This window comes from Trifolium pratense, linkage group LG7, assembly GCF_020283565.1.
Source record: "Trifolium pratense cultivar HEN17-A07 linkage group LG7, ARS_RC_1.1, whole genome shotgun sequence".
Classification (NCBI taxonomy): Eukaryota; Viridiplantae; Streptophyta; class Magnoliopsida; order Fabales; family Fabaceae; genus Trifolium; species Trifolium pratense.
This window is the reverse complement of record NC_060065.1, coordinates 43,603,938-43,664,885: the sequence shown is the minus strand read 5'-3', so window position 1 is coordinate 43,664,885 and position 60,948 is coordinate 43,603,938. Positions and strand designations below refer to the sequence as shown.

The 60,948-nt window shown below is 34.1% G+C and overlaps 3 protein-coding genes and 1 long non-coding RNA gene across 4 annotated transcripts; 2 read left to right on the top strand and 2 right to left on the bottom strand.

Annotated features, from left to right (window-relative positions):
• Positions 1-7,131: 7,131 nt before the first annotated feature.
• LOC123895140 (probable protein phosphatase 2C 39) lies at positions 7,132-10,817 on the bottom strand. Its single transcript, XM_045945363.1, has 5 exons — positions 10,596-10,817; positions 8,761-9,009; positions 8,347-8,623; positions 7,645-7,799; positions 7,132-7,534 (listed from the first exon to the last, which is right to left on the bottom strand). The coding sequence occupies exons 1-5, from the start codon at positions 10,626-10,628 to the stop codon at positions 7,397-7,399; spliced, it is 852 nt and encodes a 283-aa protein (XP_045801319.1). The 5' UTR covers positions 10,629-10,817; the 3' UTR covers positions 7,132-7,396.
• Positions 10,818-16,138: 5,321 nt separating this feature from the next.
• LOC123895139 (protein RICE SALT SENSITIVE 3-like) lies at positions 16,139-19,438 on the bottom strand. The gene is made up of 7 exons (XM_045945361.1): positions 19,077-19,438; positions 18,889-18,939; positions 18,605-18,736; positions 18,268-18,373; positions 17,779-17,820; positions 17,591-17,647; positions 16,139-17,072 (listed from the first exon to the last, which is right to left on the bottom strand). The coding sequence occupies exons 1-7, from the start codon at positions 19,208-19,210 to the stop codon at positions 16,311-16,313; spliced, it is 1,284 nt and encodes a 427-aa protein (XP_045801317.1). The 5' UTR covers positions 19,211-19,438; the 3' UTR covers positions 16,139-16,310.
• An 11,939-nt stretch (positions 19,439-31,377) lies between these two features.
• LOC123895138 lies at positions 31,378-33,759 on the top strand. Its single transcript, XR_006804105.1, has 2 exons — positions 31,378-31,692; positions 33,378-33,759. It is a non-coding gene; the product is annotated as an uncharacterized LOC123895138 (long non-coding RNA).
• A 14,016-nt stretch (positions 33,760-47,775) lies between these two features.
• On the top strand, positions 47,776-53,993 carry LOC123896462. Its single transcript, XM_045946844.1, has 3 exons — positions 47,776-48,312; positions 48,424-48,544; positions 53,593-53,993. Exons 1-3 carry the CDS (start codon positions 47,776-47,778, stop codon positions 53,991-53,993), a joined length of 1,059 nt encoding a protein of 352 aa, XP_045802800.1.
• Positions 53,994-60,948: the final 6,955 nt, after the last annotated feature.

Sequence of the window (60,948 nt, the reverse complement as noted above, 5' to 3'; positions counted from 1 at the left end):
AAATATGCAACATTATACTAGGTGCATTTGGTGGAATAACTTGTCTTGCTTTATTTGAAATTATTTGCAATCACAAGGTTTACCTTTGTATATGTTTTGTTGATTTGGATTTTTATATTTGAATACATGTCTTATCTCTGCACTTGTTATACCTCACCAATATTTTATTTGTAATGAAAAAATAAAATAAAAATATTCACAAGGATAAGAACAGTACAGTTAGTACTCAACTCAAAAACACCAACCAAAATACACCGCAAGACAAGATTGTGACTACCTAAACCAATGGGAGGAATTGTGATCAATGTTTCAAATTTTGAAAATGTATACATCTATAATTTTTTTTGGAATGACTATGATATTGGTACGAAATTTTCACCATCATTAGCAATAACTAATCTCCGGCAAGGAATTTATGGGTGGGTTTATCTCCTCCCAACTGAATTTTATTCATACGCATGAGCCATAAATCGAATCTCTGACCACATATTTAAGGAGAGTAAGATTCTTACCACTTTGACGAATTCATTGTTGGTGTATATATAATCTATAATTATACTCCCCCTAATTTCAAAACTTTAATACCATATACCTCAATTTCTTTTGAGAAACAGATACATGCCCTAATTTCATTGTACATATAAGATCGCTTATTTGTAGCATGAAAAAACATTAGAAGTCATATGACATCATCAATAAATAAAAAGAACAACAAAAGACAAAATCCTCCTCTTTCAATATGTAAGTATGTAACCCCTTGAGCATATGATTACATTTACACCACAAGATGCATGAAGTTATCCGGCGTTACTATCACTTTCAACATCCCAATTTTGTATCCCCCACTTCCCATTACTAAGAATTAAGACTCAAACTTAACTTTATTTGGCTTTTTTTAATGGTAAATATATTATATAGACTTTAATACATTTTGATCTTCTATTTTGAAAAATCTGAATATTTGATTTCCTATTTTGAAAAACTTGAACTTTTGATCCTCTATTTTAGATTTTTTTTGAATTTTAGTCCTCGAACTCAATTTGGTCAATTTTTTGCCGATGTATCAAGCTTATTAATGAAGTGGCAGTGTCCATGTTGACAAAACGTTTTCATGTCTTTAATTTTTTTACAATCAATATTTTAAAAGTATTAAATAATAAAATATTTTTTTAAAAAAAAGAAAGTAAAATTAACCTCTATACATATATATAATAAAAAATCAGTAAATTATCCAAAAAAATATTAACGATTGAGAACAAAGTCAATGAACGATTGAGAGAGAGCGAACAATGACGAAAGATGTTAACACGGGCGTGATTATTTGTGTTTCTGATTTCTTAGGGTTCCATACGATTTGGGAACCAGTGTTTGCTTTTCTAAAATCTTTGAGTAATTTACTGATTTTTAGTTATATAATAATGTAAAGACGTTTATTTTAGTTATTATTATATAATGTAAAGAGATTTATTTTACTATTTTTTAATTATCATTAATTATTTTATTGTTTTAACACTTTTAAAATATTTGATTTAAAAAAAAAAATTGACACATCATTAATGATGTGTGACGTCATTATTGAGCTTAACATATCAGCAAAAATTTGACCAAGTTGAATTCGGGGACTAAAATTCAGAAAAATCGAAAATAGGATAAAAAAATTGACTTTTAAAATAGGGGATCAAAAGTTCAGATTTTTCAAAATAGAGGATCAAAAAGTTGGCTTTTAAAATAGCGGGATCAAAAGTTCAAGTTTTTCAAAATAGGGGGATCAAAAATACATTAAAGCCTATATTATATAAATATAAAAAACGCAAAAAGGTACAAGAGAAAGTTCAAGAAAACAAAAAGATCCCAGAAATGTACTCTAGTAGAACCCAACAATCTATAAAGTAAAACAAGATAATAAATAAACAAATAAAACTACAAGGAGGCACACCACCAACAAACTAGAAACCCTTAAAGTAACCACCGCGAGAAGAAGAAAACCCCTTAAGAAGAAAGAGGTAAGGATCAACCACAAGTATGACAAAGCAAGAAGATGGCCTCCATCATCCAATCCTCCTGACCTATTGAGATCCAAGACGACACCCCCAACAAACTTTATTGATTTTAGCATAAAGTAGAGTGAATACCTCACTCGTAAAAGAAACAAAAAGTCAGAATTTTTACCTAGAAACCACATAAAAAGATACATTATTTCGAGACAAAACCATTATCCATGCAACACTTCAATACCCTTCTGTCACGCTAATTAGGAAAAGCACATAATTAACAAAAATTGAGTCAGCGGTCCACACACACCCCCCCCCCCCCCCCCCCCCCCCCCATCCACTTCTTTTTGTTTTATTTTTACAATTTTAGTTTAGGATTACGCTTGAATTATGAATACGTACTTCAGAAGTATCAAAATTACTTTGTTACATATTTAAAACAAAGAAGAGGAAGAAAATTATGAAAATTGTCATTTTCTAAAATCTTTGAGTAATTATAAAAGATAAAATTTATTTTACTTAAGAAATTATTATTATTATTATTATTATTATTATTTGAAGTATTTTTAAGAGTACATATTAACATGATCCATTTAAAAAAAAATAGAGTATGATACCGTGAGATAAAACTTCAATCGCTGAAATAAACGCATGATACGATGACACAAGGTTTTTTTAAATTTAAAAATATATTTTTTACATTTTGTTTCGACAATTTAAAAATAGAAATACATCTATTAAGCTAGTTTCGATCACAACTATTATTTTTTATTATATTTTTTCAATATAAGGAGAGATCAAATTACCCCGATGTAATATTTGAGTAATCGTTTTTTAATCTAAATTTAAAAAATGCATCGTATCATGTATTTATATCGTATCACACCCATAATGTACTACTACGAATGCAAGCTCTTCATATTTTTTTGTTCTCTATAAACTTCCCTTGTTACTCTCATTCCTTACAACATTAACATATACAATGGAAGCTAGCAGTAATACTTTAGGGATTCCGAAAACATCAGTTGAAGAAATAGAAAGTGAAGAGAAAGAAGAAGAGGATGAAAATGTTGGTGTTGAAGAAGATGAGAAAAAGAAAAGTGTTTGTGTGAGTAGAAGAAAAGGAACAAGTAGAGGTGGAAGATTTTCAACACCTATTTGTCAAGCAGAAAATTGTGAAACTGATTTAACTTTTACGAAAAGGTATCATCGTCGCCATAAGGTTTGTGAGGTTCATTCTAAGGTACCTTATGTTATGGTTGCAGGGTTGAGGCAGAGGTTTTGCCAACAATGTAGCAGGTAACATCTAAAGTTTGTTATGTTTGTTTGAATTGATTTTGATATATAAGCACTTTTCACTAAAGATTCTATTTTATTCATTTAAATCAGTAGACTACATCAGAAACAATACAAATTTTATGTCACTAAAATAGAAAAGGATGAATCAACAAACAAATGCATTGTATGTAGTATGTATAGATGGCACACTTGTTTGTTTCTTCTATTACTCTCACGGTTTTTGCGATTTGCAACTGCAATTGTAGTTGCAACGTAATGATTTTATAAAGTTATGAAGTACATATACCCTAAAATAAGAGAAGTATTTGTTTTAGATATATATCAGACATCATACTTACGAGGTACTCTCGGATATGCATCTTACAACACGGATCCTATTCTAAAATTTGTTTTTTTAATATAAAAGTTAAACATTAAAAATGAAATTTATTCCTATTCGTATTCTTCCTAAATTCTAGGAAAATGATTTGAGTAATTAAATAGTATAATCATGGAAAAGAGATCAAATTGTGCCCATAACCTACTTAATCTTATTGTAGAAATTTTTAGGATCAATGATTGGACCATGTGAACTATAAATACTTTTCCTTGGATAAAGGAAGAGATGATTCGATTTATTTTTACAAGTACTTGGGTTGTTTTAAATATACTTTAACCGATATATTTGAGATAAGGTTGTAGATAGTCAAAGGATCACATCTTCTGGACTCCTTTTTTATAGATTTTTTTACACGTTTTATTTTACATACCAAAATATCTTTTTTAAACTATTTTAATTTTTACATTTTGAATGAAAATGTATGTCCTCCTTAAATAAAGAGAAGCTTCATGGTCACCTATCTTATTTTTTAGCTTATGCCTCAATCATGATATTAAATTTAAAATTTTGTTTTTTCGTCAAGTAGTCTATCTAGCTCGTTGTATAGTGAGTTTTTTTTTATATGTCCCCACATTCTTATTGTATGTACTCGTGTGGGTACTACGAATTCTGACTTCATAGCTCCAAGTTCATAGTTGTGCTGTGTTGTGTGTAGTAGTATGTCTAGGTGGTTGGGGTGGGTCTTTGTACTTCTTACAGATTTGTTTTTCTCATTATGATGCTTTCTTGGGATTAGCAGCACGTAGGTGAGATAAGACTCTCAACTAGGGGTATGCTGGGACTCGCGAAGAGCATCACCTTACGGTTCATGATCAATCAGATCCTGACGTACCCGTAGGTACTAGTGCAGCCGACGACTTAAGTAACGCGCCGCAGGCGCGACCCGTGCGGACGCACGGGTACTATCCTAGTTTGTCATTTAAAAAAAAAATAACAACATTGCAATAGCAATTGAGACAATCAAAGATGAAAGATCACAATCTAATTGCATTCACCTTACTAGAAACCTATGATTATTGTGTGCAGGTTCCATGAGCTTATAGAGTTTGATGAAGCTAAAAGAAGTTGCCGAAAACGCTTAGCGAGACACAATGAACGGCGTCGTAAAAGCAATACCGGAAATTTTAATGAAGGAAGGAGTACTAGAATCAAAGGGCAGGAAATTAATGATGGTGATTTTAGAAACCTTCATATGAACATTAAAAGTAGTAGTTCTGGTCACGAGAATATCCATAAATTTTTAATTTCAAATGAATATCCATAAATTTTTCACCATGTTTTTACTCTTTTCTGTCACTCGGGTTTCTTTGATTGGTTGCTTATAAGCCAAGGCATATAATAAAATCTTTTCAATGTTACGAGAATAAGGATCAGGACCAGAGGAAAGAAAATTTTCCAATATATATATATATATATATATATATATATATCTATGGTGGTTGTGGGTGTGTTTTGCCATGCAAAATGCAACTGTTTTGGTCAATTTATATGAAGCTTTTTCCTTTCTTTATATCCATCTATCTATCTATGTGTGTTTTCCTTCGTGCCTTAATTTACCATAAATAATATTGTAAATATATCCACAGTAACGATTTCTTCCCGAGTCTTCTCCGGTTGCCACGCAATTAGATTGTAATGTAGATTTTTTGTCTATACCAGTGGTTTCTGACGGTCTCCATTGAGCCGGTTGTCTTGGTGGGTTGCAGTTTGCTCAGATCTGTATGGAGTGTGTTCTCAGCAGTGTTTTTTTGCCCTGAAGGGTCTGGTTTGGCAAGGACGTTTTTTCATCGGAGTTTTTTGTTTTTGCTTCAATTCAACAACATTTTGAGCATGAGATGGAGTTGGATTGTGTAGGACGTTATTGTGTCCTTGATTTTAAATGGTGTTGTTTTATTCGGTGTTGTTGTTTTGCTGCAATTATTTGCAATTTTGTACTCTTTATCGTCATTTGTATGTCTTATACTCATGATTGATTACTATAATATATATGCTGATTCAAAAAAAAAAAATAGATGAGTAAATCCGGTAACATCATTCAAGACATACTTTCTTCATCGGGTTCAACCATGCAGGCCACAAATTTTTCAAATTTCCTTAGACGGATCAAACTTACTTCAATAGCATGCACATATCTTACCAGGGTAACGTCTAACTTGATTGGTCCATTGGAACTATATTGAGTGAATATGTAGAGTATAGTTCTCAAATTTTCGTCGTTTTGAAGTTTCATTTTGGTGAACCGAACACGTCAATCTGAGTCAACCAATGGATGATAATCCTCAACATTGACCACCCTTCACATATCACCATATTTGAGAAGATCATTCAGTTGACTCTTCAAATCACAAAGTAGAGGCAATGGTTGTCACTTTGTTTCACCTAATTTTACAGGCATTCTCGTCATTTCTATCCATTGATGAATCATAGAGAAAACATGATAAATTGGGAAGAAAAAAAAAACAACATTGAGCAACTCTGCATATATATTGGATTTTAAAATTCAAACAACAAAAATATATGTTCGAATTTTAAAATCTAAACGCCGGTAGGATTTAAGGGAAAAAACGCTCAATTGAAACTAGGGGATTCGAAATCACATAATTGAGAAACTAGAGGGGCCAAAGTGAAATTAAGAAGAAAAAAATGACTAATTGAAAACGCAAGATAAGAGAAAACGTGTATCAACCTCTTGCTTGAATCAAAGAAACTTAAAAAATGGGATGGGGGTGGAAAAAGTCACTATATAATAGTACTATAAATCAATGTGTAGTTGCAAAAATGGGGGGTGCAAAAAGTCGTTCTTGCTACATGTATACTCTACTTATTTTTTTTTAGCATTTTTTAATCATCACCTTGCAATCTTGCATCATACATGGTACAATTACTTTATAATGATATAAAACCAAATAAAAAAATAGTTTGTAAATGATTATTATTTTATTGTTTGTTAAAATATAAATTAAAATATGAAATTTACTTCCCTTTGAATAACATCTCATGTGCTACTGCTAGATAACACTGCATCTGTTGTGTTGGCTAAAGCAATTTGTATCTAGTATGATAAAATGGGAACAAAACATTACCCTTTTGTGTAAGCATATTTATGATTGATAGGCTTATGTTGCTTCAAAACAATGGAAATGGATTACATGTTACTGCATTGACCCAGTAGTTGTTTTTTACCGTCCGATCAACATTAAATGGCTGATATTAAAATTGTGTTTAAAGTACCCTGATCAATCAAAACCGTTTTTGGATGGCCAAGATTGCTTACTGCGTGAAGTAGTTACTGTAGGCAATCTGGATCCCAAAACAATCACCGCCGTCGTTAAGTCATAACTCAACTAATAATACCGATGTTTTTAGGTTGGACACATTCATCCAGATTCAAACCTGAGACCTAATAATTGCGTGAAAGTTTCTGTAGCGTTTACCACTTTGTCTACAGCAGAACAAAAAAATCTGTTAAGGGTAGTTCCCCACATAATATTGACCAAACTTCCTTGTATACACACAGAATAAAATGTAGTTTGATCTACAAACTCAGACTTTACAATCTTTCCAACATTGTCTTCAAATAAAGCATTGTCTCAGTTAGTTTGTATGAAGAACTCAGCAAAATAAAACCGTCTTATGGCTATTAAGCTTAATAATTATTACACAAAGTATATGATACACTTGAATGTTTATTGATCAAAGTTTACTTGATGAGTCTTGAGAATTGTGATCACTGAAGTTTCACAACAATGCAAGAGATATCGTCATTGCTTTTCCTGTTAACTGCTTCTTCAGTGAGACGCTTTGCTGATGATCGAGCATCCTTTATATCTTTAATACAATCAACTGCTTCTTGATTTGACATTACCTGGAATGATAAACAAATAAACAGATTCGAGCACAAGTTAAATAAGCATGCATGCATCAAATACCGATCCACAAGGTGCTTCCAGCATGATTCATTTATCGAAAACTTACCTTCCACAATCCATCGCTGGCTAATATGATAAACTCTGCATCATCATTTATCTTCTCCACTGTCACATGTGGCTCTGAACTCAAGTGTTTCTTCAAGCTTTTGTCACCAAACGCCCTCGACACTGCCAACCGTCCATCAACTCGCGGAACATCCCCTGAATTGATGGCAAAAGCTATATCATTAGTAATGAAACGAAGTCTCTATTCTAAGTAAACTTTTTCTAAGTAAGCAAATCATTATAAATACATCGAAAAATCAAATGCCGCAACCGAACAACCCAATGCAAAATGCTAATAGAGTGAATAGACAAATTGGTCCTCAAAAAATTGTAAACATTAGTCAAAATAGCCCTTGATTTTGGCGATTTAGCAAATACATCCCTGAATTTGTAAAGTTAGTCAACATAGTCTCTCAGTTAACCTTAATCGTTAGAGATAACGTGAACGTTAACTGAATATGCGTCCCATCTACGTTGATCTCATATCAATGTCGCCACACCAGAGACTAATTTGCCTACAAAATTTATGTCTTTTAAGGATATTTTGAATGATATTTTACAATTTCAACCATGTATTTACTTGTCAATTCGCAAAAATAGCGGACAAATTTGACCGATACTTACAATTTCGAGTACGAATTTTCCTATTCACACATACTAATAAGATAAAGCAAAATTATAAACCTTATAAAATATACCGTACCTGGGAATCTTGATACAAAACCACCTCTATTTTTTATATCCTCGTGTTCTGTGGTTGGTTCATGATCCACCGACAGTTGTTTGGCCACACCTTTCTTTGATAAGACAGCCCGAGAATCTCCGATATTGGCTACTATTAACTTCTGACCATTAATCAATATTGCAGTGACTGCGGTTGAACCCCCTCTACCCAATTCACCTGACTTCTCTAAAATACTAGAATCGGTTATACTATACGCTTGCTTGACAGCATTTACAGGTTCTTTCCAGAAGTCAGGCTACATGGGAAAAAAAGGTTGGTTGGACGTCATGTTCATGCGACTTCAATTAACATTAAGAATTGTTCAAGTTGATTTTGAGAAGCTGCAATTCATGAATCATATAAGTTAAGAAGTAACCAGAAATGGGAAGTTACCTCGTTTAAGATATTATCAAACAAATGAGACTGCAAGTAGTTGGGTACATTGTGACCGGCATGGCCATCAAATATTGCAAACAAGCCTAATTCATGGTTATCAATTTGCTTAAATCTTGCAACAAGATAATCCTCCATTTCATGATATGATCTTCCCTTTACCAAGTGAAATCCATGAGTTATATGTTTCGACATCTTGCTCTTTCCTTTCCCTGAATCTGGGTCTGATAAACCAAACCCAACTTTTTCCTGCAGGCAATGTGCTAATGTCAAATGACTGTCACAAGAATGACTAGAAGAGAAACAGTTTAATTAAGCGTTTATAGCATAAACACTTATCATATAACTGCGTATGCATAAGCTATTTCTATAACAAAAGATAAAATAAAGTGAAAAGATGTCATAGAGAGCTTATGTAGATAAGCTGAAAATAGCTTCTGGACATGGCATAAACGTTTTCCATAAGCTCTCCCAAACATTCTCAAAAGTGCATATGTCAGTAGATAAGCTCAAATAAATCAATCCAAACAGACCCTAGAATACTAAGCAAGGGTAAGAAGACGTGCTAAATGAAAAGAATATCAGGCCTCCCAACTACACTAAGAGTCTAATACAATAAGAAAAGTGAATTAACTGAATCATCTCCACAGAAATATGAACATTATATAACCAAATTGAATTAACCAAATCTTTGAATTACTAGTAACTTCTAATGCTTAGTTAACTCTTCAAGGAGCTTACAAATAAACAAAAAGATTTCGTCTAATTGTGTTTCCCTATATCACTATCTTTTACCGGTATCCATGATATGAAATGTTATGCAGCCAAACAACATATGGAGGTGATTGACCTTCTCACAGTCCCATGTCTACGAAGAAGGAGGCGCATTCAATCCATTTGTTCTGAATATCGCTGGCCAATGGCCACAGACAAACTGAAATGTTCTGATCAAATGACCAATAAATTTCTCACCCTCTTTGTCAAATTAACAAAATAACTTTAGCAAAATTAGCAAATATCTTTTCCAAAATTACATCTTTACTAAAAGTATACACACCCTATTTTACGAAATAAAGAACTCTAAAATCATTGTTTTGTAATTTTGTACATGTTGGTGATGATACAGGGTAACAAGAGACATTAAACCACAAAAAGATAATAACTAAACTTCAAAAATGGATTCAAAAGCCAATATATAGATAGTGAAACCTAGTTAGTTCTATTATAAACCTTCACTTTTTTTTTTGTGTTAACCCTCCGATTCCCAGGAATGGGGGGACCTGGTAATCCGGATTTCAGCCCAGAGGTAAGTAAATTCTGGCCAAGTATTGTTCCTCCTAGGAATCGACTCGGTTCTACCGAACAATTCATCCTAAGGAGGAACTCATTGACCACTTGAGCTCAATCACTTGGTTTCATAAATCTTGCCTTTGAATTTGAACAATTCACACTGATATCTATTTTAAAAATAAACAAATAACATAATCTAGTATATTTTTCTAACTCAGAAACAAATATACATAATCAATTTCAATAATATATTTCCTTACAGATCGGGGTTAGTAGAAACTTGAAAGATTCTACCTTTACTTGAACAAGTCAAACACAAGTCAACGTAAATTAAGGAAGAGCAAAACCACAATGAAAAAATAACACAAGAAAAATTAATGGGTTTTACTAAATAAACCAATAAAACAAGTCCATTGAATGAATTGATAAAAATTAGTAACAAAAAAAATCACATTTAGTTTTAATGAAACAAAGTGTTTATGTGTGTGATCTAAATTATAATATTGGAACATGAAATGAAGGATCTATGTATTGAATATTGATACCTTCATCTTATGAAGAATGTCTCTAGCAGCCATGAGTGAGTGGTTTGGTTTGGTTTGGTTTTGAGAAGACAGTTGAGTTGACTTGACTTGAGTGGTGAATGATGAAGATGATGATGGTAAAGACAATTTATTTCAATTATTTATTTATTTATTTATGGCGTTAATTGTAGATTCATTCATTTTTGTGAGGTTGAAAAAGACAACTCTACCGCGTTTCTTTTCTTTCTTTTTTAAGCCAACGCCAACTTACTACTATAACTCTTTGTTTCCATCTTTACTTTTACGCGTTCCCCCAAGTCACGGTCAAAAAAGTTTTTTTTTTTTTATGTTTGGAAACTCAATCGATAGAAATATCGAAATTATTAAGATTCGTGTTATGAATAGAGTTTGAATTTCGATATCTTCACTCTATGTATGTGAGTTTTCAATAGTTTGTAATAATTGGATTAAGATGTGTTGCTTTAATATATATATATATATACATGCAGTTTGACAATGTCTATTTTGGTCATCAATCTAAGATCGGATGGTTTAAATTAAAAATTGTGTCTTTTTAGTTAAAACGATCTAAGTCGTTGATTTATAATTGGATGGCTGATATCAATTACAACGTGTTAGCGTGTTGTAACTGCAAGGAATCTAATTCCCTTGTCATTTTGTCTATCTAAAAAAAAATGTTACCGGGTCTTGGCACCATTTCTGTAAATAGAGCAGGTCAAAAAAATTATAAGTCTTTTTTTTTGGGAAAGAGGGCCGAAGCCCAAATTATAAGTCTATTTATTTAGCTAAAATCATACCCATGAGTCATTAATCGAACTATTGACCACATGCTTAAAGGATTGTGATGGGAAAATTGAGGCAAAGGATTATAATTTCGATTAATCTAAAATATCAGCCATCCGATTATAAATCATACCGATTATGGTTTGATCACATAATTTGAGGCAAAGGATTGTGATGGGAAAATTGTTGTCTACATCTTAGCCACGAGAAAACCGTGGCTAAAACGTCGGTAAACATTGAAACTATTTTCAACTTTGTAAAACTTTTGGTGGTAAATGTGGGAGTATAATTATAATTGTAAGGGTAAGAGTAAATTTTCCATAAAGTTGTTTCTTTTTCAGCTCTGGCCAAACCCAATAGCAATGTGTCTCCCAAAGCTTTGCTAGCCTGACCCAAATTGAGCTTCATTAAAGCCCATCCAAAATTTTGATATAGAAAAATAGATAATTTTTGTGTTTACTTTAGAATAATGGGCATTCTTGGCCATAATATGCATATAAGTCCCGCGATTTTAGCTAAGTTGGTAAGAACATCGCATCAGAAGTTGGTTCGTACCCAAGACATTTCACTTATTCATCTTAAAATAATATGGAATTTCAACTACTTTAAAAAAAATGTGTGAAATTCAAAATATAAACTTCTGACATAATTGAGGTACATTAGGCATGGCAATGGGGTAGTGCGGAAACATATTTTGTCCTCCCCAACTCATAAAGTTCGGGTATTTCCATACACGCCTTAATTTTCAAAGGGGGTAAAAAATAGAACCACAAACAAATACTCAACAGGTTCGGGTATCTTCATTTTGTCCCACCTCCACATGAATTTGGGTTGCATTGTGGTATTTTTTTATTTAAAAAAAAAATCTAAAAGTCCAGTAATATTTTATTTCAACAATATGATTTATTTTCTAAAAAAGCAAGGTAAAAAAAGTAAAAATAGAGAAAACATTTTGTTTAATTTTCAACTTAAAAATAAAAATAAAGATATGAATGAAAAATATAATTTCGATATAAGTGGGGTGCAGATTCGGGATGAGTTCGTAGTGGATATCAATGTTCTCATTATTCGCCTCAATCGCATCATTTCAAACTCAAACCTAAAATCAGTCAATTTGGATTTTCTCTTTCAAAGTCCGGGCAGGTTTAGATGGGTACTCACAGGTTGGGCTCTATTGCCATACCTAATTATTCTCTTCTTTTTTTTGTTGATAGACAAAATGGAAAAGCCATTGAAAACTCACACACACAAAGTGGAGTGACCGAGGTTCGATCCCCGATCCTGACGTCCGGCACTAGCAATTTCGAAATTTCTGCCAGTTGAGCTAACATTTATGGACTGTCATGCCTAATTATTCTAACCAACCTTTGCAGTGTTTTATTTATCTTAAATATTTACGACAAAATCAAGAATTGTTATTTTAATAACTCCATGATTTATTACGGAGTATCTATAATATCTACATTTAACTTATGGGTCTTGTTAACATGTGCATATAGGGCACATGATAAGGTATCTTAATATAGAAATTAACATTTAATGATACAAGACATTTAATGCTTGAAAAGTAAAAATGCACAAATTTTAAGACATAATTTCTATTTTTACTACCTTAACATGTGTCATATATGCACATGTTAACATTCTCCTTAACTTATTAATCAATGACTAAAATTAATCACTTTATACTCTAAAATGAGTTGCTCACTTTATAGGAGTTGATTCGAGATTTACATATAAAAAAATGTATTCATATTAATTTAAGAAATTGGCTTTGGGTTGGATTAGAAGACTGGATCACAATCAGTTGTTAGTTGGTCCAATGGTGATTGACGCTGAACTTGGTAGGGAGAACCACGATTTGATCCCCCGCAACTGTGATCGAGAGGGGGCTGGAACCACTTAATGTCATAACTGACCCTCAAACCAGATTAGACAGTCTAGTGGGCCGGATACTGTGGTGAAAATCAAAAAAGAAGATCGAATCACAATTTACCACAAAAACTATGATAGCTTATCTTCGGGCCCCGTGTTTCTTTTTCCCCCTTGGATTTTCAATTTTGCCGTTGAAAAAAATTCGAAACGAAGAAACCGAAGTTTTTCTAGTTCAAATTCAGGAAAAATTCGGGAAATAGAAACCAAAGTTTTGGAATTTTTTTTTCTACCCCAACAATTGTCAATCTACCCCAACATTAATTTTGAATGGACGAATTTACACACTTTTTTTCAAAGTGTTCAGGTAAAAAAAAAATTAGAAAAATTTTATATACCTGAACACTTTTTTCCAAAGTGTGTAGGTCAAAAAATAAATTTGGAAAAATTTTACATACCTACACACTTTTTTTCAAAGTGTTCAGGTAAAAAAAAAAAATTTACATATCAGAACACTTTTTTCCAAAGTGTTCCGGTAACTAAATTTTTTTCTTCAGGGTTTTAGTTTATATATGAGGGCAAATTCGTCCATTCAAAATTAATGTTGGGGTAGATTGACAATTGTTGGGGTAGAAAAAAAAATTTTCAAAAGTTTTATTAAAGGGCAAAAAAGGACGGGCCCGAAGAGAAGCTATAAAAAAAACTATTGAATCACATTTCCCTAAGGCCCATTTAACAGGGTTGAGCCCATTGGTTCTATCACCCACATAAACCAAAACATGAGTAAGTTGTTCATAGTTCTTCTAAAATTATATTAGAGACTAAGCTGATTGTAAGTTGTTAAATATGGAGATCAAATTGATACTACTGTAAATTGTCAAAGTATAAAGATCTAATTTATAGAGTTCAATTTGACAATTTAATAGTGTTAAAGACCTTTTAGAAATATTAATAATTGTTGGGACCTATTTGAGAGCATCATATAAAGTCGGAGACTAATTTAATGATTTACTCCTCAAAACACAAAATAGTGACTATTTTCTAAATTTCAAGTTCTAATTGTACTATATATTACTCGAAATTGGATTTACAGTAAGCATCATTTTGTCGAAGTCCGACAGTCATGATGTCTAAATAATCCAAAAAAAAAAATCATAATTTTATTTTATAACCTTAAATTTGGATCATCTAATAACGATGATAAACACATAACTTCAGAGAGATTTGCTAAGTGCAGCATATCAAGGTCCTTTACTATGTTTGGAACCAAAAAAAATTGTTGTACCTTTGGCATTATTTCCTTATAGAAAGAAAGGTACCCTATATCTGATCCCACAATTGCTTGGTCTTTCTGAGGAAAGGCTGCAGTACTAATATTCTTGCAGCTGCATGCTTGCTCATCTCACTTCCTACTTTATTTTTTGGTCCCTCTTTTTACTTTTTTTTGCTTTGTCCTATATACTCATGGGTATATTTGGGACTCTGTCCTTGACTATTTAATAACAAAAGGCAAGTTGATAATTGATAAAGATTAATGTTTGATTCGATGTACTTGCAGTAAGAAAAGATTAATCAAACCAACAATTAACAACTTCAAGGTTTTTAAATATTTAGTCTTACAGTTGCAGGAATACGAAATTATTATCAAATATAAATTTACTAGTATCCCTCCCACCAAAGTATATGGTGCATTGATGCAAATCATGGACTCGGATCCACTATAGTTAATTTTACACGGTCAATGATTTGAGTTTCAACTGTCCATTTTATATAATTAATTTCACACAATTAAATGATCCCGTCCAATCATTTAGATCGAACAAATAAGAGTTGCAACTGCAAGACGAATCTATCGCAGCAAATTCATTTCCTTCAAATTATGGATCTGGATTTTGTGCAGTCACAAATCAGTGACTATATGCAGTCAGCATCTTTATGATTATTTGATGTGTATGAAAAAACATATGTTAATTAAGAGATGTCGATCTTTTAAATAAATGTCGTTTAAAAGACTCGCCATGTGTCTTAGAAGTAGTTTAGCATTGTTCCACTTGATATCGACATCATATTTATTTAATCACAACGTGTCTTAACGCTTACGATTGTTTGTTTGTCTTTTGTTATTATATAATTTAGTTGTACATCTTATCTTATTTAAACTTATTTAAATTTAGTTCCTACTAATTTTTTATAAGTTTGCTTCTGCCTTCTTATTTTCTATTCCACTAGATAGAAAAAATCTAGGTCAACACATGTCACATAACATCAACTTGGACGCCATGTAACAAGTCCATGGAACATGTGCAAACATAAGTTTTTGTCTCCCTTTTCTTTGACTGGGGTTTTTGTCTACCTAGTTACTAGTAAAGAACAAGCAATAGTGACCAAACTTAAAAGAAGAACTTAATAAGAACTAAAATTGAATGAGATGTATTTATATGGACTAAGACAAATCCAAAACTTGAATATTTACTTTTTTGGGAAACTAAAGTGGAAGAAATTATTAAGTCAAAAAAAAAAAATAGATAAGATATGTTTATAAAACAAAAAATAAATAAGTTTTTTTTCTTTATAAATATCTTAAATTTTGTTTAGTTTTTATGAAAACTTTCTGCAAGTTTTAGTTACTAAATAATTTCTGTCACAATTTTTTATCCTGCTTTTAAATAAACTCATGTGTAACATTAAAAAATTGAATTTTTTCACGATCATATTTGATATATTATAGAAATCTCTCTCGAAGATTAATTTTTCAGCATATTTAAATGGAGTACTTGATTAATTAGTGTCCTAGAATTACTATAACTTTTATTCAATCATACAATGATGACCCAATAAAAAAATATATTGTAAGTAAGACATCATGTAAACTTTATGTCTAATTGAACTAAAAGAAAGAAACAAAATGATCATTAATAGTCTCATTAAGAAGGAATACATAACAAAACACAGATACAATAATAGTGGAAAAAGCAAACACATGAAAAAAGAAACACATAACTAGCTTTTACTTCCTAAATACAAATTCTAATCTTTCTTAATTAATTTCTTAACCAACATTCACTCCAAAAAAGTGTCCATAACATCTGAGTACATACCACCTTCTGAATTCCTATACTCCACACCTTGCTGTTGATGATGATCCATTGAAGTTGATGAAGATGATGAAGCAACTCTTGTAGGTAAAGTGAAACTCCTCTTAAACTTATCCATTTTCCTAGCACCTTCATGGTGATTAATACTATCCAAGCTCAAGAACTCATTTGGATTTGAACCATCTAAATTAGGATTTTGATCAAGAGTGTGATGATGTTGATTATGATCATGATCATGATCACCTTGTTTTCCACCTAAACCATCTGGATTAAACAAAAGTTTAGCATCATCGGCTCGACCGGTTAAAGCATTAAAGAAAGACAAACCATTTGGCCATTTAATGTCATTTTCATGATGTTCGCCTCCTTCTCCTCCTCCTCCTCCCATCATGTCTTCCATTCTCGGAGTTTCATGCGATGATGCATGAGGCATGAGGAACATGTGTGTTTCATCTTTGGTTTGTGGAAAACCAAGTCTAGCTGCATGTTGTTGAAAATTGGGTGAGGATAGCATTGATGAAGGAGAAGTTAGTGGTCTTTGACCCCAGTTGAAGAGTGGTGGAGGTGGCCTAATTGGAATGGTTGAAGATGGTTTTGATGGAAGTGAAGTTGATGATGAAGTGTTTCTTGTTGATGAGAAGAGTTGTGAGAGGTAGAAACCAGATTGGTACCCTAATGATTCAAATGTGTGTCTCATTCTTAGGACAAAATGAAGATCTTCAGGAATCTGAAAATTTGATACCAAGAATATCAAACATTAGCTGCCTTTTCATTTTTTGTCATGCTTATATGTGAAATTCTTTGAAACCATACAAATTGCATCAAGATTCTCTACGGTTGAGATATGCTGAATTCATGCAGTCAACACATCACTAAGCAACATATCAAGACAAGACAATCTAGATTTCAAGCTCGGTATTTTGAATTTTTAACGGTCATTAATATACTGACCGCATGAATGCAAGAACATTGCAACTTCAAAGAATCCATTTTCATACAAATTACGTTGAAATGGTGAAAGTAAGTTATAAAATTACGTATTAGGAGATTAAAAGGACGGATCAGCCTTGTCCCCCACAAACGGAGTATAAACAAAAAGTTAAATGTATTTTCATTTTCATGACATATATATATTTAACTTTTTGCTTATATTTAAGACACGGGGTTGTCTATATTCAAGATCCGAGGGGATATAAGAAAAGTATAGATGAGTAGAAAGGAAAAATGTGATAGAAATGTACTTACAATCTTACAAGAACCAAGTTGAAGAAGACCATGTCCAGCTTGAATTACAGCTATGGTCTGGTCAAGGAAACAAATAAAATGAGTTGAAAAATAAAAAAAAAAAAACAATAAATCCTTGTGAGCTAGACCATTAATACATTATATAGCAAAGAAAATCAAAGTTAGTAACAATGATTCTGTTTTCTGACCTGAATGCCTGACTCAAATTGGTCTGTCCATTCAGGAGGAAGCTGCAATTAATATCAAAAGAGATTCAAATCAATCATCATCAAAATAGCTAGATACTCATCATAACAATACTTGATTGGAATGTAGTAATTAATAATGTAAAGTCTCCATCTCAATATATATTTTGTCTAAAATAAGTAAAGACTAATTAGTCCTTGAATGATTTGACAGCGAGTTTGACAGAATCACATTAGATCTCCTGATTTTGAGAAAAAACAACACTTTAAAACTTTAATAAAACTAGTGTCACTTTGATTTTGTCAAACTCATTAAGTTTATGTTTGGTATGTCAGAATCGCTATGAGCCACTGTGATTTTCCAAAAGTTACACTTAGTAGCTTATGTAAAATCACGGTGGATCACCGTGATTCTGGCAGATTCCAAATATACACTTGACCTTAGAGAAGTGAAAGATGAGATAGAAGTAGAAGTGAGTTGAAAATGCATACAGCATCAAAGGAACTTTGCCAGTAGTTGGAGATATTAGGTTCACATTCTGTTGGTTCTTTAAAGACCCACTTGTGACACTTATCAGATGCAACTTTCCCCATCAACCTATTCCAAAACAAAAAACACCCAATCACAACATAGTATAAAGAACAAACAAGGTGTGTGTGCTTGATGCTGTGTTTGTTCAAATAGTTAACAACAGTAACTCCATCCACATAGATTCAGAGAGAGAGAGAGAGAGAGATTCAGAGAGAGAGAGAGAGAGAGAATATAAGCACACAACATAGTAACAAACAAACAAACAAACCAACCAACAAACACCTACCCAGTACCCACCCTTCTCCATAATTATACAACTGAATGGACATTTTGCTGAAAGCTTTTCTAACAGGATCTTCTCCACCACCATCAATATGATCTCCAACACAATCTCTTCCTCGGCAAAATCCATCTTCCCACATCAACATCCTTAAAAAACACAAACATAAAAAAAAAAAAAAAAATGTTATGTTAACTCAACAAATTTACAATCAAAACAATACCCATTATCATTAATTACTCAAATACGTCAAATTTACAATCTTTATCAACAAAAAAACAAAAACATGACAAACACTTACAAGCTTCCATTATCATCTCCAACCTTACAGCCATTACCACCTCTAACTCTTCTGCAAGAAATGGACAAGACCCAGATGAGAAAACAGTACAAAACAAAACATAGAGACAAAAAGATAGAAACTTTGTATAGAGAGAGAGAGAGAGAGAGAGAGAGAGAGAGAGAGAGAGGGAGAGAGAGATATCATACGGGCGAGGACGAATAGTCCAGAAGACAGAGTAAGTCCAGTCTGAGTTAAGACAGACGGTTCTGAGGGCCTCATGAAGGGCCATCATACCAACAGCTTCTTTGCTCCTATCTGATGCTGCTCCTGAGCCCACCATCTCTTTCTCTTTCTTTCTCTTTCTCTAAATTTCTCTCTCACTATGTATGTATATTAGTACTATGCTTTGCAACCTTTTTTTCTTTCTTTCTCATACAGTGTCTATCTATCTATCTTTGTCACAAATCTCTTATTTACTCTCTTTTTTTATTTGTCTTTTATTGTTTTCAATTTTTTTTCTTTTTCTATCTTAGCTACTCTACAATGCTTAACCACCACATAGTAGACCAGTTCTTCATCCTTCTCAAAGCTGCTTATTTATATACTATTTAATTTAATTTATTAATTTACTGAATATTTCGTCTTAAATTATAGCTTAATTAGCAGAAATGTTGAAATTGTTAGGTCGAACACCGTGACCGACTGACCGGGGTTCAAACTCCAATCTTTTTACTTTGTGTGTGTGAATTTACGAAGCCTTGTCATTTCGTTTATGTACTCCAAAAAAAATTGATAGGTAGTGTATTTCGGATAACACTCACTTTAACATTCTCTTTTTAACGCTCCATGAAATATGTGTAGGTTGGTTTTGAAGGCAAGTCTACGGCTATGCGGTAATCTGCTTTTATGAGTGATCTATTGTAAATCGGTACTTAAAAATTACCAAAAATCTTAATGACTATTGATAATGCTGTGAATCTGAAGAATACCACACCAATAATCCTTAGTGTGTGAAGCAAACGAATAAGCAACCAAAACAAAATGGAATAAGCAATTAAACACAAAAGCTAAAACTACAAAAGCGATAAAGAACACGAGGAATTTGTTTACCCAATTCGGTTAAAATAACCTACTCTGGAGAAGAGAGAGCTCTCCATTCCACCATCGATAGAAAACTTGATTACACAGGGATTCACCACAAAGGGTTACAATAATTAGATTTTGCCCTAATTTTATCTTTTTCCCAAATCTCTTCCCGTGACCAAGAGATTCAATCAATAAGTGTTTACAAGGTGTTAGAATCACTTCCCACAACCCTATAGATTAAACCCTAGCCAAGATGTTGGTGAAGAACCCTGATTTTCGCCTCCCTTTCTCTCTTTTCGTGCAGAAAATGCGGCAGAAAATATATATGGCTGCGAGTTGCGCCTCATGCGCAAGTGGCAGCAGCTCAAGCCTGCATCTGCTAGTTTTGCACCTCATGTGCAAATGACAGCAGCTGAAACTTGCTTTCTTCTTCAATTCAAAGACAAAATCCCAACAAATAATACTTTTTAAAAGGAAAAAATCATGACTTTAGTTGTTTTTATGACTAAAACAATTATATGATTGATGTCATTATTTAAATAGTAAGAAATAAGGATTACTTTTAAGTTATATTTCTCAACAACAACTTATATATATATATATATATTGCAGTTGAAATTTTAAATATTTTTTAAGCATTAGTCTACGAAAGTGGTCCATATTAAAAAAATTTGAAATTTGAATTTTCTGCGGTCATAAATTCATGTTGTCACTCCTAATCCTACTTTTAAGCTAACTCATGTGTACTCTTATATTATTGGATGAATTTTTGTATTAATGCTTATAATATTATAAGAATTTCTCTCAAAAAATATATAATTTTTTAAAAGAATATGAATTAATTATCATTTTTTTTGTCATGTAGTCTAGTGGCTAAAAAATTCACCTTGAAAGTGTGAAGAAGTGGAGTGTACGGGGTTCGATCCCCGACTTCTGTAAATATATTGCGATATTCCTACAAACTGAGTTAACCTCACGGGGGTTAATTATAAATTTTTAAATAGCAAAAACTTAAACATTCATATTAAATTTATGGCAAAATTACAGTGCAGGTCCTTTATCTTATTTTTTTTAGCACTTTGGTCTTTTATCTTTTTTTTTGTAACACTTTATTCCTTTATCTTTTTTATTTGTAACATATAGGTCTTTTATTTTTATAAATAAATAAGATAAGGGACCAAAGTGTTACAAAATAAATAAGATAAGACTAGAGACCAAAGTGTTACAAAAAAAAGGACTAAAGTGTTACAAAAAAAGATAAATGACCAAAATGTTAGAAAAGAAAAGATAAAGAACAAAAGTGTTGCTTATTTCACTCATCACATCTCTTTTTCTTCATAGTCGCCGCCCCCCACTTTAACCTAGTTTTTTTTTCTTCTTGATCTATCAAGGAGGGGGTGGTTTTAGGGTCAATTTTTGACCCAAAATCACCCCTCATAATTGTTTTTCCTTTTATTCTTTATTTAAATAAGTGATCTTCACATTGATCAAGTTTTTCTTTTGTGTTTTCTTTTTTGTGATTTCGCCGTCTGAGTGCGGCGTTGTGTTGTTCGTCGTCTTGTGCGACATTTTTGTTGTCTCATATTGTGCAGTGTTCATTTGATTTCTATTGAAAAGATCGGCTTCAGTCAATTAAATATTCAACCAATGATTTGGGCTTCAACGCTGCAGATCCGGAGGCATGGATACTTCGGTGACTTTAACTTTATCATATTATTTGTTGTAGGCATTTTGCCGTTGTATGCTATTAACTCGGATGCTGTGAGTTTTGTTCGCAGATTCATCCTTTACGTTTTTAGCGATGTTGATTATGTGGTTGTTTTTGATGTAATCAATCAATTTGAATGAATGAATATCATTTTATTATTGTAAAAAAAAAATGTTAAAAAAAAAAAGAAGATAAAGACATGCTGTGTAATATTGACTAAATTTATCTTTTCAAACCAAAAAATAAATTATTTTATCTTTTATTAAAATAATTAAACTTGTACGACCCAAAAAAATTCAAAGAATGGCTGTTTGTTTACTTTGAGAGAAGGTGGTAAAAAAAGTGAGAAGGATAAGTGCTTTACTAAAGATTTTTTTTCTTATAAAAACAAATTTGGAATAGTTTGGTTCGTTTTTAACCATCAAAAACTGTGGGGACAGCTTTTATCTCATTTTTGTGTCTTTTTCTATGGATTTTTTTTACTAACTGCAAAAAATAGAAGAAAAAAAGTGAAAAGCAAAAAAAGTTAGAATCGGCTGTCCAGTTTCACATTTTTTACTCAAGAGACTGAATTTTGGACAAGGATACACTGTCTATTCAAAATTAAATAGATGATAATTCTCTACCTAAAAAAAATTAAATATCTCTCCCAAAAAAAAATAGACTTAAAAGTGAAAAAATTATATTCAATCTCATATGTTATCTTAGCGTTTGTTTAATATTGCAATCAATTTGTCAAAATTATAGTGAATTACCTCTTTAAAATATAGTTCCATTTCTTTAAGATAACTTAAGTATGCATAGATATTCTAATTAATTAAGTTGGAACCACTAAACATTTTTATCCTACATTTATAGCATAAGATGATGTAAATAAAAATATTCTATATAAATAAATTCGTTAATTTTATTATTTTTCTATTTTTCGGCCCCCGATATAATAAGCTTCTGGATCCGTCCCTGGTAATAACAACCTCATAACTCAGGATTAGCACAAGAGTCGCCACTATGAACTCTTGAAACTTTCCCCTAGAACCACTACGCCAAGCCCACAGCTTTTGCTATCTCATTTTCCACCAGCGATCTCATCATGAATCACCTCATCCACCACATTATGCAACAACCTATGATCTTTCTTGATAACCTGGTCCATATTATAATCTTTCTTGAACTCTGCTTTAGCATAATAACCTCATGTGTTTAGTCTAATATGTTGCATTGCTCAATAACTTTTTAACGAATACAAATTTTACAAATTTGATCGTTTAATTGAAAATCCATATTTTATTGATTATCTATGTAAAATTTTAAAGAAATCTACCAATCAAAATGATGGGTGTTCAATAAACTAGGATCCGTGTGCCATGCTATTAATATAGCGCTTTCTTTTTTAAAATACAGTATGCAAATAAAATGGCAAAATGGCAAAATTAGGAGTGAGTCAAACTCCACTACTCCAGGCTACTAGGCTCTGCATGAAAATCATGTACAAATGTGAACATATTAATAGTTTCACACTATAATTATTATTTTTTAAATCTTAGTTGGGCTGGTGTGCTTGTATAATTAGTGACTATTTTTGTTGAAAAAAATTGTGAAACACAAGTGAAATATTTTTTATTCAATTCAATTTTCTTCATATGAAAATGAAAGATTCAAGGATCAACATTTTAGCCTTATGGTCCGTTTGGTTGAGCGGAAAGAAAGAGGAAGAAAAGAAAATTAGGATTTTAATGGATGAACTTTGAATCTAACTTAGTCCAAGTTCATCAATTGGAATACGTAATTTTCTTTCATTCCTCTTTCTTTCCGCTTGACCAAACGGATCCTTAAAGTCCGATGTGATAATCTGTTAAGAAGTCCCACATCGGTTGTGAGATGTCATTGACAAGTGTTTATAAGGAAGTGACAATCCTCACCTTACAAGCCAATTTTATAAGGATGAGTTAAGTCCAATACTCATTTCTAAGATAATCGCACGATCCTTTCATGCCTCAACATTATTTATATAAAGGAAAAGAAACCTACATTTTTAATACCAAATGAACAGGATAACTATGACAAAGTTAGCAATGGCAGAGAATCTTTACGGTCAAAAGTGATAGGTGTGGACTCATCAGAAGCTTGGGTTTGCAACATTATTATTAATATAAGACCATATTATATTAGTGACAACACTGATATGTACTATAGTTTATGAGATCAACTTTAGGTTTTTATTATTGAAGTATTATTGTATGTACGGTTGGTACTGAAAATGATTTAAACTTAAAGATGTGTGTCACCGTAGTGGCTGCTTGCTTCTTCCATATTGTACGTTGCCAAAAAATTATATCTTCCAAACTAAGGCAAATGAAAACCCTATAATATCCTCTTGTTTACTTATTACTAGTATAAAATATACATTGATGTTTGAGACTAGTTTAGGGGACGAATTCTAAAGTCTATTGTTGAAGATCCAATTGAAATTAGATTAAAGTTTTCTCAAAACTAACCTAATACAAAAATTAATAACAATATTATTTTTTGACTCTAATATACGATGATCATATATTGAGGTGATTCATATTACCTTTGCGAGCAAGACTTTTATAGCCACATGACCATATAATCACACTCACGTGATTTTGATTATTTATGAAATAATTTAAATGATAAAATAAAAAATTTAAATTTTATGAATGTGACTAAAAAATTATATTTGATCACGTGACTATATAAAAATAATTCTACCTTAACGATCAATTCAAATATAGACTGAAATTTACGGTGGTCTCTTTAGGCATTTCCAACCACATGTGCAATAGAGTAATTTGACATTTGTGATCAAAACCTAAAAGAAAGGGGTAGCTCCCAAAAAGTCATCATCGAGATGCAACACAAGTCAGTGAGTAAAGCAGACATTATTTTATTTTATGGGTCTTGCTAAACAGTACCCCCGGGCACTCTTTAAGCATTCTATTTAAAGAAATAATTTACTTAAAAAGTGGAATATTTCAATTTTCGAGGCGTTGACTTCACACATTTCCATAAAATTTTAACAAAAACTTACTATTTAAGATGCTTAAAGAGTGCCCCGTGGCACTGTTTAGCATTTTCCTTATTTTATATATAGTAGTGCAATTAATCAAGAAAGCAAGGTAGTGTATGAATTGTAACTTTGTCGATTCGGTTTAACAATTTTCAGCATTTTTTTTAGTTGTAATTTTGTCATTTCGTTTATTTATAAAAAAAAAATATATATGAATTTATCAGCGCTAAAATATTAAAAATTCATATTTAATTCATTCATTTTTTTAAAAAAATAATTAGTGAAAATGATTCTTATAATATTATAAACATAAACTAGTTTAAAGACTCGTGCATTCGCACGGGTTCGTTGACTTTTATTCGATATTTAAGTTTGTTATTATATTAATGTAGAAATTTTATTTAGAATAAAATACTAAAAAATTTGTTATTGTTAAAATATAAATGAAATTATTGTGTTATTCTTTCTAAAACTTTCTTATCCAAATTTTTATGTCTAAATGAAATAATGGTCCCGCGTAAAATATAAGTTAAACTATTGTGTTATTCCTTATAAAACTTATTTATCCAATTTTTTATGTTTTAGTGAAATAATCGTCCCGCGTATATGAATATGTTGTCGAATAGATTGCTTAGTTGATCATATTCATATGTTTTGGTTCTATTTTGTTCAATCTATAATCTATTTTATTATTACTAGCGAGCCAGCCGCGTCTGCCTGTGTCTAACTTATGTAAAAAAAAAGATATATCTTATGTTATGGTGAGTTTGTTAATAAAAGATTTTTGTGCTAAAAAAAATACGTGCCTTATGTTATGGTGAGTTTGTTAATAAAAGATTTTTGTTGCTATTAAAAAAATCAAGGGTATTTATATATTATTGGTATTATGAAAATTTCACACCAAAACTTATGTATCCTCTTTATAAATTTTTTTAATGAAATTACAATGAAGCATACAAAACATGGTTATAAAACTACTAAAGATAAATTAGTAAATTAGATAGTAATATTTTTATTATATTTGAAATAGATATAAAAATACATTATAAAAATATGAAGAGTACACTTAAGTTTGTTTAAAAACATTGATTAAAAGATGTGACCTCAAATATTTTATGAAACAAAATTTTGCTGAATTTCTTTTTTTATATATTGTTGAATTTTTTTTAGTAGACAGAGGAAATCGCAAAATCATTATAAACTTATATACACAAGTGAAGAAGTCGGAGTTCAAACATCAATTATAATATTTGATCTAACAATTTTAACATATTTTATTAGTTGTCCTAAGACTCGTGAACAAATTTGAGATATATTTATATGACGCAAAACTTTATTTAATCCAAAATAAATATAGTGTTAGATTGTTACGTATGTGAGATTAACTCAATTGATAGAGACATCACATTTTATATGTAGGGACCGAGATTCAAACTCCGGACACACTAATTATACACTTTAGGATGAAATTTATAGTCGCTGGAGTATCTAAAAAAATATATAGTGTGAGATTAAGGTGTCACGTGCACACGTGCCACGGCAGTGAGTCGGTGCATCGTTTCTCATAAACAATAACAATTGAACAATGTACCGCACGAAGAGGAGTACTATCTACAGTTGCTGCACCAATTCTTCCCACGCTCTATTTTTCACGCGCTTCAAATGAATCCACGTGGGTGTTCCTCCTGGAATCTTTTGAACTTTTTTCCTTTTTTTGAAATTGGAAGTTTTGAACCTTATCGCTTACTCCTCTCGTCTCATATATAAGTAAAAATTACTTTTTTGAATTCATTCAAAAAGTTATGTATCTTATTTATAATTTGAACTGGATACATTATTTTTTTAATGAATTTAAAAAAGTAACTTTTATTTATATATAAGACCGGAGGGAGTAATTTTTTTCGAAAAAAAAGAAGAGCGTGTTAACAGTGTTATATACATCGCGTGGGGTTAAGAAATGAACGCACCAGTCTAAATTCCAGTCTTGTCCCACGGTCCGTATCTTTGGTAGGCCCTACATTCAAATTGCTTAATTTTTTTTAACAAGAATTCATGACTAGTTTTTATTAATTTTTGGTTAAGTTGCTTTTTTTACCGCTTAACGTTAATTTCATTTTAGTTTTTTAACTATTTTTTCTTTTTGGTCTCTTAAAAGTTTATCAGATTCACGAGTCTACTAAGACTTGTAAAGAGTGCATACACTCGACTCGTAGACTCTATTCGTAAATTCGTACGAGTCTATGAAAAATTAAAAATAACTTTTGAAAATCTATAATGACACATATATGACACATTAAAGTTGTAAATGACACAAACACACATACAAAACTTGTTAACAAAAAAACTTCATAATAAAACAAAGAATATAGTAAAGTATAAGGTATCAGTTCATTCTTAATTGGCTACTACATAAAACAGATAATCATAAAACATACTGTATATGTTAATGAGTTACATTCAAAGTTTCAATGAAATCACCACCACAAACATCAACATCGCCAATAAATACTGATGAAGGATGAGAAACGATCGTGAACACAACAAGAGATAAAAGGGACCATGTCGTCGATGAAGGGTAAAAAAATGCCAACGAAGGAGGAGACACTTTAAATGTCATCCTTGTTGAAAGTGAAGACTAGAAGAGTGAGAGTTCTTTAACATTTGTAATTCTAAATATGTGTATGGTTATACACAATAAAAAAGGTTTAAGGCCTTTAAAAAAAGTTTCGGGGAATTTGTGCTCATTTTAAGTTTTTTTTTAAAAAAATTTATAGATTCGTAAACTTGTCATAAACTCGCGAATCTATACGAGTTTCTGCGAGTCTATCCGTGTCAATCCGAGTTTATCAAAAACCGAATCTATACACGAGTTCGCTCGTTTTTGCTTCCTAAACTCGTAAACTCGTACAAGTTTAAGAGTCTACTCGCGAGTTTGACAACCATGTTATACAAGTTAGTTATTTTGATCATCTATATTAGTTTTGTGGTAAAAATGTTAACCTTCATCTTCTATGCATAAATCCTTCACTTCTTCATCCATTTCTGGAAAAATAAGAATATAACATTACCAAATCCTTAATCTTCTTCGTTCATTTTGGTTTTTTTTCACCTAGTTTATTGTGTTCCCCCAAATTAAATTAATTTGGGTTTCTTCAAATTGCTCCAATTTAGATTTTTTCATTAGATAAATTGGATGGAAATTTAGAAGAAAAATGATAAATTAATTTCTCATTGACCTAAAAAAATTTTCAATCTAAACACTTTTTTTTTTTTTTCTTTTCAGTTTGATGAATGCATAACTAAAATTTCGTCTTTACGCTAACTTCTCTATATATAGTATAGCTAACTTCTGTGTATATAGGACAAATTCAGCAACTCATATGCATGCATTACCTTACCATGATAGATGAATTTTGCGATTGTGTGTTGCTTGTATGTTCGGTTTGTCTTGCAAGTTGTAATTAAAAAACTCTTGTCTTGTTATAATTATTTATTTGAATTATAGTGTTATGCATCCAAACCAATTTAGAGTTTGGTCTAACTCAACACAATAAAATCGGTTTGTAAGATTGCTTTTTACTTATAAACCACTGTACACCAACTAACATCCAATGTGAGATTTCTTAACACACCGTCATCATGTCCAATACTATTGAATTTGGTGCATGAATATAAATGGTGAGTGACTCAATAGCGGGTGATCCTACAAATTTGAAGTTGAACCACCCTATAAAACCTGCTTGTAATGTGATCTCTTCCTTATAAATCATTGTTTAGATAAAATCACAGTTAGATTTCTTATTAAAAAAACATAAAAGATGATTTCTTACATTACATAAAAAGTCAATTTCAAATTTTGTTACCATATAGAAAGTCAAATTAGGAAAGCATACCCAATGTTTAACCAAATTTGAACTGTTATATTCATCGTATGAAACAAATCAACACATATACCCTACTTAATTTCCATACCAAATTATTAAGATTTTGACGTTTCTTAATTTCTGCATGCATACCCGGCATAGCTTGTGCTAGCTGTTTAACAATATTTATATGCATTGTATTGTAGTAGTAATTTCTAGGAGTAGCCATGTTGACATAATCAATTTGATTATGACTTTTGGAAGAAAAGAAAGAGAATTGATTATTGATTATTAATTCATGATTTCAAACTTTTGAAGCCTTGACTTAAATAATTTCTTCATAAGACTGTGCATATGACTCAATAATCTACATGCATGCATAAGTGAGTGAATGACACTATAGAAATGTTTTCTAGCTAGGACGTTTATTTATTTGACAACAATTAACCAACCATTGAGATTTGAGAGGAATGCGGCGCAATAATAGATTATTAGATTTTGTTCAAAACAGGAAAAAGTAGTTTGAAATTAATTAATTCATCAAAATTCGTCATGTACGTGCATTGATCACATCACATATGAAATGTTGACAAAAATCAAAGCCTAATTAAAGAATTTCCATTTGTTGTCACTCCATTTTGGAGTACTGTTGTTCTTTTTCAATTTTCCAAAGTATCATTATAGGTGGTGGTTTTTGACTATCAACATAATTGAGATTGAGATGTGATTAGTGTTATGTTATTTTGTCGATAGTAGGAACAGTACAATTAGTACTAAACTTAAATATAAAAGGCTTAAATACAGTTTTACCTCATGTTTTGAAAAATGCGGAATTTTACCCCCTATTTTAAAATGCGGAATTTTACCCCATATTTTATAATTTTTTGGATTTTGTCCCTCACCAAAATTTTGCACAAAATCTGCTTTTGAGCCTCAAGTTCAAAGCTTCGCACATAACTTAATTTGGATCAATAATTCACAAAACTGATACCGAAACGACCGTAATCGAGTTAGCTTTCGACAGAATCAAACCCCACTAAATTTGGAGTTATAAAGACAGATTAATTACCGTTTTAGTGAAGGTCTGTTCAATTACTAATTCTGCAGAAATCTACTTGTGACCTTCAAATTCAACATCGTCTACCGAACGCATCGTAACTCTAAATTCGACGAAATTGAAATGCCAACAAGGGTAATTTCGTTAGTTTTCCATACATGTAATTACTATTCAAAAATGAGCTACAGGGTGAGAGACATGACGAAAATACCAGTAGTAGTTTCATACGATAATTAATTTGAACAGACCTTCACTAAAACGATAATTAATCTCTCTCTGTAACTCCAAATTTAGTGAAGTTTGATTCTGTGGAAAACTAATTCGATTGCAGTCGTTTCGGTATCAGTTTGGTGAATTATTGATCCAAATTGAGTTTTGTGAGAAGCTTTGAACTTGAGGCTCATAAGCAGATTTTGTGCAGTGGAGGGCAAAATCCAACAAATTATAAAATAGGGGGGGTAAAATTCCGCATTTTAAAATATGGAGGGGTAAAATTTCGCATTTTTCAAAACAGGGGTAACCCTCTTCTCTGATCAACCCACAACTTCTACAAACCATTTTTTCTCCCAACTATCAACAACCATCGAATCATGCTCAAACACCACCACATCTCAAACCAAAACCCAAAAAGATGAAACCCTCTTCATCAGCACCATTTCGTCGCTCTCAAAGGCTCATCGCCGGTACCGGTAACTAGAAAACTGAAAGTAATATTGACAATCATGTGAGCCCTACATTCAAATTGCTTAATTTTTTTTAACAAGAATTCATGATTAGTTTTTATTAATTTTTGGTTAAATTGCTTTTTTGTCACTTAACATATCTGTTAATTTCATTTTAGTCTTTTAACTATTTTTTTTCTTTTCTGTTTTGATCTCTTAAAAGGTTATCAGATTCACGAGTCTACTAAGACCCATAAAGAGTGCATACACTCGACTCGTAGACTCTATTCGTAAATTCGTACGAGTCTATGAAAAATTAAAAATGAGTTTCGAAAATCTATAAATAACACATATATGACACATTAAGTTGTAAATGACACAAACACACATACAAAACTTGTTAACAAAAAAACTCCATAATAAAACAAAGAATATAGTAAAGTATATAGATAAGGTATCAGTTCATTCTTAATTGGCTACTACGTAAAACAGATAATCATAAAACATATATGTTAATAAGTTACATTCAAAGTTTCAATGAAATCACCACCACAAACATCAACATCGCCAATAAATACTGGTGAAGGATGAGAAACGATCGTGAACACAACAAGAGATAAAAGGGATCACTACAACATTTTAGGCCTACCGCAACGCCTAAATTTTGGGATGTAAAAAAACCGTTCTCCTAGAGTATCAAAGACAACGCTTGTTGTAAACCGTTCTGATAGTATATATATTTTTGTCAATTGTTTGCAACAGTAGAAAACTGTTCTCATAGATATCAACAAGAACGGTTTTTTATCTGTAATCTACAACAACGGTTAAGAACAGTACTCGTATAATTTAAAATTATTTTAATAAAAATATATTTTTTATTGTATCTTGTTTTGGTGAAATTTTGCAGAAAACCGTTTTCATATATTTTCATCTATAATCTATAACAACAGTTAAAAACCGTACTCATATAATTTTAAATTATTTTAATAAAATATATCTTAAATTATTTGCAGAAAACCTTTTTTTTTTTATTTTGTGAAATTTTAAAAAGATTTAGTTAAAAAAAAAAACAAATTTTTTTTAAAAAGAACGCACACCGTTCTTCGTACCTTGAAAACAAATAAAACAATGCGATTCTTATCTTCCCCAAAATCATATATATTATTATACTTTCTTCTTGTTGATTTCATCCCTAAAATCCCAAATTAATTTCAACTATCAAGTTGATTGCATCCCCAAAATCCCAATTGATTCTTCCCCAAATTGATTCTACTTCTCATAATCGATTCTCCTCGAACAGAAAACACAACCGGCGGATGATTCAGCTCAGGAACCCTAATCTGTTAAGTTGAAGAAACGCGATTCCACCCTTCATCTCGACAAAACGCTATTCCTTCCGATTCTATTCTCGCAAGGTACTCACTTTTTCCTTTCTTTCCAAATTACGATGAGAATGGTTTTTCTGATTTCGATTTTATTATACTGAATTGTAATTTTGAGTTCAGAATTTGGCATGTGTTTGTGGCTAAACATGTAATTTTGAGTTCAGAACCAACACTTTTATTATACCGTGTTTGTGGTACTTGATTTTATTATACCGTGTTTGTGGCTAAACATGTAATTTTGAGTTCAGAATTTGCCTATTCATGTGTTTCTTTGGTATATTCTTTGGTTTTAAGATATATAGTTACTTATCTTTAATTGTGAATATGTTTATACCGAGACATTTTTAATTCGGCTATATGTTTGATACTGACCATGTTTAATTATTTAGTTTTGGCCTGACCTAAAACTTCTAGGCATAAGTATTGCCTCTATCTATAAAATTGGTTGATGTTGTTTCGGCTATTACTATGTGATTGTAAAATTTTCTGCACCCAAATCTGTTTTTCTTTTAATTTACTTTTAACCCTTTTGAAAAATTTCATACTTTTGACCCTTTTGACTTTTTCTGATTCAATATCAACAAGTACCTCATCCTATATATGCAAATTTTGAAAAGGATAACCTTCTAAAGTGAAAGCACTTATATATGACATAGATGCCACTGTTTTGCAAGTGAAACTAGATTTAATGTTAATGATCAAATTATATACTAAGGACTCTTGACTTGTTTAAAATGTCAGTCAAGAGATGGTAGGTTGTAATAGTAGACAGACAAAGTGTTTAAGTTGTTACGATTTGAATAGGCCAATAGGGTGAAGCAAAAACATTCCCATTTTCAGAGTATACAACATATACAAACATGCTTAAGCAAGTACTTCCACATGGCTACAATCTTAAACATACCAGTGTCTAGGATTGTCAAAATTGAGATCTAATCTTAAGATTGGCGAAGTGAGAAATCCTATCTAATAAATCACAAGAAAGATTTAATTGAACATGGATTGAAAATGCATTAGACAGTTGTTAGATACAAACTCAAAGGAGGGGGTGGGGTGGGTAGCTCAACTGGTTTGAGCTAAGGGTGAAAGGTGTTAAGGTGTATAAAGGACCCGGGTTAAAATCCCGGTGAAGGAGAAAAAAAAATACTAACATTAACAACTAATTACTAACTTTGGCCGAGTCTTAAATATAATTTGTTTAGTATAAGCATTGGTTTTTCTGATTTGGATTTCTTTGTCATGGTAAGACTTAAATGAAACTATGTTACTCTTAGTTTGGTTGTCTAGTTGTGCTGCATAGTCCGTTTCACCTTGCACTGCCATCATCAATCACAGCATTATAATGCAGTGAGAGTAATGAGTTTTTACATCATCTGTAATGGAAAACCCTGCGGGAAAGAGATTCCCTGTCCTTGTGCCCATTGTTTCAATAGACAATGGTTTACAAGGAATGTAGTACGAAATCATGTGATGCTTAGGACTGTTCATTCAAAACCTTGAACTGAACTGATAATTTAGGACTGTAATGATAATATTCAGAATATTTTTGTATTGAAAAGTTGCTTGTTTAGGACCGACTCTGTTAGTCACACGTTTGAATGTCTAATTCATTGGATATTTTACAAAAAAAATGTATTGACTTCTAGATAGTTGATCTGCTCATTGTTTCTTTTCTTTTTACATAGAATTTTAATTATGTTACTTTTATTTTGCAGAAGATAAATAATGATGATATCGAAGAAGAAATGAAAGATCATGAAGAAGAAGAAGAGAGCTAGATGTTTATGTTTTTTTAATAGGATATACATTTTGAAGATGTTAGTTTGATGGTGAATGCACATAATTGTGATATACATTTCATGTTAGTTTGATATATGGTGAATGCACATTTGGATATACATTTAAGATGTTAGTTTCATTTTGAAGATGCATGGTCTATTTCATTTTGAAGATGTTAGTTTGATTGTGAATGATTGACAATATTAGGACAACGTTATGTTGATCGATGTTATTATTTTGATATATATGAATGATAATCATTTTAGTTTAATTTGTATGTCTTTTATTATTGGATTACATTGAAATTATTGTTCTTTAGGTCTACTAATATAATAATAATTATTATTATTATTATTATAAGAGTGATAAAATTAAATTGAAAATATTACTTCATTAAAATAAAATGTTAGTAATAAAATGTTAGTTTTTGCAATGTGCGAAAGCGTTCTTGTAGCTGTGTTAGATTTTTGATTTGGCAACTGTGAGAAAGCGTTGTTGTGTTAGAAAAACAAGAACGCTTTTTGATTTGGCAACTGCGAGAAAGCGTTGCTGTAAAAACAAACCAGAACGGTTTTCAAATTGGCAACGGCGAGAAAGCGTTGCTGTAAAAACAAACCAGAACGGTTTTCAAATTGGCAACGGCGAGAAAGCGTTGCTGTATCCAAACAACCAGAACGGTTAACGATTTGGCAACGTAGAGAAAGCGTTGTTGTATCAGAAAAACAAGAACGGTTTTTGATTTGGACACGGCGACAAAGCGTTGCTGTATCAAAACAATCCAGAACGGTTTTACGATGAACAACGGTTGAAAACCGTTGTGGTAGATGAAAGAAAACCGTTCTCTATATTAGACCATTGGCAACGGTTTTAGTTGAGAACAGAGAGAAACCGTTGTGGTTGGGAACTTTAAAAACCGTTCTGTTAGGGACTCTAAGAAAACGGTTGCCTTGAAGGGGTTGCCGTTGGGAAAAAAAACCGTTTCGAAAGGCTAAGAGAACCCCTCAGTGTAGAACGCAGGAAAACCGTTCTCGTAGCCTATGGCAACGGTTTTTTAATATTACAGAACACTTTTTTGACGTTCTTGTAGAATGAAAATGTTGTAGTGGATCATGCCGTCAATGAAGGGTAAAAAAAATGCCAACGAAGGAGGAGACACTTTAAATGTCATCATCGTTAAAGGTGGAGACTAGAAGAGTGAGAGTTCTTTAACATTTGTAATTATAAATATGTGTATGGTTATACGCAATAAGAAAGGTTTAAGTCCTTTAAAAAAGGAGTTTCGGGGAATTTGTGCCCATTTTAAGTTTTTTCAAAAAAAAACTTATAGACTCGTAAACTTGCCATAAACTCGCGAATCTATACGAGTTTTTGCGAGTCTATCCGACTTTATAAAAAACTGATTCTATACATGAGTTCACTCGTTTTTGCTTCCTAAACTCGTAAACTCGTACAAGAGTCTACTCGCGAGTTTGACAACTATGTTATACAAGTTAGTTATTTTGATCATCTATATTAGTGATGACAACCAATTATATGACATTTTTAATAGTAAATTAGTATAGTTTTTATAATAAAAAGACCAAAAGCAAGGAAATATCAGAAAAAGTGAAGACACAAGGACCGGAAGCAAGAAAAATGAAAAAAGCAGCAAAAATGAAATAAATAAAGCGTACCATCGTACCCACGATGAACCTGGGCGTGGCGCGATGAGAAGAAGGATAAAATTAAAGAAAATCTGCTGAAAATCTTTACCTTCGTGGCACGATGGCTTGTTATCGTGGCACGATGATGACTTGAAAAATAAGCAGAAAATCTCGAGTAAATTTTCCATCGTACCATGATAGTATCCATCGTGGCCACGATGAGGCAAAAATACACGCCATCGTGAACCTATACGAGTTTGTGCGAGTCTATCCGAGTCAATCCGAGTTTATCAAAAACCGAATCTATACACGAGTTCACTTGTTTTTGCTTGCTAAACTCGTAAACTCGTACAAGTTTAAAAGTCTACTCGCGAGTTTGACAATCATGTCATACAAATTAGTTATTTTGATCATCTATATTAGTTTTGTGGTAAAATGTTAACCTTCATCTTCTATGCATAAATCCTTCACTTCTTCATCCATTTCTGGAAAAATAAGAATATAACATTACCAAATCCTTAATCTTCTTCATTCATTTTGGTTTTTTTTCACTTAGTTTATTGTTTTCCCCCAAATTAAATTAATTTGGGTTTCTTCAAATTGCTCCAATTTAGATTTTTTCATCAGATAAATTGGATGGAAATTTAGAAGAAAAATAATAAATTAATTTGTCATTGACCTAAAAAAATATTTCAATCTAAACACTCTTTTTTTTTTTTTTTTCAGTTTGATGAATGCATAACTAAAATTTTGTTAGATTTTTATTTATATCTTGTCTTTACGCTAACTTCTCTATATAGTATAGCTAACTTCTGTGTATATAGGACAAATTCAGCAACTCATATATACCTTACCATGAGAGATGAATTTTGCGATTGTGTGTTGCTTGTATGTTCGGTTTGTCTTGCAAGTTGTAATTAAAAAACTCTTGTCTTGTTATAATTATTTATTTGAATTATAGTGTTATGCATCCAAACCAATTCAATGCATGCCTGCATAAAAAAGAGTTCATTTTGTCTTCAAAATGCAAGTGTTTGCTGGTTGGGATAAGTCGTGTCGATTGGATCAAACATAATACTTAAACTAGTAATAATTAATATAGAAAAAATGTAAATTTTTAATATAATTTTTTTAACAAAAGACAATAGACACTAATCACGACATTAGAATCAAGTGATTAAAGAGTTTTCTTGGAACAAATTGTTCGGAGAACTCAAGTTCGATTTCTAGTAAAAATAATTTTTGGTCATTCTATATTTAACTCGCGACTGAACTCTAAATCATTATGGCTTCATTCCTCATATAAACTAAATGATCAGTATAAAAAGTTTTAGAATTTAGAGTTTGGTATAACTCAACTCAATAAAACCGGTTTATAAGATGATGATTGTCTTTTACTTATAAACCATTGTCCCTCAACTAACATCCGATGTGAGATTTCTTAACACACCGCCTTCATGCCCAATACTAATTAATTTGGTGCATGAATATAAATGGTGGGTGACCCAATAGCGGGTGATCCTACATATACCATCTTAAAATTGGAAGTTGAACCACCCTATAGAACCGGCTTGTAATGTGATCTCTTCCTTATAAATCATTGTTTAGATAAAATCACAGTCAGATTTCTTATTAAAAAAACATAAAAGATGATTTCTTACATTACATAAAAAGTCAATTTCAAATTTTGTTACCATATAGAAAGTCAAATTAGGAAAGCATACCCAATGTTTAACCAAATTTGAACTGTTATATTCATCGTATGAAACAAATCAACACATATACCCTACTTAATTTCCATACCAAATTATTAAGATTTTGACGTTTCTTAATTTCTGCATGCATACCCGGCATAGCTTGTGCTAGCTGTTTAACAATATTTATATGCATTGTATTGTAGTAGTAATTTCTAGGAGTAGCCATGTTGACATAATCAATTTGATTATGACTTTTGGAAGAAAAGAAAGAGAATTGATTATTGATTATTAATTCATGAATTCAAACTTTTGAAGCCTTGACTTAAATAATTTCTTCATAAGACTGTGCATATGACTCAATAATCTACATGCATGCATATAAGTGAGTGAATGACACTGTAGAAAGGTTTTCTAGCTAGGACGTTTATTTATTTGACAACAATTAACCAACCATTGAGATTTGAGAGGAATGCGGCGCAATAATAGATTATTAGATTTTGTTCAAAACAGGAAAAAGTAGTTTGAAATTAATTAATTCATCAAAATTCGTCATGTACGTGCATTGATCACATCATATACGAAATGTTGACAAAAATCAAAGCCTAATTAAAGAATTTCCATTTGTTGTCACTCCATTTTGGAGTACTGTTGTTCTTTTTCAATTTTCCAAAGTATCATTATAGGTGGTGGTTTTTGACTATCAACATAATTGAGATTGAGATGTCATTAGTGTTATGTTATTTTGTCGATAGTAGGAACAGTATAATTAGTACTAAACTTAAAGATAAAAGACTTAAATACAGTTTTACTCCATGTTTTGAAAAATGCGGAATTTTATTCCCTATTTTAAAATGCGAAATTTTACCCCATATTTTATAATTTGTTGGATTTTGCCCCTCACCAAAATTTTGCACAAAATCTGTTTTTGAGCCTCAAGTTCAAAGCTTCGCACAGAACTCAGTTTGGATCAATAATTCACAAAACTGATACCGAAACGACCGTAATCAAGTTAGCTTTCCATATAATTAAACCCCACTAAATTTGAAGTTATAGAGAGATTAATTACCGTTTTAGTGAAGGTCTGTTCAATTACTAATTCTGCAGAAATCTACTTATGACCTTCAAATTCAACATCGTCTACCGAACGCATCGTAACTCCAAATTCGACGAAATTTAAATGCCAACAAGGGTAATTTCGTTAGTTTTCCATACATGTAATTACTATTCAAAAATGAGCTACAGGGTGAGAGACATGACGAAAATACCAGTAGTAGTTTCATACGATAATTAATTTGAACAGACCTTCACTAAAACGATAATTAATCTCTCTTTGTAACTCCAAATTTAGTAAAGTTTGATTCTGTGAAAAACTAACTCGATTGCGGTCATTTCGGTATCAGTTTGGTGAATTATTGATCCAAATTGAGTTTTGTGAGAAGCTTTGAACTTGAGGCTCAGAAGCAGATTTTGTGCAGAATTTTGGTGAAGGACAAAATCCAACAAATTATAAAATAGGGGGTAAAATTCCGCATTTTAAAATATGAAGGGGTAAAATTTCGCATTTTTCAAAACAGGTGGGTAACTCTGTTCTCTGATTAACCCACAACTTCTACAAACCATTTTTTCTCCCAACTATCAACAACCATCGGATCATGCTCAAACACCACCACATCTCAAACCAAAACCCAAAAAGATGAAACCCTCTTCATCAGCACCAGTTCGTCGCGCTCAAAGGCTCATCGCCGGTACCGGTAACCAAAAAACTGAAAGTAATATTGAAAAAATTTACATTACTTGTGAGTCCTCTGAAGAAGAAAATGAATCTTCTAAATCTTTTTCAAAATCCTTCTCAAATTCCTCCAACAACTCATCTGACACCTCAAGTGAATCAGAAAAATCAATCTCTCCAAAACCTTCAAAATCCCATGTTTAAGAGAAAATCAGTAGAAAAGGAAAAGAGAAAGTTGCTACGCAAGACAACAAGGGTTCTAAACCCAAGAGGAAAGCTTCGAAGAAAAAATCAGTCAGCTTCTTGACACAAGACAAGGTACTTTTTTTCAAAAAGAAAACCGTAGAAAATAGGTTTCAAAGGAAATGGAGAACTAGACCAGTTGTTGTTGGTCGGTTATTTAACTTTCAAGCACTTGAAAAGAGTGACTTAGAGCATCCACAATTGAGCACTACAACTTTTAGTACTTAAATGAGTCCCACACTGACACATCACTAATTTATTATTTTTTAATAATAGTACCTAATAGATACTCAAACCCTCCGATGGAACACTTCTTAAAAAGTTCTAAAATGGATCCCAATAATTCAACATCATTACAATAACTTATTATTTAATTATATATTTTACAATATAAATTGATTGAATGATAAAATTACAAAATCAGTATGTACTATTTTTTTTATAATTCGAAAAATAATTAAAATTCAAAATTTAATTTAAAATAATATTGCCAAATTTTAAGAATTACATAATTAAAAAATAATTTAAAATAACATTACATAATTTTAGAAACAATTAATTTTGTTGATCATCATGCCCAAAACGTTGCCAAATATGCTCGACAAGAGCATGTTGAAGTTGAAGATGAGCTCGCCTATCTTGAATTTGTGCTCTTCTTTGAAGGTATGCTGCGAGATTTGGATGAGGACCTGACGCAGTACGGAAGCGTGAAGGAAAAGCAAGCGCTAATCCTATAATAAAACACAGGTTCGCAAGCGACAAACCTGTCAGATAAGGCTCTGGAATCCACCAGATTTCCGGAATCCACCAGAAAGAGTAACTAATCTAGAATCCACTAGACTTCCGGAATCCACCAGAAGGAGTAACTAATCTAGAATCCACTAGACTTCCGGAATCCACCAGAAGGAGTAACTAATCTAGAATCCACTAGACTTCCGGAATCCACCAGAAGGAGTAATTTGGAGTCCACCAAATTTGAGAAAATTCTCTATAATTTTATTGAATGAAAAAGTTGCCTTCAAGGCTACAATAGTTTACCTTAAATAGTAATGAAAAATAAAAATAACAAATCTTCTAAAAGATTGTAAAAATAAAAATAACAAACCTAGCTAAATAAAAATAACAAATCTACCTAAAATATAAAAATAACTAATCTAGGTGAAATATAAAAATAAGAAATCTACCTAAAATATAATAAAACTAAATCTAACTAAAATAATAAAATACTGAAGAAATCCTCCTACATCAGTCTCCTCTACCTCAAAAGAACTCGACCCCGAGTTCTCATCTTGATAAGGAGCCTCATCTGCTTGATACTGACTCATGCGTTTATCATAGTAGAAACTTAGTATCGGTTTTTCTTTAATTACCAAATTCTTTCTCGTTTGCTCGATAGCTACTTTTTGCTCTTCTTTTAGTCTTGTCTCATACCGACTCTTTTCTTCTTTAAAAGCTTGATTTTTCTCCTCTAACTTGAGATACAACTCCCTCCGTTTTGTTACACGTTCTAAGCTTCTAAAAATAGGGAATGAACCTTGAGTTATCCTTGATCTTGCAGTGTGCATTGACACAATAGACCAATTGCCTTCATCAACATAGTTCTTCTCCGAATCATCTCGTTCATCGATCTCCTTCTTCTCATCTTTGGATTCGTCCACTTCAACCGAAACATCTTGTTCAGCTACTAATTTAACTTCTTTCAGTTTTGTTTGATCAGAACGATCGTTGAGTTTCTGCGGAAGAGATGGTTGACTATCATCTAGGGTTTCGGTATCTGTATCAACAATATGTTCGTAGGATCCATTCTTTTTAGTAACACCAGCTTCAATATCAACAACAAATTTTATTGAGTTTAACTCTTTGTTGCCACCGATTTTATGCACTTCATGGTTCTCACTCTCGTCTTCAGGCAAATCAGTATTCCTGTTTGTTGTTTTGACCGTAAAAATATTGTTTGTCTCATGACCATTCTCAACAAACAAATCGATTTTAGTACATTCTTTTACCTCATGTTCCTTTGCTTCAAACTTATCCGCTGCGAGTTTACAAGCAACGTGTCCTTTATCTCTATGATGCCGTCGAACGTTGTTGGTGGTATTGTAGTAGGCGTTGTTGTTGTTCAAACAATTTGATAATATCGTTATTTGTGCACTCAAAGCAGTTAGGGCTGCGGTAACATCCGCGGTAAATCCCTCAAGGTCTGCCCTGGTCGCTGGTTTATCTCCCATGACTGTTCAATTCACGAAAGAACAGGGGAAACCTGCTCTGATGCCAACTGACGCAGTACGGAAGCGTGAAGGAAAAGCAAGCGCTAATCCTATAATAAAACACAGGTTCGCAAGCGACAAACCTGTCAGATAAGGCTCTGGAATCCACCAGATTTCCGGAATCCACCAGAAAGAGTAACTAATCTAGAATCCACTAGACTTCCGGAATCCACCAGAAGGAGTAACTAATCTAGAATCCACTAGACTTCCGGAATCCACCAGAAGGAGTAATTTGGAGTCCACCAAATTTGAGAAAATTCTCTATAATTTTATTGAATGAAAAAGTTGCCTTCAAGGCTACAATAGTTTACCTTAAATAGTAATGAAAAATAAAAATAACAAATCTTCTAAAAGATTGTAAAAATAAAAATAACAAACCTAGCTAAATAAAAATAACAAATCTACCTAAAATATAAAAATAACTAATCTAGGTGAAATATAAAAATAAGAAATCTACCTAAAATATAATAAAACTAAATCTAACTAAAATAATAAAATACTGAAGAAATCCTCCTACATCAGGACCATTATGTGTATCACTTGTTGAAACATCATTGTTCGGGGGCTGATCATAAGAATAATTAAAATGACCAACATACGTGTGTCGTTCGTCTTCCACAATCATGCTATGCAATATAATGCATGCATATAATACATGTTTAATTGTATCTGTTGGATATTTGAATTGGCTTAATTTTGCTAAAACAAATATTCTAACAAGATGTTGGATAACATGTTACAACATCATATTTATTCAAGGAAATCTCGCGCATTTATGAGAGCATCTGCTATTTATGGAAATCCACTTAAAGAGCACGCTCAATGGAGATCTGATCTGATCAGGAGTTTTAAGGATAAGACAAACTTAATGAGATAGCTGGATGACTTATCCTATCACATAAAGTCCTTTAAACACTTTTGGAAAGTCTTGATATATCCTTAATGAAGATTGAAAAAGTATCAGATCATTCTTTATGATTCTCAAGGAGCGTCTGAGCATTTGTGAAGAAAGAGGAGCGTGCCTAATCATTATATATACGAAGACCAAGCTCAAGAATAGATATCTCATTGAAAAATATTAGTTCACATATTGAGTCTTTGTTGAGTCTTTTATTGTTTGATTGTAATTCTTGCTTGTGGATTCTATAACACGAGTTAAGAAGTAAGTTTGTTATTTTAAGGTTACTCCTAAGCTTTGAAGTACGGAGTTTACCGTGTGTGATTCACTTGAAGCTTTTAAGCAAAAGTGAAGTGTTGTCTTGGCAAGTTGTCGCCACATCATTCTTAACATTGTATAATCAACACAGGTTGTGTTGTGTGAGTGGAAGTGAGATGGGATCTCATGTCTAGGAGTTCCTAGGCAGAAGTTGCATGAGTAGTGTCGAGGTTATAAGACGTAAACCAGGGGTTTGCTGGAGGTCTTAGTGTAAGGCGTAAATCCTAGGGTTTGCTGGAGGTCTTAGTAACTAGAGCTATTAGTGGATTTCCTTCCTGGATTGGTATCCCCCAGAGTAGGCAGTTGGCTGAACTGGGTTAACAATTACTTGTGTCATTTATTTATTTTCTGTCAGTTTTTATATGTTATATAAGATGTGCCAACAAAAGAAACAACATTAATCATAAAGTAGTTGTTGGGACATCCTAGGCAACATCATTCTAGTGATACCAGAATTTCAATTGGCATCAGAGCAGGCACCCTGTTCTGTTATTTTGGGTGAGCTCCAGGGAGAGTACTTTCTGGTACAATGGATAAAGAAGGAGGGTCAGTGTCTAAACCCCCCTTACTGACAGGTCCTGAGAACTATGATTATTGGAAATCTAAAATGGAGGCTTTCATAAAATCAATTGACAGCAGGACATGGAAGGCTGTGTTACGTGGATGGGAACCACCAATGGTTCTTGACAAAGATGGCAATAAAACTGATGTCAAGAAGCCAAATGATGAATGGACTAAAGATGAGGATGATCTGGCACTTGGCAACTCCAAAGCCTTGTATGCTATTTTTAATGGTGTGGATGCAAACATGTTCAGGCTTGTTAAGAGATGTATTACTGCTAAGCATGCCTGGGAAGTTCTGAGAAAAGCTCATGAAGGAACATCAAAAGTTAAGCTATCTAAACTTCAGATGCTCAAAACCAATTTTGAGAATCTCAGAATGAAGGAGGAAGAAACCATTCATGACTTTCAGATGAATGTGCTTGATTTTGCAAATTCGTTTGATGCACTTGGAAAACCTATCTCAGATGAGGAGCTAGTTGGAAAAATACTCAGATCTTTGCCTAAAAGATTTGATATGAAGGTGACAGCTATTGAGGAGGCTCATGATCTTTCAAGTCTAAATTTAGATGAACTCATAGGATCACTTCAGACCTATGAAATTGGCCTAAACAGGAGAAATGAAAAGAAAGATAAGAATCTAGCCTTTGCTTCAAAAAGTGCTGCTGATAACTTACAAATTGAATCTGAAGGTGAAGAAAGCTTAGCTGAATCTATGGCTATGCTTGGAAGACAGTTCAACAAGTTGATGAAGAAAGTGGATCAAAGGCACAAGCCAAATGGTCGACTCAACAACAACAAACAGTCCAGCTTTCAGAAAAAGACAAATGAAGATGAAAGAGGAATGAAATGCCATGAATGTGAAGGTTTTGGACATATCAGACCTGAATGTCCAACCTTTCTAAAAAGGCAAAAGAAAAGTCTTGTGGTTTCATGGTCTGATACAGATTCAGAGGAGGAAGAATCTGCCAAGTTTGTTAATGCTTTAACAGGAGTTTGTGTATCTGACTCAGAATCATGTGATGAGGAGGTAACTTATGAGGAACTAGCTGCTACTTATAAAGATCTTCATACTAGAAGTATAGAAGTTTGCAAAGCATTAGAGAAACAAAAGAAGATCAATGGTAAACTACAAGCTGAGAAAAATGACTTACTCATAAACATTGATAACCTCAATGCTAAGGTTGAAGATCAGAGTAGTCAAATTCAACAGCTGGAAATGGAGAAGTCTAACCTCCTGTGTAAAGTTGCTGAACAGAATGAAGAAGTAATCAAATTAAATGCTGATTTAGATCAAGTCACTAAAGTGGCTAAAATGATGACCAAAGGTACTGATGCCTTTGAGGAAATGTTACAGAGACAAAACTATGGGAAACCTAAGCCCATTGGTTTTGAACATGAAAGAGTAAAGCAGCAGATGAAGTTCAACAATGCTACTATACATACTCCAATCAACAGCACGTTTGTGTCAGGAGGATTGTCGCAACATCTGATGGGACATTCTATGCCCAGGTTCTATAACTGGACATGTCATCATTGTGGCAGGAAAGGACACATTAGGCCTTTCTGCTATAGGCTGCACGGATATCCAAGGAGAGTTCATCAAGAATTCTATACTCCTGTCTTTCCTAATGTTACGACAAGACAAGAATGGAGAGAAAAGAAGAAGATCACAGGTCTAATAGCTCATACATCCTTGAGAGCTTCTTCAAGAGAAACCTGGTACTTTGATAGTGGCTGTTCTAGACACATGACAGGTGTTGAGCATTATCTTGAAGACTTGAAGTCATATGCTACCAGTTTTGTGACCTTTGGAGATGGAGCCAAAGGTGAGATCAAGGGAGTTGGTAAACTTGCAAACCATGGCTTACCAAAGCTTGATAATGTGCTGCTTGTAAAAGGGCTTAAAGCTAATCTAATCAGCATAAGCCAACTTTGTGATCAAGGTATGAAAGTTAACTTCACAAAAGCTGAATGCCTAGTTACAAACGAGCAAGGAGAGCTGTTGATGAAAGGAGTAAGGTCTAGAGACAACTGTTATCTCTGGATTCCTAAAGAAGAAGATGTATCCACATGTCTTATTAGCAAAGAAGATGAGGTAAAATTGTGGCATCAAAAACTTGGCCACCTACACCTCAAAGGCATGAAAAAGGCAATAGCTAAAGAGGCAATCAGAGGACTTCCAAAGCTCAAAATAGAGGAAGGGAGTATATGTGGAGAATGTCAAATAGGAAAGCAGACAAAGATGTCGCATCCAAAGTTGCAACATCTTACCACAACAAGGGTACTAGAATTATTGCACATAGACCTGATGGGGCCAATGCAAGTGGAGAGCCTTGGAGGAAAAAGGTACGCGTTTGTCATGGTAGATGACTTTTCAAGGTTCACATGGATTGAATTTCTAAAAGACAAATCTGAAAGTTTTGATGCATTCAAAGAACTTTGTCTTCAACTCCAAAGAGAAAAGAACTCTGCTATTGTTAGGATACGAAGTGATCATGGTAAAGAGTTTGAGAATGCAAGCTTTCTTGAATTCTGCATCTCTGAAGGAATCAAGCATGAATTTTCAGCTCCAATCACACCTCAACAAAATGGTGTTGTTGAGAGGAAGAACAGGACAATACAAGAGTCAGCCAGAGTGATGTTGCATGCAAAACATCTTACATATCAATTCTGGGCTGAGGCTATGCATACTGCTTGTTATATTCACAATCGTGTCACACTCAGAACTGGAACTTCTACTACACTATATGAACTGTGGAAAGGCAGAAAACCAACTGTCAAACACTTTCATGTATTTGGAAGTAAGTGCTATATCCTATCTGATAGAGAGCACAGAAGAAAAATGGATCCTAAAAGTGAAGAAGGATTGTTTCTTGGATACTCAACAAACAGCAGGGCCTACAGAGTTTACAACCAGAGAACTAAGGTAATAGTAGAATCTATCAATGTTGTGATAGATGATTTGACATCTGCTAAAACATCTGATACTGAAGATGATGTTGCAACAACTTTGCCAACATCTGAAGAAGCTGTAGCAGAGAAGGAATCAGATTCAGATGATGAATCAACAATTCCTACACCTCGCCCTGTGAGTAAAGTTCCTTCAATAAGAATATAGAAGAACCATCCCAAGGATCTCATCATAGGAAATCCTAACCAGGGAATTGCTACAAGAAGGACAAATGAAGTGGTTACTAATTCATGTTTTGTCTCAAAGGTTGAGCCTAAAAATGTAAAAGAGGCTCTCACTGATGAGTTCTGGATAGAAGCCATGCAAGATGAATTAACTCAGTTTAGAAGAAGTGATGTGTGGGATCTTGTTCCTAGACCCAATGGTGTTAATGTTATAGGCACAAAATGGGTGTTCAAGAACAAGTCAGATGAAAATGGTGTTGTAACAAGAAACAAGGCAAGATTAGTGGCTCAAGGGTACACTCAGGTTGAAGGACTTGATTTTGATGAAACATTTGCGCCTGTAGCAAGACTAGAATCTATTAGGCTACTCCTTGGTATAGCATGCATTTTCAAATTTAAGCTGTACCAAATGGATGTCAAAAGTGCCTTTCTTAATGGGTACTTACATGAAGAAGTTTATGTGGAGCAGCCAAAAGGTTTTGTAGATCCTGCTAATCCTGATCATGTGTACAAGCTGAAGAAGGCGCTTTATGGATTGAAACAAGCTCCAAGGGCTTGGTATGAAAGGCTGACAAATTTTCTTGTTAGTCAAGGATACAGAAAAGGAGGCCATGACAAAGCCTTGTTTGTCAAAGAACAAGAAGAGAAGCTGATGATTGCTCAGATTTATGTTGATGACATAGTATTTGGTGGAATGTCTGACAAGCTGGTGCAACATTTTGTACAACAAATGCAATCAGAGTTTGAAATGAGTTTGGTAGGTGAGCTGACATATTTCCTTGGTCTGCAAGTCAAACAAATGGAAGACACCATATTTGTTTCTCAAAGCAAGTATGCGAAGAATATGATCAAGAAGTTTGGAATGGACACTGCAGCACACAAGAGAACTCCAGCTGCTACACATCTGAAGCTAACCAAAGATGAGAATGGCATTGATGTTGACCAAAGCCTATACAGGAGCATGATTGGCAGTCTCTTGTATCTTACAGCTAGTAGACCAGACATCACTTTTGCTGTTGGTGTTTGTGCAAGATATCAAGCCAAGCCAAAGATGAGCCATCTTGTGCAAGTCAAAAGGATTCTGAAGTATATAAAGGGCACCAGTAATTATGGGATTCTGTATTCCCAGACCAAAAACTCAACTTTGATAGGGTATTGTGATGCAGATTGGGCTGGAAGTGCTGATGATAGAAAGAGCACTTCAGGAGGATGCTTCTTTTTGGGTGACAACTTGATCTCATGGTTCAGCAAGAAGCAGAATTGTGTGTCTCTATCCACTGCAGAGGCTGAATACATAGCTGCAGGTAGCAGTTGTTCACAGTTGATGTGGATGAAACAGATGCTGAAAGAATATAATGTCGACCAAGATGTCATGACATTATATTGTGACAACTTGAGTGCAATCAATATATCAAAGAATCCAGTTCAACACTCAAGAACCAAACACATAGACATCAGGCATCATTTCATCAGAGATCTTGTTGAAGAAAATTGTGTGGAACTCAAGCACATTGGTACAAGTGAACAGCTAGCTGACATTTTTACAAAGGCGCTTGATGCTAATCAGTTTGAATTTTTAAGGGGCAAATTGGGAATTTGCCTGCATGAAGAAGCATAGCAGTTACTGCAGTTGTGGCGTGCAAAAGGAAACCGTTTTCTCTCCCATCATTCAATGCACGCTAATTTAGGGAAATCATTACAAACTTCCCTTAAATACATCATCACACGCATTCAATTGTTTTTCTTCCAAATTCTAACCTTTGTCTGCAAACCCTATTCTCTCACTTTGATCATCAAACTCCATCTATCCATCTTCTCAACCTTCAAAAATTATCAAAACATGTCTGAATCTTCACAAACCACTAAAACCGGACGGTCTACTCGATCAAAGACAAAAATCGATCCCTCAAAGATTATCAAGGACGCGGTCCCCGTTACAGTTGTTCATGCATCCAAACCCAAAGTTCAATCCAATGACGCTGAGAAGCAAGGAAAAGGAAAAACTGTTGAGAAGAAGGGAACTTCTGAGGTAGGCGATGATATCTCTCTTTCTACTGCTAAAATTGCTAAATCTAGTAAAGGAAGTTCTAAAAGAAAGAGAAGAGACTACAAGTCTAAGTTTGCTCTGTCTATGTCTGATTTGGTTTTTGATTCGAATGTTAACACATCTGAGAAAGCAACTGAAGTAAACCCCAAAACTGTGTCTGATGTTGTTGAAACAATCGTGTCAACCGGTGATAACCCTAGTCTAGAAAAATTGGGGTCTGAAGCTGAAAAGAGAGATCTTAATTCTATGCCTGTTGAAACGGAGATTGAAAACACCCATACAGAAGTTGAGTCTGACATTGCTGATAAATCACCAACTCTTGCTGAAATGGTAACTGAAAAATCAGCCCCTGTGGAAACAGAAGAAGTTGTGATGAAGGATGTTGAGACATCCTTGAGAGAAGATGAAGAAACTGAAACCGCTGAGGAAGAACCTGTGAAGGAAACTGATGCTGCAAAAGATGTTGAGACAACTGTCACAACATCTGAAACCTCAGATGAAGAGACTGAAATTGCTGATGAAGGAGTTTCTGCTGATGAAGAGGAAACTCAATCTGAAGAGAGCAACCAATCCATCCCTACAGATGAGCAAGAGGTTGAAGCTGACAAGCCTGCAGAAGCTGAGAAAGAAAAAGTTGTAGTAGATGTTGATGATTATGTCACCACCAAGACTGCTGAAAAATCAACTGGTGGTATAACAAAGAGATTGAGAAGCTGTACAGGGAAGGCTGTGGCCACTGCAAGCAAGACTCCTGCACCAAGAGTGAAAACAAAAGGTGTTGGACCAGTCAAAGGTTGGAGCAAGGTTCTCTCCCCTCCTGCCAAGAAGAAGGAAACTCTGAAGAGAAAGAAGGAGTCATCTAGTGACTCAGACTATGATGTTGCTGAAGATGTTGTTAACATCTCCTCTGCCAATCCTAAAAAGACTACTGTGAAGAAGGCTCCACAAGGTGTTGAAGAAGCCCCCTGTGATAACATTTCCTTCCATCGTGCTGCCTTTGCACTGAGATGGGACTATATTTACCAAAGGAGATTGGCTGTTGAAAGGGAACTGTCCAAAGATGCTCTCAAATGTCAAGACATCTTTGAATACATCAAGGAAGCTGGTCTGATGAAGACAGTCTGTGATTTCAGTCCATGTTATGAGCTGCTTGTGAAAGAATTTCTGGTGAACATCCCTGAAGAATGTGATAACCCACTGAGCAAGGACTACCATAAAGTTTTTGTCAGAGGTAAATGTATCAAATTTTCTCCTGTTGTCATAAATAACTACTTAGGTAGGTCTGTAGAACCTAAGGCTGAATTAGAGGTTGCTAATGATGTTGTGAGTGCTGAGATAACTGGTGGTAAGGTTAAGGTCTGGCCTACAAAGAAGCTGATACCCACGAGTAAATTGAATGTCAAATATGCCATCCTCAATAGGATAGGGTCAACAAATTGGGTGCCAACCAAGCATGCAACCAATGTTGCTACAAACCTGGGTAGATTTATATATGCTGTAGGAACCAAGTTTGATTATGACTATGGAACCTTTATTTTTGATCAAACCATTAAGCATATTAGATCAACTGCTGTGAAGATGCCAATAGCATTTCCATCTTTGCTATGTGGAATCATTTTGGCCCAATATCCAGACATTAAGACTGTGACTGACACTCCCAAGAAAAGGGAATCTGGCTTTACTTTTCATCATAAGCTTTTTGGTAATCACAATGTTACTGATCATGTTGGGACATCTGCTGCTGGAGCTGGTGTTATGACCAAAAGGGAAATTATTGCTAGTTTGAAGGTTCAATGTCAGGACATTGATAAACAGCAGGCTGAGCTTGAGGAAAGGAAGAATGTGTTCTTGAAGATGATTGAAGGATTGGAAGCTGATGAGGTACCTGTGAAAGCTAGTGCAAATGTGGCTGCTACAGGTGATCAAAACAATGCAGATGAGGATGAAGGTTATGCTACTGCTACAGATGAGGATGAAGCCTCTGACAGTAGTGATGATGAATGATTTTGTAATCTGTTTAATGTTTTTTTTACTGCACTTTGTTATTTGGTTTGTGGGTTGTTTGTGCCCTGGATTTTAGCACCTTCTGAGTGCATGGTCTGTACTTTTAATTCTGCACTTTGGGTACTTAACTTTCCTGTTTTGGCACATTTTGTGGCTAAAAAGGGGGAGTAGTACTTTGATTTGTTTGTTTCTGCTACATGTTGCTGTGTCCTTTGTTATGACATGTTTTTAAGTAGCAGTAAGCAAGTATTCAGGGGGAGTAAAATTTTTTTACCCTGAGATGATGCACAAGCTGATGAAGTCAGGGGGAGGTTGCTACAGAATGGATGCTGCCCTGATTGGACGAACATGTGCTAGAAAGTGTGCTCCCATATGTCACAACACCTTTGATGACATATGACATATGATATATGTTTTGCTCTGATACCACGTTTTATTTTGCTCGAGGCTTTTTGATGATAACTCCGCTGCTGCTGCCTCTGATGCATATATTTTTCACTTATGTGAAATTTTGTTTAAATGATGCTCTAACATTCCTTCTTTTGTGTGACCATGGTGATTTGAAGGATTGCGCTTTTTATATCTCTCAAAGGTAATGGCCTGAAATTGTTTTAGCCAAAATTTGCCAAAGGGGGAGATTGTTGGATATTTGAATTGGCTTAATTTTGCTAAAACAAATATTCTAACAAGATGTTGGATAACATGTTACAACATCATATTTATTCAAGGAAATCTCGCGCATTTATGAGAGCATCTGCTATTTATGGAAATCCACTTAAAGAGCACGCTCAATGGAGATCTGATCTGATTAGGAGTTTTAAGGATAAGACAAACTTAATGAGATAGCTGGATGACTTATCCTATCACATAAAGTCCTTTAAACACTTTTGGAAAGTCTTGATATATCCTTAATGAAGATTGAAAAAGTATCAGATCATTCTTTATGATTCTCAAGGAGCGTCTGAGCATTTGTGAAGAAAGAGGAGCGTGCCTAATCATTATATATACGAAGACCAAGCTCAAGAATAGATATCTCATTGAAAAATATTAGTTCACATATTGAGTCTTTGTTGAGTCTTTTATTGTTTGATTGTAATTCTTGCTTGTGGATTCTATAACACGAGTTAAGAAGTAAGTTTGTTATTTTAAGGTTACTCCTAAGCTTTGAAGTACGGAGTTTACCGTGTGTGATTCACTTGAAGCTTTTAAGCAAAAGTGAAGTGTTGTCTTGGCAAGTTGTCGCCACATCATTCTTAACATTGTATAATCAACACAGGTTGTGTTGTGTGAGTGGAAGTGAGATGGGATCTCATGTCTAGGAGTTCCTAGGAAGAAGTTGCATGAGTAGTGTCGAGGTTATAAGACGTAAACCAGGGGTTTGCTGGAGGTCTTAGTGTAAGGCGTAAATCCTAGGGTTTGCTGGAGGTCTTAGTAACTAGAGCTATTAGTGGATTTCCTTCCTGGATTGGTATCCCCCAGAGTAGGCAGTTGGCTGAACTGGGTTAACAATTACTTGTGTCATTTATTTATTTTCTGTCAGTTTTTATATGTTATATAAGATGTGCCAACAAAAGAAACAACATTAATCATAAAGTAGTTGTTGGGACATCCTAGGCAACATCATTCTAGTGATACCAGAATTTCAGTATCCATGTGCCAATTACGCATCGGGTCACATACAATTGCGAATCGAGATTGAAGCACTCGAAATGCACGCTCCACGTTCTTTCTTGCTGCTTCTTGATGTTGGGCAAACAATTTTCTTTTATCTCCTTGTGACATTAGAATTGTCTTGACAAGTGTAGCTCATTGTGGATAAATATCATCGGCTAAATAATACCCCATATTATATTGGGTTCTATTTACCGAATATTGCACCAACGTCTATATGGTTGGCATTAAAATTGTGCTTTTGTGATGTACAAAAAAAAATTGTGTTTTTGTACTATTAATTTAAATTGAATATATAAAATAAAGTAGGCTCATGAAAAAAATATTTTAATGAAAAATAAGGTGGGTCCAAGAGGAGAGAAAATGTTCTTATTTTAAAAGTAGTACCTAATAGGTACTCAAATGGGTGGTACTCCAATGGTAGTACCTAATAAGTACCTTAAGTATCTAATAGGTACTACACCATTGGAGATGTTCTTAAAAATTAAGTCCTTCACTGATTTTCAAGGTTGGACTTCTTTTCTTTAAATCAACGAAATATTTTATCCTAGACTAATACAAGCCTTTTATTTTAGAGCTAAATGCTATCCTGAGCTTAGTTGTATTAAGTCATTTGTTAAAGGTAAAGAAATAGAGTTAAACCCTAAGACAATCGCTGAATTTTTAAAACTTGCCATTGTTGGCCTTCATTTGTATGGCGGTATACAACTGCCAAAACAACCATTGAAGAGGTTGGAAAACCTCTCTTTCCCCTAGGAACAAAAAAAGTGCTCTTTGATACTTCTCATCTCAAACTCTTGGCGAAAGTGTTCAACATTATGAACAAAGCTAATATCATGCCAAGTGTTGTAATTGCCTTGAAATTATGATCAGAAAAAAACAAGTTAAGCTGCTGCCTCCTGCGCGAGGCGCAGGATATTCTGCGCGAGGCGCAGCTGTGATATGCAGGTGGAGCTTTAGCCACTGCCTCCTGCGTGAGGCGCAGTGAGGTTTGCGCGAGGCGCAGCCTGCGCGAGCCTATTTATAGGCAATGCGTTTTTTCTGATTTTTAAGTTGTTTTTAGGGTTTCTGAGGCCAACATACATACTAGGGTTATAAGAGAAACATCTTGTAAACACTCTAGGGTTGGGTAATCATTCTATCACCTTGGGAAACACTTTCATTGAAATCTCTTGGTCACGGGAAGAGATTTGGGAAAAGGGTAGAAATAGGATAACTCTATTTTCTTGTAACTCTTTTGAGAATCTCATTGTAATCAAGGAACAAAGTTTGATAGTGGAACGGAGAGCTGCTCTCTCCCCCAGAGTAGGTCACATTGACTGAACTGGGTAAACAATTTATTGTGTCCTTTTTTTTTTCTCGCCGTTTATCATTATTTGTGATTATTATTGTCGTTCGCTTATTTGATTGCTTAATCGTATTTGCTCCACACATCAAGATTATTATTGGTGTGATTTAATCGAATTCACAACAATTGGCGCCCACCGTGGGGCAAAGGATCAAACGAATTAAGTATCATGGGTTCTAAGTGGGACATTGAGAAGTTCACCGGGAGTAACGACTTTGGGTTGTGGAAGGTGAAGATGAGGGCAATATTAACTCAACAGAAGTGTGATGAGGCGCTTTTAGGAGAGGCACACATGCCTGCTACTTTGACACCAGCAGAAAAGACCGAGATGAATAATAAAGCACTGAGTGCGATTATTTTGTGCCTTGGGGATAAGGTGTTGAGAGAAGTAGCGAAAGAAAAAATAGTTGTGGCTATGTGGACCAAGCTTGATGCGTTGTATATGACGAAGTCTTTGGCACATAAGCAGTGTTTGAAAGAACGGTTGTTTTTCTTTCGTATGGTGGAGAATAAGTCGGTAATGGAACAACTATCGGAGTTCAATAAAATTATTGACGATTTGGCGAACATTGATGTGAATCTGGAAGATGAGGACAAAGCGTTTCACCTGTTGTGTGCTTTTCCCAAGTCTCTTGACAATCTCAAGGATGCATTGCTATATGGCAAAGAAGGCACTATCACCTTGGATGAAGTCCAATCGGCCTTGAGAACCAAGGAGTTGACTAAACTCAGAGATATGAAAATTGATGATAGTGGAGAAGGCTTGAATATTGCAAGGGGGAGAAGTGAAAACAAAGGGAGAGGAAAAGGGAAGAAACACAGGTCCAAGTCTAGGGCAAAGGGTGATGGTGGTGGCAAGTTCAAATGTTACCATTGTCATGAACCAGGTCACTTCAAGAAGGACTGTCCCGAGAGAAGGGGTGGTGGTAGTTCGTCAGTTCAAATTGCCGCTAGTGAGGAGGAAGGTTATGAGAGTGCAGAGCACTAACAATTACAAGTTGGGAACCTGAGAAAAGCTGGGTCATGGACTCAGGGTGCTCATATCACATTTGTCCAAGAAAGGAGTACTTTGAAACCTTGGAATTTAAAGAAGGTGGAGTTGTCCGTCTCGGTAACAATAAGGCGTGCAAGGTTCAAGGTATGGGTACTATCCGTCTCAAAATGTTTGATGACCGTGATTTCCTTTTGAAGAATGTGAGGTATATTCCCGAACTTAAGAGAAATTTGATTTCCATAAGCATGTTTGATAGTCTAGGGTATTGTACTAGAATTGAACGTGGGGTAATGAGAATTTCAAATGGTGCATTAGTAATTGCTAAAGGGTCTAAAATTAATGGTCTTTATATTTTAGAAGGTTCCACTGTTATTTCTAATGCATTAGTAACTAGTGTAGAGGCTGCAGATATAACCAAACTATGGCATTTGAGGTTAAGGCATGTCAGCGAGAGGGGTTTAGTTGAACTAGCTAAACAAGGTTTGCTAGGACAAGAAAAATTGAACAAACTAGAATTTTGTGATAACTAAACATTAGGCAAACAACACAAGGTGAAGTTTGGGGTGGGAGTGCATAATTCTAGTAGACCATTTGAGTATGTTCACTCGGACCTTTGGGGTCCAGCGTCTGTTTCCACTCATGGGGGAGGTTCATATTTTCTTACTATGATTGATGATTATTCTAGAAGGGTATGGGTTCACATAATAAAGAACAAAAGTGACACCTTTGAAAATTTTAAGGAATGGCATACCTTAATAGAAAATCAAACAGGAACTAAACTGAAAGTGTTGTGAACTGACAATGGCCTGGAGTTTGTTTCAGAGCAATTTAATGAGTTTTGCAGGAAACTAGGTATAAAGAGGCATAGAACCGTTGCATACACACCGCAGCAGAATGGTCTGGCTGAAAGGATGAACAGGACCTTGCTGGAGTGCGTGAGATGTATGCTGTTGGGAGCTGGATTACCCAAAAGTTTCTGGGGAGAGGCAGTTAACACTGCTGCATATTTGATCAACAGATGTCCATCAACAGGAATTGATCTAAAGACACCTATGGAGGTTTGGAGTGGCAAGCCGGCAGACTACTCTAACTTGAAAGTCTTTGGAGCTTTAGCATTTGCACATGTCAGGCAAGATAAGCTTCATGCTAGAGCTGTGAAGTGTGTTTTCATTGGTTATCCCGAGGGTGTGAAAGGTTACAAGCTGTGTGATGACGGATCGTCACACTCTCTAATCCATGCCTATTTTAGCAACATTAGATGCATTTTAGTAGGTTTTTAGCAATAAATATAAGAGAAATCTAATCATAAGCTTGATTACTTGTTTTGCAAGAAAACAGGAAAAATTGCAGGAAATGGATGATTTTCACTACGCTGGGGGCGTAGCCCATCACGCGCCGCGTGATGGAGATCACAGGGAGCCAAGATTTTCACTCTGATCACGCGCGGCGTGATACCTGACCACGCGCGGCGTGAAGCCTTGTTCAAGAAGAAGATTGCTCTCTGACTTGATCACGCGCCGCGTGATACCGTTATCACGCGCGGCGTAGTTGATGGATCTGCAACCACGCGCGGCGTGGTAGATCTGGCGCGCGGCGTGGTTGCTTTCAGTATATATGGTTTCTGCATAATTCTGTTAGGGGGTTGGAAAATTCTGCAATTTTGATCTACATTCTGGGTTTAGAAACTTCAAGATTGGGATTCAAGACTCCAGAGGATAGCTCCAAGCACATCGATAGCATGGATTCACAAGCCATGACGTTGAAGCTAGGACGCGAACGAATGGAGATGAGGAGCTAAGCTTCTTTGGAGGTAGGATCTAGGATAGCTTAGGATGTAGATGAACCTCATGTAATCTGCTTAATTGTAAGGATTTACTCTGTTAATAGTGTTTACTTAATGCAATTCGTCTCTTAATGCTTTATGATCCTTCATTAGTGTTGTAATGATTTTGAGTTAAGTCACGTGCGAGAGTATTGATTTAATTTCTGAACTGAATTGCATTGAGCACTCGAGTGTTTCCGGTCGAGAGATTGAGGCATAGAGTGTAGCGAACGATCGACGCGCGTTCATATCATTCGTTGTAGGTAGCTTCCGCCCGAGAGATCGGGGGAGTATCGACAACGAATAGAGTGGATTTTGACAAGAGATTGCGATTCACTAATTTGTTGATCTAGTTGTGAACACTTGAGTAAATTCCCATGATTTAGTAGATTGCATGTGGTTTAGCTATAGACTAGGTGATTCCGATGATTCTACCTCGCTTTTCCATTATATCAAAGCACGTTTTCTAACAATTCATCACTCAACATACCCCCAATTTATGTGTATTTCTTGCATAATGTTTATGAACACTATTAGACTAGTTTAATCACACAATCCCTGTGGATCGATATTTTTATTACTACGTGGTAATTCGTTCACTTGCGAAAATTATCCATCACTGTGGAAGATGGAGCCTGGAGGATCAAAGTTTATCATAAGCAGGGATGTCACTTTTGATGAGACCCGGATGGGGATGAAGTGCAAAGACCTGGAGAAAAGACCAGAAACGGAGATGGAGAGAATTCAGTTTGAGGTGGAGCCTTCCATTGATGAGAGGGAAAAGGAGGATGAGACTCAAGTACCTGATGAGAGTGGAAGTGATGAAACGACTGTTCCTGACTATCAGCTTGCAAGAGATAGGGAAAGGAGAGTTATTAAACCACCTAATAGACTCGGTTATGCTGATCTTATTTGTTATGCTTTGAATGCAGTTGAAGAAGTGCAAGACTCTGAACCAAAGAACTTCAGGGAAGCATCAGAAAGCATATATAGTAAAGACTGGCTGAAGGCAATGAATGAGGAAATGCTTTCATTGGAGAAAAACCAGACTTGGAAGCTTGTGCCATTACCTAAAAATAAAAGGGTAGTTGGTAGCAAGTGGGTGTTCAAAAGGAAAGAAGGTATACCAGGGGTCGAAGCACCAAGGTATAAGGCGAGACTTGTAGCAAAGGGTTTTACTCAGGTAGAGGGGGTTGATTACAATGAAATCTTCTCACCGGTGGTAAAACATTGTTCTATAAGGGTACTTATGGCTATTGTCAACATGTATGATCTTGAGTTAGAACAGATGGATGTGAAGACCGCATTCTTACATGGAGAGTTAGAAGAAACTATCTACATGCAACAACCTGAAGGTTTTGTGGAAGACAATTCTAAAGTATGTCTGTTGAAGAAATCTTTGTATAGGTTGAAGCAGAGTCCGAGGCAATGGTATCGTCGGTTTGATGATTTCTTATTGAAGACTGGATTTGTGAGAAGCAACTATGACAGCTGTGTGTACATGATGAAGAGGAATGAGAAAGTAATTCTCTACCTCCTTCTTTATGTAGATGATATTCTTATGGCAAGTTCTGACAAGCATGAGATTCAAAAGCTCAAGGAGAAATTAAATGGTGAATTTGAGATGAAGTGTTGGATATTTGAATTGGCTTAATTTTTGCTAAAACAAATATACTAACAAGATGTTGGAAAACATGTTACAACATCATATTTATTCAAGGAAATCTCGCGCATTTATGAGAGCATCTGCTATTTATGGAAATCCACTTAAAGAGCACGCTCAATGGAGATTTGATCTGATCAGGAGCTTTAAGGATAAGACAAAATTAATGGAATAGCTGGATGACTTATCCTATCATATAAAGTCCTTTAAACACTTTTGGAAAGTCTTGATATATCCTTAATGAAGATTGAAAAAGTATCAGATCATCCTTTATGATTCTCAAGGAGCGTCTGAGCATTTGTGAAGAAAGAGGAGCGTGCCTAATCACTATATATACGAAGACCAAGCTCAAGGCTAAGGATCTCATTGAAAAATATTAGTTCACATATTGAGTCTTTGTTGAGTCTTTTATTATTTGATTGTAATTCTTGCTTGTGGATTCTATAACACGAGCTAAGAAGTAAGTTTATTAGTTTAAGGTTACTCCTAAGCTTTGAAGTACGGAGTTTACCGTGTGTGATTCACTTGAAGCTTTTAAGCAAAAGTGAAGTGTTGTCTTGGCAAGTTGTCGCCACATCTTTCCCAACATTGTATAATCAACACAGGTTGTGTTGTGTGAGTGGAAGTGAGATGGGATCTCATGTCTAGGAGTTCCTAGGCAGAAGTTGCATGAGTAGTGTCGAGGTTATAAGGCGTAAACCAGGGGTTTGCTGGAGGTCTTAGTTTAAAGGCGTAAATCCTAGGGTTTGCTGGAGGTCTTAGTAACTAGAGCTATTAGTGGATTTCCTTCCTGGATTGGTATCCCCCAGAGTAGGCAGTTGGCTGAACTGGGTTAACAATTACTTGTGTCATTTATTTATTTTCTGTCAGTTTTTTATATGTTATATAAGATGTGCCAACAATAGAAACAACGTTAATCACAAAGTAGTTGTTGGGACATCTTAGGCAACATCATTCTAGTGATACCAGAATTTCAATTGGCATCAGAGCAGGCACTAGGGGTGATCGTATCCGAACCAATCCAAAAGTAAAACCGCAAATCGAACCAAACCAAACCGAAAACCGCAAAAACCGCATTTGGTTTGGATGTATTTGGATGGCTTTCTTACTGAACCGCAAACCGCAAAACCGCAAACCGCAAAAACCGCGGATAACCGCAAAACCGCATTAAGTTACTATTATATATTTATATTCCAATATCGTAAAAGAAAATATATTTATATTCCAATATACATGCCCAATTACCAAGTCAGTCGACCAAATTAATCGAACTTCAAGTTGTTTTTATTTTTTGTACTGAAATTTTATTTTGGTGTTGTAATGTTATTTTAAATAAACAAATTTTATCGGTACCGTGATGTTATTTTGAAAATTCAATTTTTTTATATATTTAAAATTGTAAGTTACTATAATGTTATTTTGGATAAATAATTTTTGTTGGTACTACAATGTTATTTTGGAACTTCAATTTTTTATTTTTTTTTTATGCTTAAAATTGTTCGGTACAATCGTTATGTTTTAAACCGCACCAACCGAACCGATCCAAACCGCATTGGTTTGGTTTGGTTTGGTTTGGATGACTTTTTAAAAATCAACCGAACCAAACCGAACCGCATGCATTTTTATCTCGCGGTTAGGATGACTTTTATGCTCAAAACCGAACTAAACCGCACCGCGATCACCCCTAGCAGGCACCCTGTTCTGTTATTTTGGGTGAGCTCCAGGGAGAGTACTTTCTGGTACAATGGATAAAGAAGGAGGGTCAGTGTCTAAACCCCCCTTACTGACAGGTCCTGAGAACTATGATTATTGGAAATCTAAAATGGAGGCTTTCATAAAATCAATTGACAGCAGGACATGGAAGGCTGTGTTACGTGGATGGGAACCACCAATGGTTCTTGACAAAGATGGCAATAAAACTAATGTCAAGAAGCCACATGATGAATGGACTAAAGATGAGGATGATCTGGCACTTGGCAACTCCAAAGCCTTGTATGCAATTTTCAATGGTGTGGATGCTAACATGTTCAGGCTTGTTAAGAGATGTATTACTGCTAAGCATGCCTGGGAAATTCTGAGAAAAGCTCATGAAGGAACATCAAAAGTTAAGCTATCTAAGCTTCAGATGCTCAAAACCAATTTTGAGAATCTCAGAATGAAGGAGGAAGAAACCATTCATGACTTTCAGATGAATGTGCTTGACTTTGCAAATTCGTTTGATGCACTTGGAAAACCTATCTCAGATGAGGAGCTAGTTGGAAAAATACTCAGATCTTTGCCTAAAAGATTTGATATGAAGGTGACAGCCATTGAGGAGGCTCATGATCTCTCAAGCCTAAATTTAGATGAACTCATAGGATCACTTCAGACCTATGAAATTGGTTTGAACAGAAGGAATGAAAAGAAAGATAAGAATCTAGCCTTTGCTTCAAAAAGTGCTGCTGATGATTTACAAATTGAATCTGAAGGTGAAGAAAGCTTAGCTGAGTCTATGGCTATGCTTGGGAGACAGTTCAACAAGTTGATGAAGAAAGTGGATCAAAGGCACAAGCCAAATGGTCGATTCAACAACAACAAACAGTCCAGCTTTCAGAAAAAGACAAATGAAGATGAAAGAGGAGTGAAATGCCATGAATGTGAAGGTTTTGGCCATATCAGACCTGAATGTCCAACCTTTCTAAAAAGGCAAAAGAAAAGTCTTGTGGTTTCATGGTCTGATACAGATTCAGAGGAGGAAGAATCTGCCAAATTTGTTAATGCTTTAACAGGAGTTTGTGTATCTGACTCAGAATCATGTGATGAGGAGGTAACTTATGAGGAACTAGCTGCTACTTACAAAGATCTTCACAATAGAAGTATAGAAGTTTGCAAAGCATTGGAGAAACAAAAAAAAATCAATGGCAAACTGCAAGCTGAGAGAAATGACTTACTCATGAACATTAATAATCTCAACATTAAGGTTGAAGATCAGAGTAGTCAAATTCAACAGTTGGAAATGGAGAAGTCTAACCTCCTGTGTAAAGTTGCTGAACAAGGTGAAGAAGTGACCAAGTTAAATGCTGACTTGGATCAAGTCACAAAAGTGGCTAAAATGATGACCAAAGGTACTGATGCCTTTGAGGAAATGTTACAAAGACAAAACTACGGGAAACCTAAGCCCATTGGTTTTGAACATGAAAGAGTAAAGCAACAGATGAAGTTCAACAATGCCACTATACATACTCCAATCAACAACACGTTTGTGTCAGGAGGATTGTCGCAACATCTTATGGAACATCCTGTGCCCAGGTTCTATAACTGGACATGTCATCATTGTGGAAGGAAAGGACATATTAGGCCTTTCTGCTATAGGCTGCACGGATATCCAAGGAGAGTTCATCAAGAATTCTACACTCCTGTCTTTCCTAATGTTACAACAAGACAGGAATGGAGAGAAAAGAAGAAGATCACAGGTCTAATAGCTC

Bases quoted from the DNA above. Each gene is read 5' to 3' on its own strand.
- LOC123895140 (XM_045945363.1), bottom strand. From the start codon at position 10,628: ATGGCTGCTAGAGACATTCTTCATAAGATGAAG. The intron at 9,010-10,595 runs GTATCAATATTC...CATTGCCTGCAG, and splicing joins ACATTCTTCATAAGATGAAG to GAAAAAGTTGGGTTTGGTTT. The intron at 7,800-8,346 runs GTACGGTATATT...CCATCAATTCAG, and splicing joins TTTTGTATCAAGATTCCCAG to GGGATGTTCCGCGAGTTGAT.
- LOC123895139 (XM_045945361.1), bottom strand. From the start codon at position 19,210: ATGGTGGGCTCAGGAGCAGCATCAGATAGGAGCAAAGAAGCTGTTGGT. The intron at 18,737-18,888 runs GTAAGTGTTTGT...GTGTTTTTTAAG, and splicing joins GGAGATGATAATGGAAGCTT to GATGTTGATGTGGGAAGATG. The intron at 17,073-17,590 runs GTAAGTACATTT...TCAAATTTTCAG, and splicing joins AACTTGGTTCTTGTAAGATT to ATTCCTGAAGATCTTCATTT.
- LOC123896462 (XM_045946844.1), top strand. From the start codon at position 47,776: ATGTCTGAATCTTCACAAACCACTAAAACCGGACGGTCTACTCGATCA. The intron at 48,313-48,423 runs GTAACTGAAAAA...GAACCTGTGAAG, and splicing joins CACCAACTCTTGCTGAAATG to GAAACTGATGCTGCAAAAGA. The intron at 48,545-53,592 runs GCAACCAATCCA...TGAATCTGGAAG, and splicing joins GGAAACTCAATCTGAAGAGA to ATGAGGACAAAGCGTTTCAC.